The 72089-nt window shown below is 37.3% G+C and overlaps 1 protein-coding gene across 1 annotated transcript; it reads left to right on the top strand.

The window, feature by feature from the left end:
• The first annotated feature begins 1017 nt into the window (after window positions 1–1017).
• LOC140862555 (major allergen Pru ar 1-like) lies at window positions 1018–1988 on the top strand. Its single transcript, XM_073265582.1, has 2 exons — window positions 1018–1292; window positions 1465–1988. The coding sequence occupies exons 1-2, from the start codon at window positions 1109–1111 to the stop codon at window positions 1761–1763; spliced, it is 483 nt and encodes a 160-aa protein (XP_073121683.1). The 5' UTR covers window positions 1018–1108; the 3' UTR covers window positions 1764–1988.
• The last annotated feature ends 70101 nt before the right edge of the window (window positions 1989–72089 follow it).

Here is a 72089-nt window from a genome sequence, read left to right as displayed (position 1 = left end):
ACTTGCACTCCGTCACTTTCTCTCGCAACATTTCTTTCAATATTTTCTCTTCTTTATTTCTTAGAACAAAAAATATTCTTCAAAGTTATTTCATAATCATGATTAAAAATAAAACTTAAATCATCTTATTTATCTCTTTTAAATTTATTTTGATGTTCTATTTTTTATGTTATCTATTTTATCTAATTATGTTTTGTACTATTTGTGGTTATATTATCTTTAAATATGATATTTATTATTTTTTTCTATTATTGTTTTAAATAATTTGAGATTTTTTTTTTCATTAAACTTATCATTAAAAAAACCGCAAACCGATCACAGCCGTTTAAAATCGCTCAAAACCGCAAAACCAATTTTATATGTAAAACCATAATTAAAAAAATAAAGTATAACCGAACCGCAAAGGGTAATTCGATTTAAATTTTTTTTTAAAAAAAATCGCAAAACTGCACCGATATCATTGGTAAACTTGCTTTTTCCAAAAATAAATAATATTGAGAAAAAATTAGTAATTTTAATTAAATGCAATTAAATTATAGAGCTCATCCAGACTCAATACCATGAGCGCTTAGAGAAAAGCTCCACAAATTAAATTTAAAAATTGAATAACGCAAAGCTAGAGGTTTGGTGTTGTTTTGGCTTCTATTAATGTTTGACCTTTCAACAACCATGGAAATTTCCTCAAAGGTAGTGAAAAGCATATCCATTCTCACTGCAACGCATGCAAAATTTTCAGCGCATCCACATTTGATTAATGTGACTCATCCAACGGATAAGTACCATTCAATTCTTGATCATGCAAATTGCATGATTATTGTACGAAAAAAGAAGAGCATGATTACAAAGACTAATAATATGTTTTTTTCATTAAATAATAATATGTAATGAATCAATAGGAGTCTAATGTATTATAATAATATTCCAAAAGAAATATTTTTATTTGTTGTCATCATTATCAATCGTGAGCAAGCTTCTTTAATTTCCACTATAAATAGCCCATTATAGCTTCATTCTTATGCACACTACTCTAGTAATAAAATTCAAGTCTTGTTCATTAATTTAGTCTATCCTTTTGATTAGCAATATTATATTTTTGATTGTGAAAAGAATGGGTTTGATCACTTACGAGCATGAAGTTAGCTGTTCCATCCCACCGGCCAAGTTGTTCAAGGCCTTCATCCTCGATGGTGACAACCTCATCCCTAAGGTTTTGCCTCAGGCTTTTAAAAGCATCGAAAATATTCAAGGAGACGGTGGTGTTGGCACCGTCAAGTTGATCACTTTTGGCGAAGGTATATATCTAAATCTTATAAATATTAATTCTCCTTGGTGGGTTTTTTAATTTTCAACCAAAACTTATTATATATTTATTTTACTCATTTTCTTCATCAAATTAATTAACATTCATTATTTAACTTGAAAAATATTAATCCAATATCGGATATATATCATATTTAATTTTAGGTAGCCAATACAAGAGCGTGAAACACAGGGTCGATGAAATTGATGAGGCAAACCATGCCTACAAGTACTCTATCATTGAAGGTGATGTTTTAGGGGAAGATATTGAATCCATTTCCTACCATGTCAAGATCGAAGCCTCCGCTGATGGCGGCTCTGTCGTCAAGACTATTAGCCATTACCATACTAAACATGACGCCCACGGTATCACCGAAGAGAAGATCAAGGAAGGAAAAGAGAAAGCAAAGGCTATATTCAAAGCTGTTGAGGCTCACCTCCATGCACATCCTGATGCTTACTAAACCACCGCCGGCTCTCTTGTTTGGTTATAAATTAATTTGTGTGTTTTTGCAATCAGTATGTTTCTGGGTTTCTCATGATTTTTATTTGTACTTTTTTATTTTTTGTTTGTATGCGAGAGAAATAAATGGAAGCTGAAGACTTTTCTTCATGATGGGAAAGCATATGTATTTGCTAATATATATATGTCGTACCTAATAAAATACATGATCGAGTACTGATTTATATTTCTTGGGTAATAATGCTTTCTTCAATATTGGATGATCATGTGATTTTGTAAAATTTTTTAATTTAAAATTTCTCTTCAATTCCTCATATCAGTTAATTTATGAAATATTGCACACTAATTTGTGGAAGAACTTCTAGTAAAAATTAAACAAAGTAAGGAAAAATAATATCAATGTATTATCCAATACTATATATATAGAATTTATCCTTTAACTTAAAGTACATATAACCAATATTGGAAGATCTTACATAATGACAATTAATTAAGGAGATATTGGCCTATTATAATTTTTAAAAAAAAATAACAATTAGTTATATTAATTGCACCCTCTTAAAATATTATTTTATGTTTTGTCCATTAGATTAATATAATGTCCTTGCTACACCACTAAATATTATTATACATAGCATAAAATAGAGTGCAAATTATATCATTAAAATCGTTCAAAAATTATACTTGTTTTAATTGTTCGAAAGTGTATATGAAATTCACCTGAAGTCAACTTATCTGTACTGTTGAATGATATGAAATCTACGTACTATTCATATTTTATGGTGCATTAAGTTTATTAAATTAAGACATTATGTTTTATGATTGATGGCATTCAACGAAAGAATGTTGAGTTGTGATTTTATTGGTCGTTAATCTTTTTTTTTTCTATTTTATTTTAGTCCACAAAAACTACAAATTAAAATATGTGGTTCTCGAGATAAACGAGTATATGAATCAAAGAAACTTGAAGAAAGCAAATCTTTCTCGTAGATAGTTGAGATAGTTCAATACTTAGGTTCTATTTAGACATATACTTATAAAAGTATTTTTTATAAAATTTTTAAAAGTTATTTTATTAATAAATATGTGTTTGAAAAATTATTCTATAAAAATATTTGAACCATAGGAAGATCTTACATAATGGCAAAGAAGGCTATTGGCCTATTATAAAATTTTTAAAATAAAAATTAGTTATTTTAACTACACCCTCTTAAAATATTATTTTATGTTTTGTCCATTAGATTAATATAATGTCCTTGCTACACCACTAAATATCATTATACGTGGCATAAAATAGAGTGCAAATTATATCATTAAAATCGTTCAAAATTATACTTGTTTTAATTGTTCGGGAGTGTATATTAAATTCACCTAAATTCAACTTATCTGTATTGTTGAATGATATGAAATCTACGTACTATTCATATTTTATGGTCGATTAAGTTTATTAAAGTAAAACATTTTGGTTTATGATTGATGGCATTCAACTAAAGATTGTTGGGTTTCGATTTTATTGGTTGACAATTTTTTTTTCTATTTTTTTAATCCACAAAAACTACAAAATATGTGGTTCTCAGGATAAACGAGTCCATATGCATCAAAGAAAGTTGAAGAAAGCAAAACTTTCTCGTAGATCCGTTGAGATTGTTCAATACTTAAGTTCCATTTGGACAAGTCTTTATAAAAGTTGTTTTTAAAAACTTTTTATAAATTTTTTTAAAATTTATTTTAATAATAAATATGTGTTTGAAAAATTATTCTATAAAAACATTTTAACCAATATTGAAAGACTTACATAATAGCAAAAGAGGCTATTGGCCTATTATAAAATTTTTAAAATAAAAATTAGTTATTTTAATTACACCCTCTTAAAATATTATTTTATGTTTTGTCCATTTGATTAATTATAAAGTCCTTGTTACACCACTAATCATTATACGTAGCATAAAATCGAGTGCAAATAATGTTAATTAGTTTGGTTACATAAGCATTTTGCTTTAAAAAGTATTGTTTTTTTAAATTGACTTTAAAAGTGTTTTTTAAGTAAAAATCGTAATAATTTTGTGTTTGGATAAATAGATTGAAATCAATTTTTTTTGTTGAGTTATTAAAAAAATCATTTGAAAACTTATAAATATGAGCTTTTAAAAAAACACTTATTTTAGCTTAAATAAGTGCTTTAAAAAGCACTGCAGATCTATCCATACACATTTGGAACAATACAAGAACTTTTTTAAAATATATATATTTTCTTTTCTAAGTTCTTAATCCAAACACACTCTATATTACTTTATTTTAAATCGATCACCATTATATTTATTTTAATTGTTCGGGAGTGTATATGAAATTTACCTAAATTCAACTTTTCTAAATTGTTGAATGATATGAAATCTACTATTCAAATTTTATGGTTGATTAAGTATATTAACATAAGACATTTTGTTTTATGATTGATGACATTCAACTGCATATTTTTGAGTTGTGATTTTATTGGTTGTCAATTTTTTTTCTACTTTATTTTAATCCACAAAACTACAAAATATGTTGCTATGGATTTATTTGATTCGCGCGGTTGCCCACCAAACTCATTCTCCTGTTAAGAAAGTGATTAAATTTTGGCGTTCATCAAGATATATAGGATTTATTTGATTCATTCTTAGAGAAATGTATAAGTTGGAGAAAGCAAATCGTCGTCGTAAATCCGTTGAGATTGTTCAACACTTGAACATCAATGATTGAGAGAGATTCTCTAGCTGAATAAATTTATTTTTTTGTTATACCAAGTTTTTGTGGAACTAGATTGCATGTGTGATATCTTGATGGACACCGTGGAGTAGGACTTGTGCCACATTAAAAATTTATATATGGTCACGCTATGCGTCTCAAGTCGATGACAACTAAAAGAACATGTTAAATTCTGTTGATAAATCAAAGGGGTTTTATTAAATAAAATATCATGGTTTCAAGAATAAATTGATTGAAATCATATCACTAATTTTATTCACTTTCTTTTTTAAAATAATTTTTCTCTTTAAAATTATGCTTCGTTTAGTGTTTTTATGAAAAATAATGGAATAAAGAGAGGATTTTTCTCTTATTTTCCTTGTTGCATAAATCAGTTCTTCAAAAAGTTCACTGCCTGACCAGCCCTTCCAAATTACCATTCATAAAATGGATGGAGCCAATTATCTTGAATGGGCTTAGTTGGTAGTTGGTACGATTAGCGAGCGGTAGCAAGGGGAAACTTGGATGTTTAAATAAGAGTAGATGTCCTACAAGCCAACTATTGGCTGGTAGTTTTAATAGTTAAGTAATTTAATACATTTATTTTAAAGAGTCTAGGTTCCATCGACTATAAGTAGAGTCTGCTGGGAAATTATATGGAATTAACTATTGGATTTTATATGATTATGCTATTTAATTAGAGACGGCGGCATGTAAATGTTCTATTTGAGAGATTTCGTTATCAACATATTGCGCTACATCCAATGAGAAAGCGTCGATTTCTTAAGCCGCAACGAAACACATGATTGAAGGAAAAAGAGTTGAAGCATACTTTTGATGCTAGAAGGATTTTATGTTATATGTGGAGATTGACATTATTGAATCCATTTCCTACCATGTCAAGATCAAAGCCTTCGCTGATGGTGGCTTTGTCATCAAGACTATTAGCCATTATCATACTAAACACGACGCCCACGGTATCACCGAAGAGAAGATCAAGGAACATAAAAAAAGAAAGCAAAGGCTATATTCAAAGCCATTGATGCTCACCTTCATGCACATCCTGATCATGCTTACTAAACCTGAGTCCGCCCCTATAATATCTCTGGCCCGGTCTCTCGTGCAAGAGGTTAATTTGTGTGTTTTTGCAATCTGTATGTTTGTGGATTTTTATTTTTACTTTTTATTTTTCATTTGTATGCGAGAGAAATAAATGAAAGAGGACTTTTGATCTTGATGATGGGAAATCATGTATTTGCTAATATGTTGTGCCTAATAAAAGAGAGTGAATTTCATTTCTCGTGTAAATACAATATTTTAATTTGAAGTTTCTCTTCAATTTTTCGGAGTTAATTTATGCATTGCATACTAATTTGTGAAAGAACTTGAGGCAAAAATTGATCAAACTAAGGAAGAATATTGTCAATGTATTTTCCAATACTATATATACAGAATTTATCCTTTAACATAAAGTACATATAACCAAAGAAAGATCTTACATAATGACAATTAATTAAGGAGGCTATTGGACGGCCTATTATAAAATTTTTTAAAATAACAATTAGTTATTTTAATTACACCCTCTTAAACTATTATTTTATGTTTTTTTTTCATTTGATTATAAAGTCCTTGCTACACCATTAATCATTATTCGTAGCATAAAATGGAGTGCAAATTATATCATTAAAATAGATCAAAATTATTCAGGTTTTAATTGTTCGGGAGTGTATATGAAATTCACCTAAATTCAACTTATATGTATTAATGTAGAATGATATGAAATCTACTATTCATATTTTATGTTAGTTTAAGTTTATTTAAATATGACATTCTGTTTGATGATTTATGGCATTCAACGGAAGATTGTTGAGTTGTGATTTTATTGGTTGTTATTTTTTTTTCTAGTTTATTTTAATCCGCAAAAACTACAAAATATGTGGTTCTCGGGTTAAACGAGTCCATATGCATCAAAGAACGTTGAAGAAAGAAAATATTTGTCTTAGATCCATTGAGATTGTTCAATATTTAGGTTTCGCTTGGACAAATACTTATAAAATATTTTTATAATAGTGGTTTTTAAAAATTTTCTAGAATATTTTAAAATTATTTTAAGAATAAATATGTGTTTGAAAAATTATTGGATGTCGCCGCTTTGACATGCACAAGTTTGTTCAAATGGGGCCTAAGCCATTAGTGGGAGGCGAGACTCCGAAGGATGCAAAGAACTAGCTGGAGTGGAAGGAGAGCTGTTTCAAGTGTTTCATGGCACTGAGTAGCAACACATTGAGGTTTTCAATATCTTTTAGAGGGACGCGCTCACAAGTGGTGAAGTCTGCGACCACACTCATAGTGCGAGAGCGTGGTGCAGCGATTTGGGCAGTGTTCCGTGCATGCCGCATTTATGAAGCTCTACTTTCATCTGCACTTCGTCAATCTAATGTAATGACCCGCACCATGATCACCTACTAATTAGAATCTTAAGCATGAAATTAATCAATAAATAATCTTAATCAGAGTAAAATGCAGAACTTAATAAACCAATACCAGAAAAGCAAAACCTAGTGGTCAACCCTGCCATCCAGGCTTGGTCACCACCTAACCTCCCTGACATCAGGAGAACTACCTGCATCTGCCCCAATGAATAGGGTATCCAGACGACAGAAAAATAACCGGAAGTGAGTCTAACATGCTCAGTACGAGAGTATGAGTATACGATATTATATGTGCATGTATGCAAATGAACTTGGTACCAAGACACTCAGGTCAAGAAACTAGCTCATAGACCGGGCCCAGGGTATATAACACGCTGCGTTGTCGCCTCAGGAGGTGTGGATCCTATACCCAGTGGATAATGGTGACCTAATACAAGTACAAGTGTCCAATCGTAACAGTGACCTGATACAAGACTTATGTATCCAACCATCCACAAACTCGTAGGATGAGCTCTCTACCACAAGATATCTCAAGGATATGGAATTAATATGCTCATGTATGCAACATACAGTCATGACATGTTGTATTATATAAATCATGCAATCACATAATACATGCAAGAACATAATACATGCATACTCAATCTGGATATCTTGAATAATACTTATGTACCTTACTAAGGCAAATCCTAGAAGCTCCTCTCTAGGTCCAAGCCTACCAAGCAGCATGTAGTAACCCAGAACCCATTTTAAGGTAATAATATGTTAAACATGATTAAGGGTTAGTAATTAACCAATTTTGGCGCTTAATAAACTAGAAAGATGATTTGACGAACGGATCTTCCGTTGGCCATCGGACGCAATAATGGAGGGGCAAAACGGACGCAACGTTCCTCAACGGACGCAACGTTCCTGGAGATACAGGCAGGCATGAGGTGGCTTGATGACTAAGCTACGAGTTTTGACAAGTGTCAAACATGCAGGAACGGACGCAACATTCGTGTCCGGAAATTTTGGCTATAAATAAGGGTCTCCGGAGTTCATTTTCAAATACGAATTCCGAGTTTCCTTCTTCGATCAGTTATATAGAGTGAGTTATACACTTGAGGGCCCTATCGGTTATAATAGAGGTTCTGGAATAACCAAGGTTTGGTTATAGTCATCCGGGACTAGCGACTCCAAAGGGCTATCTACAGACGAAGGTATGGTCCGGGAATCTATTTAAGTTTGGAAGTACTTATTAGCTTAGTTAAGGCTTATAGAACTGGTGTAGTGAAACGGTGAACTTTTGAATATAGGCTTGGAACCTAGGATCTACTATACTTGAACTAGCCTAGAGATACGTACACATTGACTGAGATTTTCAGCGAGTATATATGTTTATATGTTGCATTTATTTGCCATTATTATATGACACGATATATGATTTACCGCTTTCTATACTCATATGTCATGTGCATATACACGTTGAGCCTATACCTTGTTATACCTGATTATAGAGCCGCTCAGCTCTATACTCGATAGTCTGTCACTGAGAGTACCGCGACGGCGGGGACATGTATGTCTGACTACTCTGGTGTACTAAACGAGTGTGGTTGCACCCAGAGGTTGATCCGTGCGGTGGCACCACTCATGTGGCGCTGGTATTGAGCATGACTTTTCAGATGACCCTTTACCAGTCATCATGTTGCATGCACTATATACATATGTTTACTCATGTTTATGTACTGGGCGTTAGCGCTCACGTCCTAGTTGTTATCTTGGACACCCTATTCCACGGGGCAGGTCGCAGGATGGACGGAGCTGGTAGTTCAAGGCAGGACTAGGGAGCAGGAGCTTTGAGGAGTTTATTATACAGTAGGATTCGATATAGCTGTATAATGTTTACTTTTAAGTTTTTTCGATATGGTTGTATCACTACAATATTAAGCATGGATATATTTTACTAAGCTGATATATAAGTTATGGATTATGTTTCCGCACGTTTTACTCTGTTAAGTATTTTGCTGTATTAAGTTTAATGTATGCTATTAGTTGTCAGTTAGTAGGTGATTTCATGCAGGGTCACTACATTTTTGGTATCAGAGCATGCTTAGATTTTGGGAATTAGTACTTGGGATTTAGAATTAGTCTTGAGTAATTATTGCGCATTTGGGATTTTAATGTGCAATTCTTTTCAGGATATGGCTGACGAGAGTCACGGTAGTGTTGGCCAGGGAGGTGGTCATCATCGTCATCATCGCCATCGTGATGATTAGTATCGTCCTCATGAGGGTAGACGTCGCTACACTATCAATAAGTTCATGCAGGTAGGACCAAAACCCTTGGTGGGAGGCGAAAATCCGGAACAGGAAAGAGGTTGGATGTCTAAACTCGAGAGTGCGTTTCGAGCTTTCGAGTGTACTGAAGAGCAGAAATTGAAAGTTCTAGAATTCGTTCTAGAGGATCGAGCACGCTTATGGTGGGATGCCAAAGCTACTCAGGCACGTACTGAGAGAGGACAAATGACTTGGGGGGATTTCTGTCAGCAGTTTCAGAAACTGTATTTTCCTTCAGCTGTTCATCAAGCACGATCTATGGAGTTGCTGACTCTGAGGCAAGGATCAATGACTATTGATCAATATCAGCAAGGATTTCTTGATCTGCTACCTTCCAGTCCTCGTATTAATTACAGTGATGCGTCCAAGTATGATATCTTTCTGCAAGGCTTGAATCAAGATATCTACTCACAAGTTGTCGTCTGTGATGATCTGACATCTTATGAGATTTTGGTGAACCGTTGCCGTCAAGTGGAGAACAGCAATAGGCGGGCACTGTTGATGATGCCAGGACAGCCTAGTGGATCTTTTGAGCCTAGGGCTCAATCTGTTGTGCAATCTGGACCTATGTCTTCTTCTACTACTACTACTTCATCTGGTTCTCGTGGTTCACGAGGTACATTCCGTTTCGGGAAAAAGAAGAAGAAGGATGAGTTTTGCAGTCACTGTGGTGGGAAGCATCCTACAGCTTCATGTCGGAAGGCTACTGGTGCTTGTTATATTTGTGGTGAGTAGGAACATCTGCGGAGAGATTGTCCTCAGCGTATGGGTTCTGCTAGTGGATCGGGATCATAGGTTGGATATCAGGCTTCAACTTTTCCACGTCAGCAGCCAGCACCACAGAGTTCTTCTGGTTACCGTCCACAGTCACAAGGGAAGATGTTTGCTCTGTCTCAGGATCAGGCTACTAAGGGAAGCGATCGCATGTTGGCAGGTACCTTTTTGTTATCTGGTATTCCTGCACTTGTTTTAATTGATACTGGAGCATCGCATTCCTTTATTTCTAGCCGTTTTGTTAAGAGACATAGATTACCTTATGTATCATTAGATATGGATTTAGTTGTATCTACTCCACTGGAGCAGGAGGTAGTAACTAAGCGTTTAGTACTGGGTTGTCTTCTAGAGTTTGAGGGTCATGTGTTATCGGCTAATTTGATGATATTAGCGATGACAGATTTTGATTGTATTTTGGGAATAGATATGCTAACTTTGTATCACGCTACTGTGGATTTTTATCAGTGTCTGGTACAGTTTCATCCGGATGAGGGTGATAGCTGGTACTTTTATGGTGAGGGTGCACGACCTCCGATGCCACTTGTTTCGGCTCTGAAGGCATGTCATATCTTGGAGTCAGGTGGGGAGGGCTACCTCATTTATGCAGTTGATATGTCCACGAGTAGTCCGGGTATTTATCAGCTATCGGTTGTCAGCGAGTTTCCTGATGCATTCCCTGATGAGATTCCTGGTTTTCCTCCGGTTCGAGAGGTTGAATTTGGTATTGATCTAGTACCAAGAACTACACCTATATCCCAAGCACCTTATCATCTGGCACCGTCATAGATGAGAGAATTGAAACAGTAGTTGCAGGATCTGCTTGATAAGGGATATATTCGTCCGAGTGTTTCTCCGTGTGAAGCACCTGTTTTGTTCGTCAAGAAGAAGGATGGATCGATGCGATTATGTATTGATTACAGGCAGCTGAATCATGTCACCATCAATAATAAGTATCCTTTGCCGCGGATTGATGATCTGTTCGATCAATTACAGGTTACTTCTGTCTACTCTAAGATAGATCTGAGATTCTGATACCATCAGATGCGGGTATGAGACTCAGATATTTCTACGACTGCTTTTAGGACCAGATACGGACATTATGAATTTCTGGTGATGCCATTCGGTTTGACGAATGCACCGGCAGTTTTTATGAATCTGATGAATCAGGTGTTTCGAGAATATCTTGATAGATTTGTCATTGTCTTCATTGATGATATTCTTGTCTATTCTCATGACAAGAATGAGCATGCACAGCATCTGAGGATTGTTTTACAGATGTTACGAGATAAGCAGTTGTATGCGAAATTGAGCAAGTGTGAATTCTGGCTTGATCGGGTAGTGTTTCTCGGTCATGTGATTTCTAGTGAAGGGATATCTGTTGATCCTAGTAAGATAGAGGCAGTGCTGAACTGGTCTCGTCCGACGACGGTTGCTGAGATTCGTAGTTTCTTGGGTCTAGCTGGTTATTACTGTCGGTTCATCGAGAATTTTTCACAGTTGGCCAGGCCTTTGACATAGCTTACTCGGAATGATGTTTCCTTCATATGGTCCTCGGATTGTGAGGAGTCATTTCACGAGCTGCGTAGATGTCTTACTACTGCACCTGTGCTAGCACTACTTTCTGGATCAGGAGGTTATGTTATCTATACTGATGCCTCTGGTCAAGGGTTAGGATGTGTTCTTACACAGCATGGACATGTTATTGCCTATGTTTCTCGACAGTTGAAGACGCATGAGAATAATTATCCAGTACATGATCTCGAGTTAGCCGCCATTGTATTTGCGCTAAAGATCTAGAGGCATTATCTTTATGGCAAGAAATTTGAGATATTCACGGACCACAAGAGTCTGAAATATTTATTCACTCAGGCGGAGTTGAATATGCGACAGAGACGCTGGATGGATCTCTTGAAGGATTATGATTGTGAAATCAAATATCATCCAGGTTCTGCTAATCTTATTGCTGATGCCTTGAGTTGGCAGGTGAGACTTTCTGCACTTCAGACTAGTGAAGTATCTCATATGATTCAAGAGTGTTGTTCATTGAGTTTTACGCTCAAGCACAGGAAAGGGAGAAATGGGATTCGATTGTATACTATTCTATCTGAGCCAGCATTGTATTCTCGGATCAGAGATGCTCAGATATCTGATGTTAAGACTCAGCGTTTGGCACATCTAGCCAATGGAGTTAATACATCTGGATTCCATTATCAGGCAGATGGTTTATTGTGCTTATTGAATCGGGTGGTTGTACCTGATATTGCAGAGCTCAAAAACGATATTCTTTCTCAAGCTCACAGGAGTCGATTATCTATTCATCCTGGAAGTATGAAAATGTATAAGGACTTGCGAACCAGATTCTGGTGGAAAGGGATGAAGCGGAGTGTTTATCAAATTGTTTCGAGATGTTTGGTTTGTCAACAGGTCAAGGCTAAACACCAACGACCAGGTGGATTACTGCAGAATCTTGAGATTTCCAAATGGAAGTGGGAGCACGTGACTATGGATTTTGTCACTCACTTGCCTATAACTTCACGTCAGTGTGATGCTATCTGGTTCATTGTTGACTGTTTGACGAAATCAGCACATTTCATTCCTTACAACCGGGAGTATTCTTATGATCGCATGACATACTTATACATCCAGGAGATAATGCGATTGCATGGGATTCCAGTGAGCATAGTTATTGATAGAGACCTGCGATTTACCTCACGTTTTTGGGGTAGTTTTCAGCAGGCGTTGGGTACCACTCTGATTTTGAGCACTGCATATCATCCAGAGACTGACGGGCAGTCAGAGCGGACGATTCGTACATTGGAAGATATGCTACGTTCTTTTGTCATGGAATTTGGCTATCTTGGCAGAATTAGTTACCTTTGATCGAATTTGCCTACAATAACAGTTATCATCTTAGTATTGATATGGCACCTTTCAAGGCATTGTACGGTTGACAGTGTCGTACTCCGTTATTCTGGGATGAAGTCGGGGAACGACAAGTCGAGGCTCCTGAGTTGGTGCAGCAGATTGTAGACAAGGTAGATTTGATCAAACAAAGGATCAAAGTTGCTCAAGATCGGCAAGCCAGTTATGCTAATATTCACCGCAGGCCACTTCAGTTTGAGTTTTGTGAATATCTGTTTCTACGAGTATCACCTTTCACGAAGGTGATGAGATTCGGTGTGAAAGGCAAATTATCACCTCGTTTCATTGGGCCTTTCCCGATACTGGAGAAGATTGGAGATGTTGCTTATCGTTTGGCGTTACCGCCATCTCTTTCCAGTATACATAATGTTTTTCATTTTTCGTTACTTCGATAGTACATAGCTGATAAATCACATGTGATTCAGTCTACTGATGTTCAGCTAAAACCAGATCTGTCGTATGTTGAAAGACCACTTCGTATCCTAGACAAGAAGGAGAAAGTTCTTCGAAACAAGACTATACCACTTGTGATGGTACAGTGGCAGCGCCGAGGCGTTGAGGAAGCAACTTGGGAAACCGAGAGCCATATGCGAGCAGAATATCCTAAGTTGTTTGTCTTATACTTTTGATTACCATGTAAAAATGTAATTATAGTTGTTGTAATAAAACATGGTTTGATTTTTTATATTGTTATCTTGATTTGTCTTTAGATTTTATTTCGCGGAAAAAATGTCTAAAGGTGGGGAGAATGTAGTAACCCAAAACCCATTTTAAGGTAATAATATGTTAAACATGATTAAGGGTTAGTAATTAACCAATTTCGGTCTTAATAAACTAGAAAGATGATTTGACAAACGGAGCTTCCGTTGGCCATCGGATGCACCGATGGAGGGGCAGAACGGACGCATCGTTCCTCAACGGGCGCAATGTTCCTTGAGATACAGGCAGACATGAGGTGGCTTGATGACTAAGCTACGAGTTTTGACAAGTGTCAAACATGCAGGAACGGACGCAACGTTCGTGTCTGGAAATTTTGGCTATAAATAGGGGTCTCCGGAGTTCATTTTCAAATACGAATTCCGAGTTTCCTTCTTCGATCAGTTATATAGAGTGAGTTATATACTTGAGGGCCCTATCGGTTATAATAGAGGTTCTGGAATAACCAAGGTGTGGTTATAGTCATCCGGGACTAGCGACTCCAAAGGGCTATCTACGGACGAAGGTATGGTCCGGGAATCTATTTAAGTTTGGGAGTACTTATTAGCTTAGTTAAGGCTTATAGAACTGGTGTAGTGATACGTTTAACTTTTGAATATAGGCTTAGAACCTAGGATCTACTATACTTGAACTAGCCTAGAGGTACGTAAACATTGACTGAGATTGCCAGCGAGTATACATGTTTATATGTTGCATTTATTTGGCATTATTATATGGCACGATATATGATTTACCGCTTTCTATACTCATATGTCATGTGCATATACACGTTGAGCCTATACCTTTTTATACCTGATTATAGAGCCGCTCAGCTCTATACTCGATAGTCTGTCACTGAGAGTACCGCGACGGAGGGGACATGTATGTCTGACTACTCTGGTGTACTAGACGAGTCTGGTTGCACCCAGAGGTTGATCCGTGCGGTGGCAGCACTCATGTGGCGCCGGTACTGAGCATGACTTTTCAGATGATCCTTTACCAGTCATCATGTTGCATGCACTATATACATATGTTTACTCATGTTTATGTACTGGGAATTAGCGCTCATGTCCTAGTTGTTATCTTGGATACCCTATTCCACGGGGCAGGTCGCAGGATGGACGGAGCTGGTAGTTCAAGCCAGGACTATGGAGCAGGAGCCTTGAGGAGTTTATTATACAGCAGGATTCGATATAGCTGTATAATGTTTACTTTTAAGTTTTTTCGATATGGTTGTATCACTACAATATAAAACTTGGATATATTTTACTAAGATGATATATAAGTTATGGATTATGTTTTCGCACGTTTTATTCTGTTAAGTATTTTAATGTATTAAGTTTAATGTATGATATTAGTTGCCAGTTAGTAGGTGATTCCATGCAGGGTCACTACACAGCACTACAATACCTAAATATCATGTATTATCTAGCATGCCAAATATTACCGATCTTGCTCTAAAAGCCTTAATTAAACTATAGCATACTCCCTATTTCCTAAAAGGAGCCAAAACCATATCTTCGTCCGTCTTCAGCTGATAAGTGAAATTTATGCACTTAATTTATATATGATTAGAATTGACTTTTGTAATGTATCGAGTGGATTTTATGCGTATTAGTTGTTGTTTTTGTGAGTTGCAAGGATTTGAGGAAAAGTAGCAAGAAGAAGCGGAAAGACGAATTATGGACAACAACTTTCGAAATTTACTGGAAATTTTTTAGACATCCAAATCTGGTTTCCACCGTTCATAATGAATTTTAAGATTTTTAAAGCTGCTGTAAAAATTTCTGCTCCATCCGACGGTTAGATTGTAAGATATGATTTTTTTGAAAAATAACGCGCAGCTGGAACATGAGCAGAGGCACCTCTACGGAAATTCATGCGCCTCTGCGCAATTTGCTGAGAAAGTATTCAGATTCTGCGTGAAAATAAACACTTTTGCGCATGGACTGGCTGGGAATGAAGAACAGACATGCTTCTATGCATAATATCAAGCATCTGCACAAAACTTGAGAAACTCAATCATGCTTCTATGCTCAACAATGAGCATCTGCGCATCGGAAAGGAATACGTAAGCGCATAATCTCAAGCTTCTGTGCTGCTGCGTGAAAGGAAATATTACAGAGTTTTGGAAATTTGAAACAATCGATTGTTAAGCTTTTATTTGTGGGCTTTGACGAACATTTAAAAGGGAAAAACACACACAAAAATATAAGAGGAAGCCGCCACCACAATACAATTCAGAAATCTGAGGGCAAGAATCGTGAGAAGAGGTTGGAGGAAATTTGTACAAACATCGAAGAACATTGAAGAACAAAGACGGAGATCGATCAACCGGACACGGAAGAGCGACTACGGCTTTGTTATTCTTATTCGAGATTATTATTATTGAATTGATGTCTATTTTTCTAAACATTTTTTGTGTTTATCAGAATTTGATCATGAACTAAATTTTCTTAGTGTAGAGATTGACGTAGCCTTGTGTAGACGATTTTTACAACTTTTTAATTTTATTGGATTGAATTCTCCTAGATTAATTATTTTTTTAGATTTGATTGTCTTTTCAGTTACTTTATCACTAATTGAATTGTTATATTTATTTGAAATCATTGCTCGGGAGAGGGGATTTTGAATTGGACCAATAGAAATGTAGTGACCCGTATCCAGAATTAACGATTAATGAGTAATTAATCGTGTAATCATGTTTATATTAATTAAAACATGATTAAGGAAATTTCAGATGAATTAACGGAGTCCAAAAATGGATCCAGAACACTCGAAAATAGCCGGGAAGGTTCCGAGTCTTAGACAGGATCGGAGGATCCGAACCTGGGATCGGATGGTCCGAAGTGTCCAAGTTCGGAGGTCCTGAAGATGTTCCAAAGGGCGAAGTTCGGACGATCCAAACAAGGTTCGGAGGATCCAAACAAGGAACAGAGCCAAGGATCGGAGGCTCTGAAGAGTTCGGACGGTCCGATCGGAGTTCGGAGGCTCCGATCGTGAGCAGCCATGATATGAATCTAGAAGGCGCTCAAAGATTCATATTGTTCCAAGATTTGCTCCATGATTTACATTCGAGAGTTGAAGGGTTTGGAATTCATGGCAATCAAGTTGGAGTACTTGAAGATCAATTTGGAGGATGTTATAATGCTATTGAAGGCCAAAAAGATCAAGAAAATGAAGGATTTTCACGACAGGACAGCGCTCCAGCGCTTCCAAACAGGCGCTCCAGCGCCAAACCTTCGTATTTTGAAGCGCCCCAGCGCTAGTCCATCGGAGCTCCAGCTCTGTACGGAGCGCTCCAGCGCTGACGTCCTAGCGCTCCAGCGCTACCGCACTTACATACAGTACGGCGTGTAGTGTGTGTTTTCGGATTTATGAGTATTTATGATATTCTTTTCTATTTTTGAGAGTTTTATTCCTACTAGGAAACTTTTAGGAGATATCTTTGATATCTTTAGCTATATTTTGAATTATTTTGCGATATCTTTTATTATTTTGTAGTTGTATTATAAATACAACATATACATTCATTATTAAAAATAACAATTAAGATTTCAAATTATTGATTATTCAATACAAAATTCTCTCTAGAATTTTATTAAGCTTTTGCTTACCCAAAAATCAAACTTATCAAAGTTTTCAACTTTGTGGCATTTGTCGATTGATTATCCTCGTGGGTTGTCAGAAACAGGTTTTCTGAAGGTTCCGTTGTGATCAATTGTTTTCTTCTTGATTACTGTTGCTAGTTTCGTTGTAAGCTAGAGGTGGTTAATCCAAAACTTTTTACTTGTTTTCAAGATCGGGCAATTTCTTGATTTCTTTTGTTATTGGATTGAGGGTACGATTTTAATATAGTCGTGTTTGCCTTCCATACATTAAGAATTCATATAATTTGGTATCAAAGCAAAGGTTTTGAATCAAGTAAGTATCTATCTTCATCTATCTCTATTCTTCGCGTTCTTCTTACCCGTTCTTCATCGTTCTTCGTTGGAATATTTCCTTCGTCGAATTTTTGTGTCGTTTCTTTCAAACTTGTTATCCAAGTCTCGTGTCTTGTGCTACAAGTTATAAAAAAAAAATCGATCAAAAAAAAAAAATAGAAAGGATCGAAAGCTTCAAAAAAAAATAAAAAAATAAATATTGAAGAAGCAAGATAACTTGTTGTCAATTGTTCATCCTTGGGTTCAAGTCAAAATTCGAGTGTTCATAAATTTATTCATCTTGTTTTTGTCAGTCTTCGAGAGTCAATCTTCAAGTGTCTACAAGTTGTGAGCTTGAGAGTTTGATTCACTTTTACCAAGCAAAAGCCTACATAAATTTTGAGTGAAAAAAAAAAAAAGAGTGATTGAGTGAATTCGTTTGGAGGGACTTGTGAGAACTTGTGTGAGGAATTTTATTACTAATTTTTTTCTTGCAGGTACGATAAGTTCAAATAGTCAAAATTTTTCAAAGGAAGATTTGAGTACAATGATAAGGGAAGCAATGAGAGCGGAGTTGGAAACAATGCATGAAAGGATAAGTAAACTTGAAGTTAGTGAGGATGATGAGAGTTTTGGTGAGAATTCGGGTAGGAATAGGCGAGGTCAAGAGGATGGAAGAAATAGAAGAGAAGCAATGCGAGGGAGGTATACTGAAGGGGGTAGAGAAGATGAGAATATTAATGGGATTAAGATGAAAATTCCATCGTTTAATGGGAAATCTGATCCAGAGGCTTATTTGGAGTGGGCGATGAGAGTGGAGTCGGTGTTTGACTGCCACAACTACAACGATTCGAAAAAAATAAAGTTAGCGGTTGTTGAGTTTGTGGATTATGCTTTAATTTGGTGGGATCAACTGACTACATCTAGGAGGAGAAATCGTGAGAGGCCTATTGAAACATGGGAGGAGATGAAGCAAATAATGAAGAAAAGGTTTGTTCCTAATTACTATTATCGTGATATGTTTAAGCGATTGCAGAATTTGAAGCAAGGCTCGAGAAGTGTAGAAGACTACTACAAGGAGTTGGAGATTACTATGATCCGGGCTAACATTGAGGAGGATAGTGAGGCAACAGTGGCTCGATTTCTGTGTGGTTTGAATAGAGATATTCACGACCAAGTGGATCTACGACATTGTGTGGATCTTGAAGAGATGGTACAATTAGCTATGAAAGTGGAGCTACAGCTTAAAAGGAGAGGCATTGGTCGAGTGTCCTCGGGTGGAGGAACTACTACACCTTGGCATCCAAACGTTGGCAAACGAGAGGATGTCAAGCCGATGTCCAAACCAAAAGTTGACACCAAGCAAGAAACACCAAAGCAAGGAGTGCAAGGTAAATTTGAAACTCCCAATAATCGTTCTAGGGATATTAAATGCTTTAGATGTCAAGGTCTTGGTCATATTGCTAGTCAGTGTCCTAACAAAAAAATAATGATTGTGAATGATGTAGTGGAGGTTTAATCAAAAGTTGAAGTTGAGTCGATAATTGAGGATGAAACTTCATTGATTGAGGATGTGAGTGTCGAAATTTGTGCGATGGAAGGTGAATGGATTGATGAAAAATCTTCTATTGTGCATGGTGTGGTTGATAGTGATTTAAGTGTTGGAGAATGTGAAGTGGTAGATGATTTTGTATGTGTTGAAGATTCATCTAATGTTCTTGTAGTAGATGAGAGTCTTTTTTATGTTCATAGTGAGACTAGTAATTTGTTGTTGGACGAGTCTTGTAATTTTACAATTCAATTGAATCCAAAAGAATTTTTTGAGGATCAATTGGGATTTGAAAATTTGAGTGATATGGCTAAAAAAATGAGTGATGAAAAAAGTAAGATAGCCATTGAAAAGGAAAAAGAAAAAGAAGAGGCCGAAAAAATGAATGTTCAAAAAAGTGAGATGGCCTTTGAGAGAAAAAAAGAGAGGAAAGAAAAGAGAGGAAAGAGACCAAGAAAAAAAGAAAATATTATGGTCCAAAATTGTGAGGATGAAAATTTTGTTCAAATGAATAAAATTCTTAAAGTACTTTTGTACAAAGAGGTTTTATCTCATTGTCATGATTTAGCCGGTTCAATTCCGAGCATTGTTTGTTCTTCTTTGAAGGATTTTGGTGATGCATTGATGAAGAAGCAAAGGAGAAGTCATACTAAAAGTTTTCACATGTTGGTTCCATATGAGGTTGGTCACGTCCTTGGAGAGGTTAGGGATTTGATAGTTGTTCCATTCGAGAGGTATGATTTAACTTTAAATGTTGAATACCAATCAAATGTCTACTTTCAAAGGTATGATCTCAATTCTCAATTGTTGAGATTTAATGACTTCATTGAGAGATTAATGAATGTTCTATCTATGAAATATGAATTGAATTCAAATCTTAATCTTAAGTTATTGGAATCTAGGTATTTGAATAATTTTGATCAGATGATAGTGTTGAAATCATTTGTTGATCTTAATGTGTTGGAATCTTGGTGTGATATGAGATTAAGCAAGTTGATGTATGTTATGAGATTGAGTGATTTGGTTTATGTTGTTGTGTGCGAGTGTTGCATGAATAGCATAGGTGGAAAGTCATATTTGCTTGAGTGGTTAGTATTAACTTTTGAGTTAGTTAATGTGCATAATACTTTCATGGGATTGATGAGTTGTGTTTTGCATGCATCTATGAGTAACTTTGTTGTGATATACTTTGATTTTATCTTAGTATATAGCAAAATTTTTAAAGTGCATGTTGAACATTATAGAGTTGTGTTAATCATGTTGGATATGAAGTTTTTTATTCGTGATCATGATAGAAAGTTGAGTGTACTTCGTGCAAGAGAACTTTTTGATTTTGGTTTAAGTTCTCACGGATTTAGAGTTGTTGGTGAAGCGTTGATCACATACCAACGAGGTCAGAAATATGTGGTAGTTACTACACTATCACCAAGGTATGAGTTCTTATCTATTTTGGTTACAAAGTTTTTATGGATTGAGAATGTTAATGAGTTATATGCATTGGATAATGGTTTGAAAGATGTGTTTGAGTTATGTTTGCATGAAACTCTTGAAAAATTCTATGTGAGCAATAAGTGTTTGTTTAAGATGAATAGAACTTTTATTCCATCGTCGTCATTGAATAAGTTACTTGTTGTGGGAGCATGTAGTATAAAGTTGATGAATAAGTTGCATGAATATTTGTTATGGTTACACATGAAGAGATATGTCGAGTGGAGTTGTAAGTGTCATATTGCATGTGAAGTGTTTCTTATTCATAGAACTCAATGGTTGTACTTAACTATGAACTTTGTATTGGGGTTAACTAGGACTAAGAAAGGGAGGAATTTTATATTTGTCCTACTTAATGGAATTTTAGTTATGTTTATGTGTGTAAGTGGTTATAGGGTGTTTATTTTAAGCATGAAGAATTTTGTGTTATTTGATATGGTTATGAGTATGCAAGGTACATTAATGCATGTGAAAAATAATTTTAAAGTTTCTAATTCTTGCGTGGTTTTTGTAGATAAAGGGCAAGATTTGAGGACAAATCTTTTTGAAGAAGGGGAGTCTGATATGAATCTAGAAGGCGCTCAAAGATTCATATTGTTCCAAGATTTGCTCCATGATTTACATTCGAGAGTTGAAGGGTTTGGAATTCATGGCAATCAAGTTGGAGTACTTGAAGATCAATTTGGAGGATGTTATAATGCTATTGAAGGCCAAAAAGATCAAGAAAATGAAGGATTTTCACGACAGGACAGCGCTCCAGCGTCAAAACAGGCGCTCCAGCGCCAAACCTTCGTATTTTGAAGCGCCCCAGCGCTAGTCCATCGGAGCTCCAGCTCTGTACGGAGCGCTCCAGCGCTGACGTCCTAGCGCTCCAGCGCTACCGCACTTACACACAGTATGGCGTGTAGTGTGTGTTTTCGGATTTATGAGTATTTATGATATTCTTTTCTATTTTTGAGAGTTTTATTCCTACTAGGAAACTTTTAGGAGATATCTTTGATATCTTTAGCTATATTTTGAATTATTTTGCGATATCTTTTATTATTTTGTAGTTGTATTATAAATACAACATATACATTCATTATTAAAAATAACAATTAAGATTTCAAATTATTGATTATTCAATACAAAATTCTCTCTAGAATTTTATTAAGCTTTTGCTTACCCAAAAATCAAACTTATCAAAGTTTTCAACTTTGTGGCGTTTGTCGATTGATTATCCTCGTGGGTTGTCAGAAACAGGTTTTCTGAAGGTCCCGTTGTGATCAATTGTTTTCTTCGTGATTACTGTTGCTAGTTTCGTTGTAAGCTAGAGGTGGTTAATCCAAAACTTTTTACTTGTTTTCAAGATCGGGCAATTTCTTGATTTCTTTTGTTATTGGATTGAGGGTACGATTTTAATATAGTCGTGTTTGCCTTCCATACATTAAGAATTCATATCAAGCCAGTTGTCCCGATATAATACGTCATTGGTGATGTCACAGGGGAAGGGTTTAATTCATGGGTGTTGACGCGTGGCAGACATCGGACGCTCCGATGTAGGGATCGGAGGCTCCAATCGAGTTCGGACACTCCGAACGTGGGATCAGACAATCCAATCTGCGTCTATATAAGGAGGTGCAGAGGCCTCATTTTGAACCGCACCATTTTCCTCTCCTTCACCCGCGTGGCTCTATTTTAGGGCTTTGAGTACTCTTATTTTAGAGTTGGAGTAGGGAATATATATTTTAGCATAGTCAGACAGTGTCTGACATAGTGGTAGAGCACTGCTCGTGTAGCGGAGTCATGCTCGAGGCTGTGGAGCTGCAGCAGGGGTGTGCCCCTAGTTGCGGGATAGTTTCCATCAGTGGGCTGATGACGGATGCAGATATAGCTATGGTCTCATTAATTATTTAGGAGTATGCAATACCTTAGTTAAGGCTTTTAGAGCATATTGAATGATGCATAGGCATTTGCATTGTAGAGCTGATAATAGGCTTTAGAACCTAGAGTGCGACTGCTAGGACTGCCTTTAGTAAGGTACGTAAGTACTGACTGAGATGACCATCATGATATATATTCTATGTGTTGCATGAGTATGTGCTACATGTTTATACTTTTTACGTCTTTAGCACATGCATGTTTTTACGGTAGACTGCATCTGGTATGATGTGAGTCATGACAGTTTTCATCGGTGATGAGTTACTCCTTATGGATTCGTGTTTGGGGACACTCAGCCCTTGGCTTTTCTATCACTAAGAGCGGCCACGACGGTGGGTTTTGACGCTATAGTGGATAGGGGAATATAGGAGCGGCATCGCGGACTAGCTATTCGGCATTGCCCTGTATATTCCTGGCGCCCTTGAGTATACTGCTTTACTCTAGTTTTAAATACACTTATGTGTTGCATATATTATATATATCATTGCTTATGTACTGAGCATAGTAGCTCACGTCCAGTATTTTCTGTATGTTTGGACACCCCATTCGACGGGGCAGGTGTAGGTGCATGATTGAGCACCAGGAGCTTGGAGAGGCCAGTGACCATTGTCCGAGATAGCAGGATTAGCTGTAGGTTTTATTTAAGCTTATTCGATTGGATTTTAAAATTGAATTTGTTTAACCGGTTGTATTCTTTCGGTCTGCTTTTATTTAAGTCTTCCGCATCAATTTATTTAATGCATGCTTAATTATGCTCTAAACTATGATTGGGTAGTGGATCCGGGTTGGGTCGCTACAAAAAATTACACCGTTAATTTTTTATATAGTTCTGGAGAGTATATAACGTTAATGGAATCTTAGAAAGAACATTGTTTTACACATATCACTAAGATTAGATTTTTAATAGGGATATTTGAATTGAATCTTAGTTGATACATATTATTTGTTGCTCGGGAGAGGGAAATAATACACTTAAGTGTTCTTGGCTATTAATTGAATGGAATCGTGAAATTAAGTTAATAAGAAGTAGTTGTTGTCGAAACCAGATGAAATCAAAACCTCTAGACCATTTTCTCTAATTGATATTTCTGAAGTTGTGTGCGCGTTTTGCTAAAATTTTCATAATTTATTTAAGTTTAAAACCAAAAATATTTATTTAATTTTTTAGATAAAGTTTAGACTATTTTAATTACAAGTACTAAATAATTTTCAATACTACTCCTATTGGGATCGACACTCTATTCATCACTTTATTAAAACTTTACAATCGTGCGCTTGCGAGCGTAAATTTCGCAACAAGTTTTTTGGCGCCGTTGCCGATGAGTAATTTGTTGATTTTATTTTAGTCTTGTTACCAATTAGTCTAGATTTTAATTTAGAGTTTTTCTTTATTTTATTTTAGTTACTGATTGAATTTTAATTCATCTTGAGTGCAGTGTATGTGAAGATCTCAAAGTGCAAATTCTCTACTGTTTGATCCGGAGATCGAACGAACTGCACGAGCGTTGCGAAGGTTGAGAAGAGAATAAGAGTTAAGAAATATGGCTGAACAAAATCCACCACAGGCTCCTTTGGTGCCAATTCGTGATCACTTCCGGCCTACTGTCCTGGATCACTACTCTGGAATAGCTCGAGGAACAATCAATGCAAACAATTTCGATTTGAAGCCGGAATTGATCAACATGGTTTAGCAGAACCAATTTAAATGGAGCACAAATTCTGACCCTCACCTACGTCTTAGAACTTTCTTGGAAATTACTGATACGGAAAAATGAATGGAACCTGAGGATATTATTCGCTTACGTTTGTTTCCATTTTCTCTCAGGGACCAGGCGAGGAGTTGGTTACAATCACTACCGTTGGGCAGTATAACTATGTGGGAGGAAATGACAGTCAAATTCCTTGCTAAATATTTTCCACCTGCCAAATCTAATCAGTTGAAGATCGAGTTCTGTACCTTCCAGAAGATGGATTCTGAACAATTATATGAAGCTTGGGAAATGTACAAATATTTATTAAGACGTTATCCTAACCATAATTTTGCAGATTGGGAAGAAATCGAGATTTTTCTACAATGGTTTGAACACGCCTACAAGGATGTCAGTTGATTCTACAGCTGGAGGAACCATGTTTTCTTAGGACCCTATTCAGGCCCATGAGATGCTGGAACAGTTGACTATTAATAGCTTTCAATGGCCATTTGAACAAATGGGAGTCAAGAAATCTGTCGGAGTATATGCAGTTGATCCTCTCACATCTATCTTTGTCCAACTATATTCATTGACTACACAAGTGGCTGCATTAAACAAAGAGAGCATAGAGTATTTAGCAGGTGCATCAGTTGCCATGGAGGAGTCTCATCCTCTGAAAGAAGTTGACTACATCAATCCTAATGGCTAGAGAGGATATCGAGGTAATCCTGTTCCTAATACTTATCATCCTGGCTTGCGTAAATATGAAATTTTTTTTATGTCAATTATAAGAATGTGTTGAATCCTTCTCCGGGGTTTAATACAAATGATGGTGAGGAAAAGCCTTCGTTGGAAGATGTGGTTAGTACGTTTTTTACTGAATCTGGTAAAATTATGGCGAGAACAGAAAATCATCTCGATAGCTTGGAGACACATATGGTTATTATGGGTGTTATGATGAAATCTATGAAGACATAAATTGGGCAGCTGGCGAATGCATTAAAAGATCAAAACAGAGGTCAGTTCCCAAGTAATACTGAGGTGAATCCATTAGAATATTGTAAAGCCATCGAGTTGAGAAGAGGAAAAGAGGTTGGAGTCAAAAAGTCAAAATTTGAAGTGGAGAAGAAAGTTGAAGAGGTTGAAGTTAGTGAGAAAGAGCTTATGGAGTTGAAGGATGCATCTGAAGAAAAACCCATGTTTAAACCGAAACTTCCATATCCGCAGCGGTTCAAGAAGAAGGCTTTGGATGAGCAATTCACCAAATTTCTTGATATCTTCAAGAAACTTCTTATCAATATTCCGTTTGCTGATGCTCTGCTGCAAATTCCGAATTATGCTAAATTCTTGAAGGAGGTGATGTCTAAAAAGTGGAAGTTGGAGGAATTTGAGACAGTGAATCTAACGGAAGAGTTTAGCGCGATATTTCAAAAGAAGCTACCACAAAAATTAAAGGATCCAGGGAGTTTTACGATTCCTTGCGCTCATGGTTTTTCTAATTTTAATAAAGAATTATGTGATCTAGGAGCTAGTATTAACTTAATTCATTTATCTATTTTCACAAGCTTAGTACTTGACGAGGTGAAGCCCACATCAATCATGTTGCAGCTAGCTGACAGATCTATCACATATCCGCTTGGAATTATTGAGTATGTTCTGGTAAAAATAGATAAATTTATTTTTCCTATGGATTTTGTTGTACTAGATATGGAGGAGGATGGAAATATGCCATTGATTTTGGGAAGACCATTCTTGGCTACTATAAGTGCAATTTATGCACTTAATTGATATATGATTTGAATTGACTTTTGTGATATATCAAGTGGATTTTATACATATTAGTTTGTTATTTTTGTGAGATGCAAGGATTGACACAAAGTTACGAGAAGAAGCGGAAAGATGAATTTTGGATAGCAAACTTCAGAAAATTACTGGGCTTTTAGGAACAATAAAATCCAATCTTCAACGTTCATAATAAATTTTATGATGTTTTTAAGTTGCTGTCAAAATTTTAGGTCAATCCGACGGTTATATTGTGAGATATAAATTTTTGAAAATTGTCGCGCAACTAGAACAAGAGCAGTAGAGCATATGCGCTTGAGAGTAAAGAGGAGCAGCTGCTCTTCATGACTAGAGCAGCTGCTCCTCATGACTAGAGCAGCCGCTCTTCATGAGAAAGGTGATGAAATTGAAGAAGCTCTAAGCGCTTGGTAGGAGGAGCTTCTGCGCAAAAATCCAGAGAAACTGAGAGGGAGAAGCGCACCTGCACCTGCTATATGGAAATTATGCGAATGGTGAAGAAATTGAAGAGCAGCTGCGCCAATATCAAAGCAAGTATGCACCAATGAATAAACAAAGAAATCCCAGATGCGCATCTGCGCATTTCATCAAGCGCATCTGCGCTACTTCGCAAATTAGGAAAAAAAATCAGATTTTTGGAAATTTTAAACTCTAGATTCTTGGGCTTGATCTTGGGCTTTTCAAGCAGCATATAAAAGAGATTTAGAAGATCAAAGTTAGGAGGCGGCCGCACAACACAGAAAAGAATAAAAAGAGCTGGAACGTGATATATTTGGAGAAGAAATCTGGGCAGCAGACGTGAAGAACAAAATAAGAAGATCGATCGATCGGACACGGCGTCGAATATTCGTATTTGTTTTCATCCTTTTGAACTTATTATTATTGATTTGATGTCTAGTTTCATCAACATATTTGGTTTTATTTATATTTGATCATGAAATAAATTTTATTAGTCTATAGGGACGATTGAACCTGGTGTAGACTCTTCTACGAGTTTTTGATTTTATTGGATTGAATTCTACTAGATTAATTATTTTTCTAGTATTGATTGTCGTTTAAATTACATGATCAATAATTAATTTGTTATATTTATTTGAAATCATTTCCCGGGAGAGGGGATTTTGAATAGGACAAATAGAAATTACACTTTTAATTATTTATATAGTTTGGGAGAGTATATAACGTTAATGGAGTCTTAGAAAGAACATCGTTTTACACATTTCACTAAGACTAGTTTTTTAGTAGGGATATTGAAATTGAATCTTAGTTGATACACATTTTTTGTTGCTCGGGAGAGGGAAATAATATAATTAAGTATTTTTGGCTATTAATTGAATAAAATTCATGAAAATAAATTAATTAGGAGTTGTTTTTTGTCGAAACCAGGTGAAATCTGAACCTCTAGACCATTTTTTCTCATTGATATTTTTATGAAGTTGTGTGCGCGCTTAGCTAAATTTTTCTGAATTTATTTAATTTTAAAAATCAAAATATTTATTTAATTTTCTAGATAAAGTTTAGACTATTTAATTACAAGTACTTAATAATTTTCAACTTTACTCCTCGTGGGATCTACACTCTATTCATTACTTTATTAAAACTTGACATCGTTCACTTGGGGGCACAAAATTACGCAACAAATTTTTGGCGCCGTTGTCGGGGAGTAATTTGTTGATTTTATTTTAGTATTATTACCAATTAGTCTAGATTTTAATTTAGAGTTTTTATTTTATTTTCTTTAGTTACTGATTGATTTTATTCTTATTGATTGAAGTTAATGCGACGATCTCAAAGAGCTGATTCTCTACTGTTTGATCTGGAGATCGAACATACTGCAAGAGATTTGAGAAGAGCAAAGAGTGAATAATTAAGGAACATGGCTGAGAATGATGATGAACTGAAGGCTCCCTTGGTGCCAATCAAAGAGCACTTTCGACCAGTAATCCATACACACTACTCTAGAATAGCTCATGGAACTATCAATGCCAACAATTTCGAGCTCAAGACTGCACTGATTAATATGGTTCAGCATAACCAATTCAATGGAAGTGCAACTGCCGATCCTCACCTACACTTGAGGACGTTCCTCGATATGACTGACACGATAAAATTTAATGGAGTTTTTGAAGATATAATTTGATTGCGTTTATTTCCTTTTTATCTCAGGGACCAGGCAAGGAGTTGGTTACAATCACTACCGTTGGGAAGCATCACTACTTGGGAAGACATGGCTGTGAAATTTCTGGCAAAATATTTTCCACCTGCCAAGTCCACCCAACTGAAGATAGAAATCAACACTTTTTTGCAGCATAATTCTGAGCAATTATATGAGGCATGGGAGCGTTATAAGGATTTGTTGAGACGGTTTCCGAACCACAACTTTGCTGATTGGGAGAAGATTGAATATTTTTATAATGGACTGAATGCTCCAGCTGGAGGTACAATATTTGCGAAGGATCCGGCTCAGGCGTATGAGATGCTGTAATAGATGAGTATTATCAGCTTTCAGTGGCCAACTGGACGAGCTGGCATACAGAAATCAGCCGGAGTCTATGCAGTGGATCCTCTCAAGTCTATATCTGCTCAACTATTATCATTGACTTCACCGATAGCTGCTATAAGCATTGGAAATTTTGAAGGTAAGGTGGCCTCTATTGCACAGACACACACTCCTGACGAGGCGTAATACATTAACACTAGAGGCTATGGAGGATATCGAGGTACCCCTTTTCCAAATTCTTATCATCCTGAATTGCGTATGCATGAAAATTGTTCTTATGTGGATAAGGGAGAAGGGAAGCCTTCGTTGGAAGATGTAGTGAGCATATTTGTTATTGAATCTGGTAAGAGAATGACAAGAACTGAGTTTCATCTTGATATCCTGGATTCGCATGTGAGTAATATCGGTGCCTTGATGAAATTTATGGAGACACAAATTGGGCAGCTGACGAATGAAATGAAAGATGACAACAAAGGTCAATTACCAAGTAATACAGAGGTGAATCCATTAGAATACTGTAAGACCATCGAGTTGAGAAGTGGAAAAGAAGTTGGATTCAATGAGTCAAAAGCTGAATTTGAAGAGGAGAAGAATGTCGAAGAAGCTGAAGTTGGTGATAGCAAGAGTGGTGAGAGTAAGAATATGGAATCAAAGGGTGAATCTGAAGAAAAACCAATGTTTAAGCCGAAACTTCCATACCCACAGAGATTCAAGAAGAAATCGTTGGATGAACAGTTTGCCACGTTTCTTAAGATTTTTAAGAGACTTCACATCAATATTTCATTCACCGATGCTTTGCTGCAAATGCCAAATTATGCTAAATTATTGAAGGAAGTAATGGCAAAGAAGCGGAAGTTGGAAGAGTTTGAGACGGTGAATTTGACTGAGGAGTGCAGTGCTATCCTGCAGAAGAAGCTACCACAAAAATTAAATGATTCAGGGAGTTTTACTATTCCTTGCATTATTGGTTCTTTTAATTTTAATAAAGAACTTTGTGATTTAGGAGCTACCATTAACTTAATGTCTTTGTCTGTTTTCAGAAGTTTAGGACTTGGAGAGGTGAAGCCCACGACAATCGCATTGCAGCTAACTGATAGATATATCAAATATCCGCGTGGAATCATCAAGGATGTGATAAATTTATCTTTACTACGGATTTTGTTGTGCTAGATATGCAGGAGGATGAAAATATGCCATTTATTTTGGGGGACCATTCTTGGCTACAGCTGAAGCCAAGCTGATGTAAAGAAATGTGAGTTGTCGATGGGATTTGATGGTGAGCAAGTTATTTTTAATGTGTTCTAAGAGGCTAGAAATCCATCCACGGAGAAGGTGTTCATGTTGAAGAATCAAAGAAGATGAAAAGCTGTCGTGCAGATCTTAGTGCTATAGAACTGCCAAGAGAGAAGGATCTGCCGGTGCTAAAGAAGAAAAAGAAATCAAAGATCAAGAGGGTTGTTGAATATGTTTGGAGGGTGAAAGAGAAGGGCAAAACCTCCAACAAAGTGGAACCGGGCTAGAATGAGAGTATAGTCGGGCCATGGATTATAAACTAAACGCTTCTTGGGAGGCAACCCAAGCCAGTTTTTTTATTTTATTTGCTTTATTTGCTTTATTTTTATTCTCTTTTATTTTAGTTTATTATATTTAATTCTTTTCATGTTGATACTAGACATCAATAATAATTTTGAGTTGTGTAGGTAAAAAGGTGAAGCAATGAGAGTTTAAAAGATACCATGAAGAAAAGCGTAGAGTGATTAAGAAGGTTTCGAGTACTGACGCTCGGTGCCCAAGGTATGTTTCAATTACTTTAATTTAATCTTGTACATTGAGGACAATGCACAATTTAAGTTTGAGGGGGTTCTTAAAAATTTTGAAAATTTTTCATGAGTTAGTTTGAGTTGAATACATGATGTGTAATTGTATTGGCCTATGATGAAAATAATTTTTGTTGTTAAAAATGTCAATGTTAGCTACATTTAATCCTGAGTTCTCAACCATATGCACTATGCCTTGATTGTTTAGACCCTAGTGATTAGAAAAGCTTTGTAATTTTGTGCGTGAATTGGATGATTTGATTCTTAACTTTGGTGATTTATACTTGAAACCGAGCTAGAATTCTACAAGCTTAGAAATGATTTAGGCAATAAAAAAATTTTCATTGAATGATAAAAAGTTACCAAAGAAACATAGGAAAAAAAAATATTTTACAACTCCATCCGGGCCTGGAAAGAGGAAATGAAATCCTAATCACCAATCCATGGCTAAGTTTGCGGAAAAATGGGGTTGATGCTCCATCTGGGCTATAGACAAGGGGATTGAAATCCAAATCCTATCTTTAGTTATAGCTAAGTGTGCGGATAATTATTGGGGCTAAATAAAATAAAACCGGGTAAAAATCCGGTGATTTTATGAACAAACGGGGATATACATGCAAAGTTATTTTGATTTTAGTGAGTAGAAGTTGAACTTAGTAGAGAGTGTAACTAGAGAGTGGAATTAATGATTCTATGAAATAAACTTGTTGCATTAGTGTATCGAAAGCGAGGAGGATAGACAAGATTGACAAATCACATGCACACGAGAACTCTTGATAAAATTAGCGGACATGTGTATTGAATCTTGAAATGTAAAAATTCGGAGGTCGATTATATTACATATTATTGTTTTGCTCGGGACTAGCAAAAGTCTAATTTTGGGGAAATTTTATAGGTTCAATTTATGCACTTAATTGATATATTTTTTGACTTGAATTTTGTGATATATCGAGTGGATTTTATGCGTATTAGTTTTTGTTTTTGTGAGATGCAAGGATTGACGCAAAAGTTATTAGAAGAAGCGGAAAGAAGAATTTTGGACAGCAAACTTCAGAAAATTACTGGGCTTTTATAGACATTCAAATCCAATCTTCACCGTTCATAATAAATTTTAGGATGTTTTTAAATTGCTGTCAAATTTCAGGTCTATCCGACGGTTAGATTGTGAGATATGAATTTTTGAAAATTTTTGCGCAGTTGGAACAAGAGCAGAAGAGCATATACCCTTGAGACTAGAGCAGCTACAATTCATGAGAAAGGTGAAGGAATTGAAGAAGCGCTTATGCGCTTGGGAGAAGGAGATTCTGCGCAAAAATCCAGAAAAACTGAGAGGGAGAAGCGCACATGTGCCTGGTATATGGCAAGTCTGCGAATGATGAAGAGATTGAAGAGCAGCTGCGCCAAGATCGAAGCAATTTTGCGTCAATGAATAAACGAAGAAATCCCATATGCGCATCTGTGCTAATTTGCAGATTAGGAAAAAAAAATCAGATTTTTTGAAATTTTATACTCTAGATTCTTGGGCTTGATCTTGGGCTTTTCAAGAAAAATATAAAAGAGATTTAGAAGATCAAAATTAGGAGGCGGTTGCACAACATAGAAAAGAATCAGAAGAGCTGAAACGTGATATATTTTGAGAAGAAATCTGGGCAGCAGACGTCGAATATTCGGATTTGTTTTCCTCCTTTTGAACTTATTATTATTGATTTGATGTCTAGTTTCATGAACATGATTTGGTTTTATTTATATTTGACCATGAACTAAATTTTATAAGTCTAGATGGAAGACGAAACCTGGTATAGACTCTTCTACGAGTTTTGATTTTATTGGATTGAATTCTAATAGATTAATTATTTTTCTATTATTGATTGTCTTTTCAATTACTTGATCAATAATTGATTTGTTATATTTATTTGAAATTATTGCTCGGAATAGGGGATTTTGAATAGGACCAATAGAAATTACATCGTTAATTATTTATATAGCTCGAGAGAGTATATAACGTTAATGGAATCTTAGAAAGAACATCGTTTTACACATATCACTAAGAATATATTTTTAATAGGGATATTGAAATTGAATCTTAGTCGATACACATTATTTGTTGCTCTAGAGAGGTAAATAATATAATTAAGTGTTTTTGGCTATTAATTGAATAAAATTCATGAAAATAAATTAATTAGGAGTAGTTGTCGAAACCAGGTGAAATCTGAACCTCTATATCATTTTCTCTCATTGATATTTTTCTGAAGTTGTGTGAGCGCTTGGCTAAAGTTTTCTGAATTTATTTAATTTTAAAAATCAAAATATTTATTTAATCTTCTAGATAAATTTTAGACTATTTTAATTACAAGTACTTAATAATTTTCAATTTTACTCTTCGTGGAATCGACACTCTATTCATCACTTTATTAAAACTTGACACCGTGCACTTGCGGGCACGAAATTACGCAACAGCTACTGCTGAAGCCAAGATCGATGTCAAGAAAGAAGAGCTGTTGATGGGAGTTGATGGTGAGAAGTTGATTTTTAATGTGTTCAAGGAGTCTGAAAATCCGTCCATGGGGAAGGTTGTCATGATCGAACCAGCAGAAATGATAAGAAGCTGTCCTGCAGAAAATTTTTTTAGTGACCCGTATCCAAAATTAACGATTCATAAGTAATTAATCGTATGATCATATTTATATTAAGTAAAACATGATTAAGGATGTTTCAGATGAGTTAACGGAGTCCTGAAATGGATCCAGAACACTCGGAAATGGACCGGAGGGTCAGTAAGGATCGGACGATCCGATTTAAAAGAACGGGCAATCCGAGGAGAACGAAAGCTCCGTTGTGACAATCGGAAGCTCCGATGGCGATCGGAAGCTCCGATCTGTAACGGTAGTTCCGGTAGTAATACGTCAGCCATGACTTAATTGAAATCGGAAGCTCCCATCGGGAACGGAAGTTATGATCTCCCCTATCTGCATCCAGCCAATAAGAGCTTCACACGTGGAGGATAAGAGAGATCGGAAGCTCCGAGCACGCATCGAAGGTTCCGATCATGCTCTATATAAAGGGGTGCGAGGGGATCATTTAAAACCGCACCAATTCCTCTCCTTCACCCGCGTGGCGCTATTTTAGGGCTTTGGGTACTCTTATTTTAGAGTTGGAGTAGGAAATATATTTTAGCATAATCAGGAAGTGTCTGACAAAGTAGCGGAGCAGCATCCGAGTAGCGGAGCTGTGCTCGTAGCTGCGGAGCTACAGCAGGAGTGTGCCCAAGTGGTTGGGTAGTCGCCATCAAAGGGCTGACGATGGACGCAGGTATAACTATGGTATTCTTAAATTATTTAGGAGTATGTAATAGCTTAGTTAAGTATTTTAGAGCTTAAATAATGATGCATGGGTATTTGCATTTTAGAGCTAATGATAGGCTTGGAACCTAGAGTGGGACTTCTAGGACTACCTTTAGTAAGGTACGTAAGTACTGACCGAGATAGCCGGCATGATATATGTACATACATGTTGCATTTGCATGTTTTAATTCTTTGGCACATGCATACTTTTCACTGGACTCCATCTCGTGAGAGGTGAGTCATTGATAGTATCCATAGGGAGAATGTATCTCATCATGAACTCGAGTCAGGTTGTGACAGTTTTCCATATGATACATGTATCCTATTTTGGATTCGGGTTAGGATTGGGGACGCTCAGCCCCTGGTTTTGCTATCACTAGGAGCGACCACGACGGTGGAGGAGACGCTATAGTTGATAGGGGAATATACGAGTACCCCGCGAAGTCGCTCTCTCTTAGCACGGTACTGTATAATCATGGCGCCCTTAGCTATTGTTTTACTCATGATTTTAAAGTCATCTGTGTGTTGCATGCTATTTATATATCATGGCTTCCGTATTGAGCATATCGCTCACGTCCAGTATTTTTTGTATGTCTGGACACCCCATGCGACGAGGCAGGTGCAGGTGCAAGTAGTGCGTCAAGTAGCTTGGAGAGGCCAGAGACCTTGGAGACAGCAATATTAGCTGTAGGTTTTATTTAATTATTCTATTGGGTTGTATAATCGAATTTGTTTAACCAGAATTTTATTCTGCCGGTCTGCTTTTATTTTAAGTCTTTAGTAGCGATTTATTTAATGCATTCTTAATTATTCTCTAAACTTTGATTAGGTAGTGGATCCGGGTTGGGTCGCTACATTTGTTGGTATTAGAGATGCATGCGAGAGACTTGAGATATAGTATTGAGACTTTGGGTTATCCTTGTAGGATTGGTGAGACCTTATAAGAGACGATGATGAGGCGATTGGGTTGCCCGAAGACTACCATCATCGGCAAGAATTTTAAAGATTTAGTTTATGGGATGCCAGAAAGTGCGAAAAAGAGCGAAGGATCGTTTTCGAGTTTCCAAGATTCCTACTCATGTGGATCCTAGCTTTGGATCGAGTACCGGATGCTAGAGGCAGTGGCAGAAGATTGTTTGGGACGCGTTCGGTGCTTGCATCCACATTGTCCAAACATGTTGGCACACCTCTAAAGATTCTCCACTCGTAGTTGGAGAGATTGTCACAAAGACCTTCACCAAGTAATTCCTCGAGTGGCTAAGGCATAACTGGTTTCGAGCGTAAGGTCACTCAATTCAGGAAAATCATGATTTTGCCTATATTTTTGTATCTATGCATTCGGTAGGCATACGGGAAATTTCACGTTCAAAATTATGAATTAAATAAAAGAAGAATACTGATGGTAGATCGTGAGCAGAATAAATCGACTGACAGGCATTGATGTAGAGCATAGCTGGTCAGTGAGCTCGAGTTATTTCTCCGTAAGTCTTGGCAGGACGAGATACCAAGAGATTTGGGCGGAAGTATGCGTATGTCGATGAGAAGCTTCATGCTCAAAGGATTCAAGACGAGTACGATGATTTAAATACTGTATTGTTGTAATTGTGAACAGTATTTCAGTTGCAATAAATCATCAGATTCTTGTTGTATCATTTCAAGTTCGATTGTACATTTGATTGTATTTTGAATACTGTATGCATTACATGGGATTGTAATAAAGAAATTGTACATAACTTGAAGTAATGATACGTGTATTATTTATCCTGTAATTCGTGAATGATTGCATGATTTTTCTAAGATTGACATGGTTCTAGTTGATTAGTGTTCAACTATTGTAGCTCATGTGTTTGAGTAGAACGACTATGATTGTTTGATTTGTGGATAGTCTAGGCGTTCTTCCTAAGATGACCTAGTTAGTCAGTAGACTAAATAGTGCCAAGGATGAGGTGATTCATCTGGAGGCATGGGAATATTGTTCTGTTTAGAACATTGGGTCTTGTTCTAGGATGTTTCCTTAGAACAGTAGGTTGTCTGACCTTGTAGGTTGAGATTTTGTGATGATGGACTTTCATCAAGATGCCAGGTCGGATAATACCAAGAGTTGTGGAATATGACCATGATTAGACGTGAGGAGGCGCGACCCTATGCCGGTGTACCTGGAAGCCCTTGTTCTTTAGGAGGTGGCGGTGAGAAGGCTACTCAGTCTAGGGTTTTGCCGACAGTCCATCAAGGTATGACCTTGGTGTAGATAGATACCCAGTTTGGTATCGGTGGATTTATGTGTCGTCTGGTTTTTGTCAGAGATATTGTCTTAAGATGAATTTTTTGTTGTCAGAACCAGTCTTGGAGGGATTTCCTTGATGAGTGTGTACTCTGAGCAGATAGGGTTTAACCTATGGGGTATTGCTAGACTTGTCGATCTAGTATGTAGACGGATTTCTACCCGTGATAATTGGGAACATCATTTGGCCAGTATCATATTAGATTATATGATTGGATTTCCTTATCTAGGATACTGGATGGTAAACTGTTTCAAGACTTTGACTCGAATAAAGGAATTGCTCATTGATGATAGACTTCATCAGTAATGGATTATATCAGATGCTAAGGATTGTACAGGACTATTTTAGGCCTGAGGGAAGCGTGACTTATGCCAGTGTACACTTGATGGTGATTCTAGGTGGGACATTGTGGTAGGCTACCTCAGTCTCAAATTGTTGCACATCCTTAGTGAGAGATATAATCTAGAGCGTATCCAGAGATAGTAGGAATCTTTGGGATTAGATTTAAATTTCGGACCTGACGAGCCTTGGCGTTCATCTTGAATGAACGAGGTAAGGTAGGATAAGTCCAAGGATAGCGCTAAGTACCGTCTGATATTTTCAGAGGTTAAGCGTAGGTTTTTACATGGGATGAGAATTATCTAGGTTTATAGATCACAAGCATTTCTTGGGTTTAGTCCAACTTAATATTCGATTCAGTGTACGAGGCAGCTATCAGCAGTAAGGCGCGAGATCGTGCCAATAGACTACTAATAGCTATTGTCTGGATATCGAGTATATGTGTGTTGAAACTAGAGCGATTTGGGTATTCCAATTGTTTGGGAATAATACGTTTGTGACAACTGGATCAAAGTTATTGATCAAGCCAAGTAGGTTATGATAATTAGTGGTTTTCTGAATTCATCATCACTGACAAGCCAATTAGATCGACGAGGTCGATAAGTTGAGTCTAATCACTGATGATTAGGACATAGCGAATCGAGAAGTACTTGGAGTAATATTTTGTTTCTTGGTGCCTTAGAGACAAGTACTTGGTGCAGTATCGGAATAGTCGGTGAATTTGGTACATTTAGAAGCTCTAGGATTTCCAGAGATGGGTTTTCTTTTGGGTTTGTTGCTAATCGAGGACGATTGCAAATCGACTTGTATGGTCGAGTTAGGCGATAACTTGACAGCAATAGCAAACAAGAGAATCAGTAATTCTCTAGGATAGTACCTTCTTGTCAAGAAGAAGCCAAGTTGATCCAAACATTTGCTTCGAGTTAAGCAATAGTGTACTCAAGGTTGAGTAAGGAAGAGATCAAGTGTTTGCTCCATGTTGGTGGTAGTCTTCCACTGAACAACTATATCAAGGATGGTCAGCTGGACATTTGATGAAGTGTTCCTATGATGACGTCTTGAGGAACCGCTAGGTTTGAAATCCAACGAGTATTGAGTACTCTAGTAGGCATTAACGAATAAACATCGTTTGTCTAATCGTGAAGTGTGACATTAGCTAGGACCTAGTTCCCGGGATTTAGCGGGTTGTGTCACTAATCTTCCAGCAGGTAATACGCGATGTTGTTGAGGTAACCAATAATTGTATGTGAGGATTGAAGATTTTGCAAGATCGCGATGGAACGACTTTGTTCTTTCCATTCAGCAAGCCGCATCCCTAAGGATTCTTTGTCGGGGGTATTGCATTCCAGCAATGGACAATATTTGGATGTGTGATGCGTAGAGAGTTACTTCAAGTATGGAGTATTCCAAAGAGTAACTAGGAAGCTAGTGAATTGCGATATTCCCAAGGATGACGTGTTCGCCAGGAATCTTTGTCTCTCCAGTGCTAAGGCTGATGCGTTAAGCAAAGGCATGAATTGACTCTATCGAATCCGTTAGGATTAATTCAAATTAAGATCATTGGGTCAGATCTCGTAAGGATGGATTTAGTAGTGCTGATGGTGTCATCAAGGACTTCGGGATGAGTTATATCAGGTGCAAGTTACTGTCGAAGTTCAAGACGAGATAGGAAGCGTTTCCATATGCCGGAGCACTGTGGAATTTCCCAGTCGAGCATTTTGGTAGAATCTTGCCTTAGTCTTGATGTGTGAACAATAATTTCAAGTATGTATAACCATAAAGGGGATGTCCAAGTATAGCTGAATCTTGTGGAGAGATTTGACTAGCATAGTGATTTAGACTCCTGAGTGGTAGCCGGTAGTCTAGACTATTAAGTTAATCAGAGGTGCGATGATTAACATTGCAGCGTATGTGTGGTTTCGCAGTACAATGTTTAAGATAACCTAACGTCATGTGTGGCAAGTGATGATAGTTTCATCAGGACACAATGTTGAATTATATTGAGAAACGTGGACTGTGAGTAGTACTAGACTTGGTGGTCTGAGTTCCTAGTAATGCTTTGGAAGTTTGTCTTTACTTCTTGGGAGCATGGGAAGGATGAACCAGTCTGGTAATCGTGTGGAACAGTTGCGTTGAAGTATAGCTTTGTGTTAGCTGAATTCTCTTGAAGAGAAATTCATGTTACGTTGTGGCAAGAAAAGTGTCAGGATTGGTGTTTCCTGATTATGGGTGTTCTTCACAGAGATCGTTTGGGAACCTGTAAATAGCTGGATATAGTTAGTAATTTGACGAATGTCGCGAAATAGTTAGGTTTCGACTTGGGGTTTCAACTGTATAAGAATTTATTTGGGATGGTGATCCTAAGCTAATAAGTTTATGTTCTATTTGCTCGTGACCAGTTTGTACAAGATCAGTACCAAAGGTTGTGAGTATCAGCTAGGCAAAAGGATCCCGAAGAGATGTGCTTTAAGGACGGAAGATGTATCGGTGTTATGATACATTAGTGTCAAGGAAGGTTTAGACATGAGATTAGGCTGATTAAGGATTATTCCTTGGGAGGATGATCTTGCACGAGTAGATGTTGCATTCTTTTAACCGTGGTCAATTAGTATAAGATCAGTACCAGAAGTTGCGAATAACTTGTCTTTCTCAAGTATTGGGTCTGAGTGTGTCGAAAGGTATTCGACTAATCGTACAAGTAAGTATCTATAATACGTTCTCGATATTTTACCCTAGATTTCGAGGACGAAATCTTTTAAGGGGGAGAGAATGTAGTGACTCGTATCCAAAATTAACGATTAATGAGTAATTCATCGTATGATCATTTTTAGATTAAGTAAAACATGATTAAGGATGTTTCAGATGAGTTAACGAAGTCTTGAAATGGATCCAGAACACTCGGAAATGACCCAGAGGGTTAGTAAGGATCGTAAGATCCGATTTAAAAAACCGGACCATCCGAGGAGAACGGAAGCTCCGTTGTGACAATCAAAAGCTCTGATGGCAATCGGAAGCTCCGATCTGTAACGGTAGTTCCAGTAGTAATACTTCAGCCATGACGTAATTGAAATCGGAAGCTCCGATCGGGAACGGAAGTTCCGATCTCCCTTATCCGCATCCAGCCAATAGGAGCTTGACATGTGGCGGATAAAAGCGATCGGAAGCTCCGATCGCGCATCGGAGGTTCCGATCTTGCTCTATATAAAGGGTGCGAGGGGATCATTTTAAAACCGCACCAATTCCTCTCCTTCGCCCTCATGGCTTTATTTTTGGGCTTTGGGTACTCTTATTTTAGAGTTGGAGTAGGAAATATATTTTAGCATAGTCAGACAGTTTTTGACATAGTAGCGGAGCGGTATTCGAGTAGCGGAGCTGTGCTCGTAGCTGCGGAGCTAGAGCAAGAGTGTGCCCAAGTGGTTGGATAGTCGTCAAGGGCTAACGACGTATGCAGGTATAACTATGGTCTACCTAAATTATTTGGGATTATGTAATAGCTTAGTTAAGTGTTTTAGAGCATAAATAATGATGCATGGGTATTTGCATTGTTGAGCTGATGATAGGCTTGGAACTTAGAGTGGGACTGCTAGGACTGCCTTTAGTAAGTTACGTAAGTATTGTTTGAGATATCCGGCATGATATATGTACATACATGTTGCATTCGCATGTTTTAATGCTTTGGCACATGCATACTTTTCACTGGACTCCATCTCGTGAGAGGTGAGTCATTGACAGTCTCCATAGGGAGCATGTATCTCATCATGGACTCGAGTCAAGTTGTGACTATTTTCCATATGAGACATGTATCCTATTTGGATTTGGGTCAGGATTGGGGACGCTCAGCCTCTGGTTTTGCTATCACTAGGAGCGACCAAGACGGCTGAGGAGACGCTATAGTTGATAGGGGAATATACGAGTACCCCGCGGAGTCGAGCCTTAGCACGGTACTGTATATTCGTGGCTCCATGAGCTATTGTTTTACTCTGGATTTTAAAGTCATCTGTGTGATGCATGCTGTTTATATATCATTCCTTCCGTATTGAGCGTAGTCGCTCACGTCCAGTATTTTCTGTATTTCTGGACAACCCATTCGACGGGGCAGGTGCTGGTGCAGGTGCAGGTAGTGCATCCATTATCTTGGAGAGGCGAAAGACCTTGGAGACAACAGGATTAGCTGTAGGTTTTATTAAATTATTCTATTGAGTTGTATAATCGAATTTGTTTAACCGGTTTTATTCTGTTGGTCTGCTTTTATTTTAAGTCTTCCGTAGTGATTTATTTAATGCATTATTAATTATGCTCTAAACTCTGATTAGGTAGTGGATCCGAGTTGGGTCGCTACAATTTTAGTGTTGTAAAATTGCAAAGGGGGACTGATCTACCAGTGGCCAAGAAGAAGAAGAAAAATAAAAAGAAATCAAAGATCAAGAAGGTTGTTGAATATATTTAGAGGGTGAAAGAGAAGGAAAAGACCTCCAACAAAGTAGAACCGGACTAGAACCAGCATATAGTCGGGTTATGGACTATAAACTAAGCGCTTCTTGGGAGGCAACTCAAGCTAGTATTTTTATTTGTTTTTAATTGTTTTACTTTTTATTTTATTTTGTGCATTTAAAGACTAGACATTAATAATAATTTTGAGTTGGGTAGGCGAAAAAGGTGAAGCAGATGAAAGTTTAGGCGCCACCCCTGCATGAAGAGCTTTGAGTGATTAAGATGGTGTTGAGTACTGATGCTCGGTGCCCAAGGTACATGTCCTTGTTTTAATTTAATCTTGTACATTGAGGACAATGCACATTTTAAGTTTGGGGGGTGTTTGAAATTTTGAAAATTTCTGATGAGTTAGTTTGAGTTAAAGGCATGATGTGTAATTGTGTTGGCCTATGATGAACAAAAACTTTTGTGCTGAAAGGTCAATGTTAGCTATATTTTATCTTGAGTTCTCACCCATATGCATTATGTCTTGATTGTTTAGACCCTAGTTGTAAGACCCGAAAATATTAAATTATTAATTATGGGATTTGAGAATTAAATTCCATATTATGGGCTAATATTGATTTGAGCAGTTATGGAAATGATATATTTAATTTCCGAGCCGAAAATATTTAATTTGAGAATTTACGGATTTTGAGAATTAAATTCCGAGAATTCTTAAATTAAAAAAATAAATATTCTATTTGAATATTTATGGAATTTAAGATTAACTTCCATGTTTCGGAAATTAAAGAAGATTGATTTTGACAATGAAACCCGATCAGAGACTGATTTGCACATATCGAAGTTTGAAGGGCTAAAATGCAAAAGGCTGGGATTATTTAATTAATCCGAATTTATTTAATTTTAATCCGAGTATATTTAATTTGAGAATATTTAGAGTTTTGCTTTAAATTCTAATATTCTTAAATTATTTAGGATTGAAATTGAATTAAAAAGAGGGCCGAGGACTGAATTGTAATTAATGAAGACTTGAGGGGTTAAATTGCAAATATGCAATACATATCCGATTTAATCAGATTTGTACGCATGTCACGTGTATGTTTGATATAGAATTCTGAAAGTTGAACAGAGGAGCCGAAGCTTTTCCATTTCTTTTGATTTTCGATTTTCAAACGTCGATAACTTTTGATCCGATCGTCCGATTTTGATTCCGAAAAGTGTTCTGGAATCCTTGCAATGAGGCCTTCGATTTGATGTAAGTATTTAATCATCTCGGAATGTTTTGAAGAACGAAATTTGGCAGAGATCAGTACTTTGATATAGTTTCATGTTCTGGATCTTATATGTGTTTCTTTGTCGAGACCGGAACGATGATTTATTGTTATATGAACTTCTGAGTATTTCAGCATGTATTTGCATTGTTAGCATATGATTATAGCTGCTGATATGAGGAGTATGAATGATATGAATTGATTAGAAGTTGGTAAGAAGTTAATAATGAATTCGATACCGAGTCGATTACCGATTTTCAATCGCTACGCCGCTGGATCGGAATTTGTTAAACTTTTGGCATGTTGTTTGTATCAAGAATGACTTGAGCTTTTAGCTGATATGTTTAGTCTATGTATACCTCATTTTTAGATTGATAGTGACGAGTTAAGACTTCGAAATCACAAGTTTTGAACCGAGGAAGGATTCGATCAAAGTTAAAATTTTCTAGACTTGAAGTGTAGTTGGAATTTGTATGACAATTGATTGGTTGATTGAGTTGAATATGAGATGAGTTTTTGTTGATGTTTAGAACTTGTTATCACTTCATTTTCAGATTTATATTTATGTTTGAATACTTGAGAATGCAAACCTGGAATCGATTAAGATCAGCTCAAGGTTTGAAGTTGTTCTACCTTGAAGATTGAATGTTGTTTGAATGAGCAGATTTTATATGAGTTGTTGTACTTCCTATTCAGATGTGGAACATCGCAAACTCGAGAATGACAGGTATAAGATGACATCGAGAGTCAGGGATTTGATACTCAAGAATGATACTTCTTGAGTTATCCCGAACAAATCACATACTTGTTTAAGTACTTGTTCTTGAGGTAGAACTTATGTTATTGTTGATCCATCACAGGTAGTGGATCTTTATTGCTTTCGATATGATGTGATAATATATTGAATTGATTCTATGCCAAGGTTGCAGTTAACCTTATTTTCTAGCCCGAAATGGCTATGATAGATGGATATCCATGTCAAGATCGGTTATGAATCTTGATGTCAATAAAGTGATAAGAATCAATTCTTGAGATAAGCGCGCTATATAAATTGAAGTCTTGATTTGAAATTTGAGTCGATATATGCGTTATTTTTACTCTATTCTTGAGTTGACATGTTTAGAGTAGATATGAATTTATTTAACGCATTTATATGTCGATTATACTGAGAATGATTTTTCACCGGAGTTTATCCGGCTGTTGTTTTGTTTTGTATGTGTGCATCACAACAGATGGGGCAGGAGCTGGTCTGAGATGACATTGACAGCTTGGGAGCGAGATTTAGCACGTGAGGACTCGGGTTTATAGCTGAACGAATATGTATTAGAGTACATCAAACCTAGTAGAAGACTTGAGACTTGAAGCTCACTTATGTCATTGGTGTAGCTTGTGATTTAATGTCTTTTACGTTATCTGTTTGATGTAAGAATTGTATGATTATATGCTCAAGTCGTTATATATGATTATATGCATGTTCCTAGATATTGTAGCATGCTTTTGGTGAATTAGATTGTTGGTGCACGAATTTGACAACACCAGAATTCTTCTGAAACATTATTTTTTTCAGAACAGAGCTCCAAGATCGATCCTGGAATTTCACAGATCGATCCTGGCACAAAATGATGCTGGGCAGAAACTTTTCTAGAGTCCCAGGATCGATCCTGACCAAAATTTTTTTAAAAAAAAAAAATTCTGCTCTTGATTTATTATTTTTTTATTGTTTGATTAATTGTTTAATTAATCATTAGGTGCCCTAAGACGAGATTAGCAACCCGAGTTCCCCACAACAGGTGGTATCAGAGTGTAGGTTCTGGACTGAGATAGAAGCTGAGCGGGGTAGAGTGAGTCACATGCATTTATAGTATTTCATGATTATGCAGTATTTGATTCGATGATTTAATAAATTGCATGCGCTCTTAATCTACATTTGAAATTGAATTGATTAATTTACTGATTTGTAAATTTTTGAATTCTTATCGATGTTATTATAAGAATTTCCCCGGGTGATGTAAGCACCCAGAATTGAAGAGAATAGTGTTCTTTGGGTGATGTAAGCACCCCAGAATGACAGCATAGTATGGCCAGACTGAACAGAATTGTATGGTGAGATTGAACAGAACTATATTATTGCTCAGCTGAATGAAGTATCTCTAATTGAACAGAACAGAATAGTACATCAGCGAATGAATAGATGTTGCTGCAGATAGAAGTTGACTTGAAGAATTTGATCAGTTGTTCGAATATCGGATTAGATTGATTGAATACCAACTTCGAAAACCTAGCAACCAACTGGTGAATTCTGATGAAGAAATGATGAGAAGGCAGAGGTATATTGATTGTTGGTAAGTGCTTAGAACAGAATTTTGTTTATTATTCTTTGCCACAACGGATAGAAATGATGAGAAAGGAAAACAGCTGGTGAATTCTGATGAAGAAATGATGAGAAGGCAGAGGTATATTGATTGTTGGTAAGTGCTTAGAACAGAATTTTTTTTATTATTCTTTGCCACAACGGATAGAAATGATGAGAAAGGAAAATATACCCTCTTGAAGATGAATATTTTGAATTTTGAGGAATGCCTTATTAGAATTTGCAAGCCTACTATGATTCTTTGAATTGTGGATGATAATAATGAAGCTCAATATTGAGTTGTTTAATTATGGCTTGAATTCAAAGAATATGTCTGAATAAATGTTGACGACTGGAACATGTTATGAAAGACATAGTCTTGTTTAATAAAACTGAAGCTGAATGATGAAGCAAAAGGACTAAAATTGTAAAGATGCTATGGTATGTGAGAGAAACACATATTTAGCTACAATTTCTATTCCAGAAGTATACAGAGGATCAGAATGAAATTGCACCTGAGAATGAAATTTCAGGTAACAGATTTATTTTGTTTTGACCTGTTTATTATTGGTGCAATAGATTCATGATAGCTGAAAGCTTATTATATGATCACCTCTGTATCAGAAAAGAGACTGTGTGAATTGAACTGAAGAATGGAACTATTGCTTCGATGAACTGAAACTGAATATGATTTTGTTCATATTGAAATATCTGTTTATGTTGCATGATAGATGATGATGCAATAATCGAATACAGATTAGTAGAAGAATTGATGATAAGAAGCGATAAAATTAGATCAGCAAGAACATAATGTGCATATGAATATGACGATATGATATAGAATCTCGAATTAAGATTCTGTGATTTCGGTTTGATATATGATGTTTGATTACAGAAATATTCCGAAATCAGTATATTCGATGCACTAGATATGTTCAAGATCTAATTAGCATTGATAAGTATGCTAATGAATAGAGATTACAGATATATTTCAGTAAGCTTTTCGACGTTAGTTTAAGTTGTGATCTGGAATTTAATTGCGAATTGATGAGTTTATGAATTGAATACTGCTTTTGAGGTTTACAAAATCGATGATGATATGAAAATCAGTTACAGATGAGTCTTTATTTGATTTTACTGAAGTTATTACATCATAAAATCATAATTTTTGAAATTCATGATATCGATTATGAGGTTTTGATATTCGACCTCAATCGATTTGATTGACTCTTATTTTTTTATAGAGTCTGATTTGATCTACTTGTCTTGAGTTGAGATGCTAGTGAGTTGTTTTCACTTAGCATATTGTCATTCATATTATTGTTCTGTGAATGATCTTGACTTAAGTGAGTTTCCCTGATTATGAATTTCAAGAGTTACTGATTGTTTGATGTATACATTCAGTATATTATAATATTTTTGGCTCGTAACTGATAGAAATTTCAATTCAATTCTTGGTAAAAGTTTGGGTTGATGATATGATTTGTTACGAATTGGGAAATAGAACAAAGAAACGAGATGAATATTTGATTGATTGATCTTTGAATTTAAGTGCTTGAGTATCGAGATATATACTAAAACAGTCAGAATTGCTGTAATCCAAATTAAGTGAGAATTGATTTGGAAGGATTAAAGCACATTGAGATGAGATCAAGTTATTAGAATTCAATTGAGAAATAGAAATGAAGAATGAAACAGGAATTCGATCAATTGATTTCAGATTTTTGTGTATTCTAGTTTGAAAATTCAGATGAATATATGACCAATTAGAATGATTTTTGATTGAAAGCAATCCAGAACTGTTTAGAAGATGAAAGAAACACAGAAAGTAAACTAAAGTGATGAGAATTCAATACAGAATGCCATATAGAGATATGAATTGAAGCCTCAGATCAGAATGAATGAATTCTATGATGATTGATTATCTGGTTGTGCTTGATATATCCGAAAAGAAATATCGGATTTTGAAGATAATGCACAAAGATGAATTTAAAAGTCATCCAATACTTGTTTTATCAGAAGATAAAGCAAATAGAGGTAACAGAATTAGTACGTTTTTGAAGTTAAACGTACAGAAAGTTTCTGATGAAGTTGAAAATCATTGATTAGATTAGTTCAATGACAGTTTAGGAACTCCATAATTGAAATGAGATTATGATTTGAAAGAATATTTTGCAAAACTACCATGATGAAACAGTATAGATGATGTAAACAGGTGGTAGTTATGAACAGATTGATTAAAATTACTGCATACGATGATCTGTCTGTGTAATCAAATCACTGAATCGTGATTAGATTTGTTGCAAGACGAACAGTAAGCCAAGAAATAATGTGTCAGATTGAAACATTGGGTTTACTATTACATTGTAATACAGATGATCAGAAGACATTGAGTACTTTTTGAGGTAAAGGTGCAACATATTATTGTTGAATTGAAAGAATAGTCAGAGAAGATGAATCAAAGTTCGAGAATGAATTTTATCTGTCATGATACCGATTATCAATAGCTTTGAATACTTTGAAATCTGTGAATACATCATATACTCTGATTAATAGATAGTCCGAATAGAGTAATCAGATTTGTAGAATACACTGTATGAGATGTGAATAACAGCTATCTATTCAGATTTGTGAAGAAGAAAGGGATATGATGAAATTACAGGAATGATTAAAATATATTGTTAGGATTAAGACTTTAGATTTATTCGACGGAATGTGGCATCGATTGATTGACTGATGTTTTGAGAGTTGGTTATATGTGATTGCATTATACCATTCTTCGATTGATGGATTATCTGAGTTGATTTTCCAGATGTTGAGAATATTCTCAGAACTTTAATACCTGATTCGGTATTACTTGACTTGATGTATTGCCACTTGATGATTATAATTCTTGTAACAGCTATGAGTCGATTTTGAGATAATGCTAGGATGATATGATGAAAAGAAATCCGATTTATTTGTGTTGAAATAATATTACCGAAATATATGACATCAGATCAGACATGAATTGTTGATATCAGAACAGATTTGATTTGAGACACACAAAGATTTTGAATATGAATCTGTACGAAATGAAAACAGAGAAGAAAAACCAGAATTAGTAATTGAATGATAGATATAACTTTTGAAGCTGAAACTGATTCGTTAAGTGGAAAAGTTATTCTTGAAATATCATTCAATTCAGAATAGAGGAAGAGCAGAGTTTAAATTACAGAGCAGAGTTTAATGTACAGATTCAGAATATGAATTTGAATACTGATCTAGAAGCTATGAATAGAATGACAATGTAGACTTGATATATCTTTTATGAAGAGCATAGAATGATAAAGAGAAAGAAACAATCACTGAAGTTGAATTTCACTGACTGATATGTCAGACAGAATTGATGATTTGATGAAAAGATTTATTCTTTTCAGATTGATATGATGGATCTGATTTGTTCCACGTATATAAGTGAAGGAAGTATCAGAATATTATTCCTATGTACTTTCATTAGATGAGATAGATATCGAAAAGATTCTGAGTTAAGTCGATTAGTCGAGAAATCCTTGATTGAAGAGAGAAACAACTCAGAACGAATTCTTTTCAATGACTTAAAGTACAAGAGAATAAAAGCAGATTCGAAGAAAGAATCTGATAAGAGATGAAGAGATGAGATACGAAGTTCAGAGTTATATGATTGAAGTGAGAATAACTTCAGATAATCATTCAGTTTATCAGATTGAATAGTTCGATTGAATGTGATTTCGAGGACGAAATCATTTTTTAGAGGGGAGGAATTGTAAGGCCCGAAAATATTAAATTATTAATTATGGGATTTGAGAATTAAATTCCATATTATGGGCTAATATTGATTTGAGAAGTTATGGAAATGATAGATTTAATTTTCGAGCCGAAAATATTTAATTTGAGAATTTACGGATTTTGAGAATTAAATTCCGAGAATTCTTAAATTAAAAAAATAAATATTCGATTTGAATATTTATGGAATTTAAGATTAACTTCCATGTTTTGGAAATTAAAGAAGATTGATTTTGACAATGAAACCCGATCAGAGACTGATTTGCACATATCGAAGTTTGAAGGGCTAAAATGCAAAAGGCTGGGATTATTTAATTAATCCAAATTTATTTAATTTTAATCCGAGTATATTTAATTTGGGAATATTTAGAGTTTTGATTTAAATTCTAATATTCTTAAATTATTTATGATTGAAATTGAATTAAAAAAAGGGCCGAGGACTGAATTGCAATTAATGAAGACTTGAGGGGTTAAATTGCAAATATGCAATACATATCCGATTTAATCAGATTTGTACGCATGTCACGTGTATGTTTGATATGGAATTCTGAAAGTTGAACAGAGGAGCCGAAGCTTTTCCATTTCTTTTGATTTTCGATTTTCAAACGTCGATAACTTTTGATCCGATCGTCCGATTTTGATTCCGGAAAGTGTTCTGGAATCCTTGCAACGAGGCCTTCGATTTGATGTAAGTATTTAATCATCTCGGAATGTTTTTAAGAACGAAATTTGGCAGAGATCAGTACTTTGATATAGTTTCATGTTCTTGATCTTATATATGTTTCGTTGTCAAGACCGGAACGATGATTTATTGTTATATGAACTTCTGAGTATTTCAGCATGTATTTGTATTGTTAGCATACGATTATAGTATTGATATGAGGAGTATGAATGATATGAATTGATTAGAAGTTGGTAAGAAGTTAATAATGAATTCGATACCGAGTCGATTATCGATTTTCAATCGCTACGCCGCCAGATCGGAATTTGTTAAACTTTTGGCATGTTGTTTGTACCAAGAATGACTTGAGCTTTTAGCTGATATGTTTAGTCTATGTATACCTCATTTTCAGATTGATAGTGATGAGTTAAGACTTCAATATCACAAGTTTTGAACCGAGGAAGGATTCGATCAAAGTTAAAATTTTCTAGACTTGAAGTGTAGTTGGAATTTGTATGACAATTGATTGGTTGATTGAGTTGAATATGAGATGAGTTGTTGTTGATGTTTAGAACTTGTTATCACTTCATTTTCAGATTTATATTGATGTTTGACGACTTGAGAATGCAAACCTGGAATCGATTAAGATCAGCTCAAGGTTTGAAGTTGTTCTACCTTGAAGATTGAATGTTGTTTGAATGAGCAGATTTTCTATGAGTTGTTGTACTTCCTGTTCAGATATGGAACATCGCAAACTCGAGAATGACAGGTATAAGATGACATCGAGAGTCAGGGATTTGATACTCAAGAATGATACTTCTTGAGTTATCCCGAACAAATCACATACTTGTTTAAGTACTTGTTCTTGCGGTAGAACTTATGTTATTGTCGATCCATCACAGGTAGTGGATCTTTATTGCTTTCGATATGATGTGATAATATATTGAATTGATTCTATGCCAAGGTTGCGGTTAACCTTATTTTCTTGCCCGGAATGGCTACGATAGATGGATATCCATGTCAAGATCGGTTACGAATCTTGATGGCAATGAAGTGATAAGAATCAATTCTTGAGATAAGAGCGCTATATAAATTGAAATCTTGATTTGAAATTTGAGTCGATATATGCATTATTTTTACTCTATTCTTGAGTTGACATGTTTAGAGTAGATATGAATTTATTTTACGCATTTATATGTCGATTATACTGAGAATGATTTCTTACCGGAGTTTATCCGGCTGTTGTTTTGTTTTGTATGTGTGCATCACAACAGATGGGGCAGAAGCTGGTCTGAGATGACATTGACAGCTTGGGAGCGAGATTTAGCACGTGAGGACTCGGGTTTATAGCTGAACGAATATGTATTAGAGTACATCAAACCTAGTATAAGACTTGAGACTTGAAGCTCACTTATGTCGTTGGTGTAGCTTGTTATTTAATGTCTTTTACGTTATCTGTTTGATGTAAGAATTGTATGATTATATGCTTAAGTCGTTATATATGATTATATGCATGTTCCTAGATATTGTAGCATGCTTTTGGTGAATTAGATTGTTGGTGCACGAATTTGACAGCACCAGAATTCTTCTGAAACATTATTTTTTTCAGAACAGAGCTCCAGGATCGATCCTGGAATTTCACAGGATCGATCCTGGCAAAAAATGATGTTGGGCATAAACTTTTCTAAAGTCCCAGGATCGATCCTGGAAGTTCCCAGGATCGATCCTGACCAAAATTTTTTAAAAAAAAAAAATTTTGCTCTTGATTTATTATTTTTTTATTGTTTGATTAATTATTTAATTAATCATTAGGTGCCCTAAGACGATATTAGCAACCCGAGGTCCCCACACTAGTGATTAGAAAAGCTTTGTAATTTTGTGCGTGAATTGGATGATTTGATTCTTAACTTTGGTGATTTATACTTGGAACTAAGCTAGACTTCTACAATCTTAGAAATGATTTAGGCAATAAAAAAATTTATTGAAAGCTAAAAAGTTGTCAAATAAACATAGAAAATTTTTGTTAAAACAACTTTATCAGGGCATGGAAAGAGATTGAAATCCTAATCACCAATTCATGGCTAAGTATGCCGAAAAAATGGGTTTGATGCTCCATTCGGGCTATAGACGAGGTGATTGAAATTAGAATCCTATCTTTAGTTATAACTAAGTTTGCGTGTAATTTATGGGGCTAAAATAAAACCCGGGTGCAAAATATGGCTTTATGAAAAATATGTGACGTAACATGAAAAGTCCTTTTGATTAGCGAGTAGAATTTGAACTTGGTGGAGATTGTTTTGAAACTATAGAGCGGAGTTGATGAACCTATAAAATAAACTTGGTGCATTAGAGTATCGAAAGCGAGGAGGACAGACAAGATTGGCATATCACACACACAAAAACTCTTGAAAAAATTTTCCTACATGTAGATTGAATCTTAAAATATCAAATTCGAAGGTCGACTATATTACTCATTATTATTTTGCTCGGGAACAGAAAAAGACTAAGTTTGAGAGATTTGATAAGTGCAATTTATGCACTTAATACATATATGATTTGAATTGACTTTTGTGATGTATCGAGTGAATTTTATGCGTATTAGTTGTTGTTTTTGTGACCTCCATAGCTCCGCCGCATTACCGCTACTACGGACATTGTTCATTATCTAAAAACTAGTACCTACTCCAACTCTTAAAATAAGAGTACCCAAAAGATCTTAAAATCGAGCTAACATGGGCCAAGGAGAGGTGAGAATGAGCAAGAAATGAGAGCTCTCGGACCCCTATTTATAGGGTATGATTAGACATTCCGATTGCCCAGATCGGACGGTTTGATCTGCATGTCCTGCCACGTATCGTGATCTTATTGACACCTGTCCCACCAACACATCGGACGGTCCGATATCTAGAATGTACGGTCCGATCTTGCCCGAGTTAAATTTGAAATTTATTCCTATAATAAATTCTTTAATTATGTTTAAGTCCCTTAATCTTGTAAAATGAAACCGGGGTACTACAGCCAAGACCATAGAGCTCCTAAACTTGAAGCAGGACAGTATGACTATTGAGTCATTGACGAGTATCAATATAGGTTCTTTGAGTTCCTGTATTTTTGCCAGCACATCATTGCTTGTTCAAATGAAAAGTATGATAACTTGCTCTAGAGCCTCAATCCAGAGTATTTCGATCGAGTTTTTTTATGCGATGATCTGATATCGCGAGGAGTTAGTAAACCGATGTCGCCAAGCAGATAATGGTCTTTGGCGTAACAGAGCCCTTCAGTCTTCTCGTCCAACTAGAACCTTGGGGCGCAAGACCCAATCTTTCAAGACATCTGGTGGATCATATTCATTTTTTGGTTCTGGTGGTATTTTCCGTTTTGTGAAGAAGAAGGAGCAGTGCGAGCATTGTGGAAGCCGTCATCCGTCTGACAAGTGCCATAAGGCAGTATGAGCTTGTTTATGTTGTGGTGATGTTTGCCACATTAAGAGAGATTATCTACAGCTAGTTGGAGGATCATCGTCTAGTTCTGGTTCCCAAGCTTAGTACCACAGAGGTCTCAAGGATAGTCTTTGTGAAGCAATAATCTGAGACCTCGTATTCTTGGGCAAGTGTTTGCACTGAGTCACGATCAGGCTCAGGAGGATAACATAAGATTCATCGCAGGTAAATTTCTTTTATGTGGTATTCTTGCATTCGTTCTCATTGATACAGATTCATCGCATTCTTTTATTTCTGTTCGATTTGTTAAGCGCCATATATTTCCGTATGTATCTCTAGAGATAGTAATTTGTATATCTACCCATACCGGCCATTTGTCTTTGGCCAATTGTCTAGTGGTGAGTTGTTCTCTATCATTCGAGGGTTTTGATTTTGCAGTGATTCTGATGATTTTACCAATTGAGGATTTTTACTGTATCTTGGGCATTAATTTTTTGACTTCGTATCGAGCAACGGTGTATTGTTACTAAAATATTGTTCAGTTTCGTCCGATTGAGGGCGATATTTGGATTTTCTTTGGTGAAGTAGTGCGACCCCCAATGCCTTTGGTATCAGCTCTAAGAGCTTTTTGAGCTTTGGATGCGAGCGGGGAAGGCTACTTTATCTGGCGATTGACATGTCCACAAGAAGTAGGGCTCTTGAGGACTTACCAATTGTCCGTGAGTACTCAGATGTTTTCCCTAATGAGATCTCAGGTTTCCCCCCAGTCAGAGAGGTTGAGTTTGGGATTGAGATTGTGCCAGGGAGAACTCCGATTTCTCGTGCACCTTATCGTCTGGAACAGTCAGAGATGAGAGAGTTGCAAAAGCATTTGCATGATTTGTTAGACAAGGGATACATTCGCACGAGAAATTTTCCTTGGGGAGCACCAATGTTATTTGTCAAGAAGAAATATGCTTCTATACGTCTCTATATTGATTACATACAGTTGAACCAAGTGACAGTTAAGAATAAGTATCTATTACCGCGCATTGTTGATCTGTTTGATCAGCTCCAAGTTACATCCATGTATTCCAAGATTGAGTTAAGGTCAAGGTATCATCAGTTGCGAGTCTGGGAGGAGGACATTTCAAAGACTGTGTTTTGTACAAGGTATGATCTCTATGAGTTTTTAGTGATGCCTTTTGGTCTGACGAACGCACCTGCAATCTTCATGGATTTGATGAAAAGAGTTTTTCAAGATTAGTTGGATAAGTTCGTCGTGGTGTTTATAGACAATATCCTAGTCCATTCCCGTAGTGTCGATAAGCATGCCCATCACTTGAGGGTTGTACTGCAAATTCTGCGTGAGAGGCAGTTGTATGCCAAGTACAACAAGCGCGAGTTTTGGATTAACCGAGTGGTGTTTCTTGGTCTTATAATTTCTCGGGATAGTGTATTAGTAAACCCGAGTAATACAGAGGCTATTATGAACTGATCGAGTCTGACAACAGCCTCTGAGATACGTAGTTTCTTGGGCTTAGCAGGCTACTATCGGCGGTTCATCGAGAATTTCTCACATATTTCTATACCATTGACAAATGACAAGGAAAGGTGTTCCTTTTTTTTTGTTGGTTGAGTATGAACAGAGCTTCGATGAGTTGAGGCGACGCCTGACTACCACACCTGTGCTTGATTTTATGTCTGGATTCGGGGGTTATGTAGTTTACACCAATGCATCGCTTCAAGGCTTGTGTTGTGTTTTGACACATAATAGGCATGTGATTGTGATAGTTGTATTTTATTTGCATATTCTAATGTCATTTTAGTGTTGTTTTGCATGCATTCATTTGTTTTAATTAAGTTCATATTCATATTTTATGCATCCTGTCTACATAACATGCTTCCGGGTTTATTGTGTTGGAAATGACATTTTTTGGAAAAAGTTGCCCAGAACCAGGCTCGATCGATTTGCTGTTCTTAACCGATCGAGCGAGAGATAAAGTGAATGCAATGCAGAAGATGTTGCGCTCGATATGCAACTTTTAACTGATCGAGCGAAAGGAAGAAAAGATGCGGGACAAATTTATGCTCGCTCGAGCGGGGATTTCTAACCGATCGAGTGCGATGCAATTTTCGGGAAAGTTTATCTGAAAAAGGAAACTTGTTTTTGGGGTATTCTTGTTCATATTTAATATTTCTATTCCGAATTTTAGGGAGCTGGTAATCAGATTTGGAGGGTTGAACACCAAGAACTCTTGGCGGCTAGGTTTTCTTCTAAATTTTCTTAGATTTCTTCTTTTCTTTTGAATTTTCTTAGGATTTTTCATGACTATTTGTGGCTAAGTTCTATTACTTGGATGAGGAAGACAAAACCCTTGAAGCTTTTTATTTTGTGAGATTCGAATTTTCATCGTTTGATTTATATTTGAATATCAAAAGTTGTTTTATGCTTGTATATTTGAATTATTGGTTTGATCACCCTATATTTCCTCATACAATCTATAGCTAAATTAGTTATAAAATCCGTAATTTTTTGATCCCTCTAATTTTGAAACAACTATGATTAATATTTTCCGCTTGAGAATTTGTTAATTAGTAGGAACAACAATTGACTAGATTAAAAATACAACCATTTGTGTTTGTATTGTTTAGCTTCATCAATTTCACTAGTTTGAATGCTACCTTAGATTAAAATCTTGATCGCTTGTATCTTGATTGATTTATTGGTAAGGGTTAATTTAAAACGCTTGTGTCTAATTAACTAAAATTAAGGTGAGTTAGGAATTAAAATTCCAATGATTAATATTCAATGAGAATTAATTATTTTTAAAGAATCGATAATCGAGTGAATAATTTCAAGGGTGTAGTCGATCGAATCCAAGACTTGTTTTTAATTGATTTCTTGCTATAATTTTAATCTGCATGCTAGTTGGTAAAATTTATTTTAATTTTATTTTAATTTTTGGTAGTTAATTTCAAAATCTAAAAAAGCCCTTTTATTTATTTTCAGTAATTTTAAGAACACAATTAAATTCACTTTCCTGGTGCGAACGATCTCTACTCTCGCTACTACATACTTATTTGTTTGAGTTGAGTTGGGTTAATTTGGGCACGATACGACTAAATGCTACGAAATTTTGGCACCGTAGACGGGGACAGTGTTTAATTTAATTGTGTTCTGGTTATTTTATTTTGTACTAAATTTTTTTTCTTTCTTTTTTTCTAGTACTTCTCTGGTCGTTCATGTTTTTAGGTGAATCTTCAGAAGAAGAATCTTCCTACGATCCTGAGATAGGCAGAACTTTTCACCGACAACGAATAGAAGCTCAAAGGAGATTAGAAGAAGACGAACGTCAAGCTGAAAATTTTAGAGAAGAGATGGCTGCAAACGCGAATCTGAGCCTGAGACAACTTGGTACTCCTGATCTAAATCAGCAGCCCTTATGCATTACCTTTCCTACTTTAGAAGTTAATGCTACTTTTGAGTTAAAATCTGGGCTAATACACTTGTTGTCTTTTTTTCATGGTCTTGCAGGTAAGGATCCCCATAAGCATTTAATGGATTTCCACGTAGTATGTACAAGCATGAAACCACATGGAGTGACGTAGGAACAAATTCAAATGAGGGCCTTTCCTTTTTCTTTTAAGAATGCTGCAAAGGATTGGCTATACTAACTACCGCCTGGATCCATCACAACCTAGACAAAAATGAAGAGAATCTTTTTGGAGAAATATTTCCCAGCTTCGAGAGCAGCGATTATTAGAAAAGATATCTACGGCTTCAAGCAACATATGGGGGAGTCACTTCATGAATACTGGGAGTTGTTCAAAAAGCTTTGTGCTAGCTATCCGCAACATCAGATAAGTGAAAACCTTTTGATTAAATATTGCTATGAAGGTTTATTACCTCATGACATGAGCATGGTAGACGCGGCTAGTGGAGGAGTTTTTGTGGACAAAACTCCACGACATGCAAGGAACTTAATCGAGAACATGGCTGCCAATTCTCAACAATTTGGTACCAACAGAAGTGATCCTGCACCCAGAAGAAGTAATGAGGTAAATGTTTCTTCCCTTAAACAACAACTTATTGAAGTGACGTCTCTTGTATGTCAAATGGTTGTAGGGAATGGATAGACTGCAAAACATGTGGAATTTGTGCTGCAGTGGGACATGCAACTGACATGTGTCCCACAGTACTTCAAGAGGAATCGGTCGAACAAGTGAATGCCACTGGAGGATTTCCTAGGCCACCATAACGGAAGTATGATCCTTATTCCAACACATACAATCCAGGAAAGGATCATCCAAATCTTAGATACGGAAACCCTCCGGTGAATCAAGCTGGACCTCATGCATAAGCGAATAATCAAACTTACAGGCCACCGTATCCTCCACAACCGTAACGTCCTCAAATTCCAATGTCTGATGAGTTTCTAGAAAATATAGTTAAGGATCTTGCAACTAATACTATGAATTTTCTAAAGGAAACTCGAGCAAGTATCCAAAACTTGAACACCCAAGTGGGCCAGCTCGCAACTGCAATCAACAATTTGGAAGAACAACATTCCAGCACTTTACCATCTCAAACGGTCCCAAATCCAAGGGAGAATGCAAGCGCAATCACTCTAAGGAATGGAAATGAGTTGGAATTCAAAGAAAATATAGTTAATTCGTCAAAGAAGGAACATAATGAAGAGCTAAAGATGGGTGACAAAGTACCAACTCAAGGAGAGACACAAAGAGGTAAGTTTCCACCTCTCTCTAATTATAAACATGTACCCTATTTTCCCTTAGCACTTAAAGAATATAGGAAAGATGAAGGTATCAAGGAACTCTATGACACCTTTCGTAGATGTAAGGTAAACATTCCATTTCTAGATGCGATTAAGCTGGTACCTCGCTATGCTAAGTTCTTGAAGGAATTGTGCACTGCGAAAAAAGACAAACGTTGAAAGGATGTCAAAAGGTAGAGTTGGGAGAAAATGTGTCTGTTGTGATACAAAGAAATTACCTGCAAAATGCAAAGATCTAGGTATGTTATCTTTCCCATGTACAATAGGGAATGACGTTAGACTTGAAAAAGCCATGTTAGACTTAGGAGCATCAATCAATGTCATGTCATATTCTATTTATTCATCCTTGAAACTTGGTCCTTTGAATAAAATTGGAATTGTAATACAATTGGCTGATAGGTCTAATGCATACCCTAGGGGAGTAGTAGAGGACGTGTTGGTGCAAGTAAATAATTTGGTATTCCCTGCTGATTTTTATGTGCTTGACATGGAAAATGGCGATCATAATAGTCATATTCTGTTAGGAAGGCAAGTTTTGAAAACATGAATGACTAAAATTGATGTTCACAGCAGCACACTTACTATGGAATTTGATGGTGAGGTCGTTAAATTTAATATCTATGATTCCATGAATTTCCTAACGATGACAACTGTGTATACTCTGTTGATATTGTGGATTACTTGGCACAAGAGTGTTTTGATCTTGCAGGAAAATATGAGCTATAGATGACTATTATAGCACCCATTCAGGAAGAAAAGGAGGAAGTGTGCTTCAAGGAGGGATTGAAAGAAATCATGCTCACTCTAAACCATGCCCCTGAGCTATCTCAGTCAGGTAACCTTTCCTATATTTCTTTTCAATCTCTAATAATCGGTGTCTTCCATCTGTTTTGCAGGCACCAGTAATTGAGTTTATGACTTTACCCAAGAATCTCAAATATGTTTTCTTGGGAGAAGGAAACACATTACTAGTCATCATCTCTAGCAGCTTGGAGGTCGAACAAGAAAAGCAACTCATACAGGTTTTGAAAGAGCACAAGACTGCTATAGGATAGACCATTGCCGACATCAAAGGAATCATCCCTTCTACATGTATGCAGGGGATTTTGATGGAAGAAGGAGATAACCCTTCACGTCAGCCGCAAAGGAAATTGAATCCACCTATGATGGAAGTGGTAAAGGAAGAAATCCTCAAACTTCTTGAAGTTGGAGTGATTATCCAATTTCTGACAGCAAGTGGGTTAACCTTGTCCAAGTGGTTTCCAAAAAGACAGGAATTAAAGTGGTGAAGAACAAGAATGACGAATTGGTTCCCACCCAAATTCAAAATGGGTGGAGGGTTTGAATAGATTATAGAAAATTGAATGCTGACACCCAAAAGGACCATTTTCCTTTACCTTTTATTGATAAGATGATTGAAATATTAGCTTGTCATTCTCACTATTTTTTCTTGATGGATATTCTGGATATTTTCATATTGCAATTGCACCGGAGGGTCAAGAAAAGACGACATTCACTTGCCCATTTGACACCTTTGCTTATCGGCGTATGCCCTTTGGACTCTATAACGCACCAGCCACATTTCAACGGTGTATGTTTAGCATATTCTCTGATTTTAGTGAGCACATATTAGAGGTTTTCATGGATGATTTTACCGTCTATGGTTATTTGTTTGAGAAATGCTTGTCTAACCTTGCTCTTGTACTAAAAAGGTGTGTCGAGACCAATCTTATCTTGAATTCTGAAAAATGTCATTTTATGATTGGACAAGGTATCATTTTGGGTCATATGGTTTCATCTAAGGGTATTGAGGTGGACAAAGCTAAAATTGATATTACTCAATCTCTACCTTATCCCACTTGTGTGCGGGAAGTGCATTATTTTCTTGGACATGCAGGATTTTGCAAAAATCGCATCACCCATGTGCAAGCTGTTGCAAAAAGATGTCGCTTTTTAGTTTGATGAGTAATGCAAAACTTCTTTTGACAAACTAAAAGACTCATTGACTTCTGCACCTATCATCCAACCACTTGACTTGAGTAAACCATTCGAAATCATGTGTGATGCCAGCGACTATGCGGTAGGAGCGATATTGGGACAACGAGTTGGGAAAGAATAGCATGCCATCTACTATGCCTTGCGTATTCTGAACGATGCCCAACGAAATTATTCAACCACTGAGAAGGAGATTTTATCTGTAGTTTTTGCTTTAGAAAAATTTTGATCTTATTTACTTGGTGCTAAAGTTATTGTTTATTCTGATCATGCAACTCTTCGTTTTTTAATGACAAAGAAAGAGGCCAAGCCAAGGTTAATAAGATGGATACTGCTCCTGAGTGAATTTGATTTGGAGATCAAGGATAAGAGAGGAACAGAGAATAGAGTGGCTGATCACTTGAGTCGTTTGGTCCATATTGATGAGGAACTGTGTATGCAAGAAGAATTTCCTGACGAGCAAATATTTTCCACAAGAACAACATTATCCTAGTACGCACATATTGTCAATTATTTAGTTACTAATGGTTTTCCCTCTGAATTTTCTAAAGCACAAAGAGATAAAGTCAAAAGTTATGCTAAGTACTATGACTTGGATGACCCGTAATTCTGGAAAGATTGCTCTGATCAAGTCATAAGAAGATGTGTACCTGAAAGCGAGGTAATCCCTATCCTGACATTTTGTCATTCTTACGCTTGTGGCGGGCAATTTGGTGCTAAACGGATAGCTAGGAAGGTATTGGACTGTGGTTTCTTCTGGCCATATCTTTTTCGAGATGCATACTTTTTCTGTAAGTCGTGCGCTCAATGTCAAAAGATAGGTAATATATCCCAAGGTAAGAAGATGCCTCAGCACCCCATTCTAGTTTGCAAAATTTTTTGATGTGTGGGGTATCGAATTCATAGGACCTTTCCCTAGTTCTTTTGGATTTATTTACATATTATTCGCTGTGGACTATGTCTTGAAGAGGGTGGAAGCGAAAGCCACGCGAACTGACGATTCAAAAGTGGTTACAGATTTTATCAAGCATAACATTTTCTCTAGGTTCGGGATCCCAAGAGCCATCATAAGTGATAGAAGAACTCATTTTTGCAACCGGACTGTGGCTAGTTTGTTGAAAAATACCACGTGACTCACAAGGTTTCTACTGCATATCACCCACAATCCAATGGGCAAGCTGAAGTTTCAAATAGAGAAATCAAATCTATTTTGGAGAAAACAGTGAATCCGACAAGAAAAGACTAGAGTTTGAGATTGGACAATGCTCCGTGGGCCTATAGAACTGCATACAAGATGCCAATTGGCATGTCACCATATCGTTTGATTTTTGGGAAACCTTGTCATCTTGTAGTGGAATTGGAGCACAGAGCCTATTGGGCGATCAAAACCTTTAACATGAAGATGGATGAGAGTGGAGAGCATAGGAAATTACAGTTGCAAGAGTTGGAGGAAATACGCAATAATGCATATGCCAGTTCAAAGATCTACAAAGAAAAGACAAAGGCATTCCATGATAAGATGATTTCTAGGAGAGAATTCGAAGTTGGTCAGAAAGTTCTTCTTTATCACTCACGACTTCGGTTATTCCCAGGTAAGTTGCGTTCACGATGGATTGGTCCGTTTGTTGTTACTAATGTCTTTCCCCTTGGACACCTCAAAGATATTCAAGTTTAATGGACACAAACTGAAACACTACTATGACGGAGTCCAAGCAAACGATGTGGAGGATGTACATGAACTGGAACTCAATGATCCACAAGGCATTGAGTAGAACGAAGTATACAGTCGAGCTATAGATTGTCAATTTAGCGCTGACTGGGAGGCAACCCAGTGCTCTTCCCTTTTCTTTAGTTTATTCAGTATTATATTAGTTGTTTTCGTGCATTTTAAGTTGGATTATTTTCTTTTTCTTTTTCTTTTTATTTTTATTTTTATTTTGAAAGAATTTCAAAATACAGTGCTCGATCAAGCGGTAGTTTATTACCGATCGAGCGAGACGCGTTCTGGGATTGCGGGCACTTTTGGTTCGCTCGAGCGGTATTTTTCTACCAATCGAGCGAACATCATTCTGTAATAATTTCGCTTTTAAGCTTGCTCGAGCGGTGAGTTATTACCGATCGAGCGAGACCACTCCTGAGCCCGATATATTAGAAATTTCTTCTTTCTTCTCTCACTTTCTCTAACCCCTTTCTCGCGTAAACCCTAGCCCCAATTCTCCCATTTCCCAATCTTCACAATTTTCTTCGTCATTCACAGGAAATCACAGGTTCTAATTGATTCTAACTCTTCACCATCTTCTCCACCGATTTCCTTCAGATTCTTTTCTCCCCCATCGCCGATCTTCTCCGCCCCTGGTCCTGTCTCCGATAGGCCGCCACCAACATCATTTTTCCTGCCACTGCATGGGATCACGACCTTTCTAAATTTTGAACGTTGGCACCTCTATTTTGCTCGGTTTGTCCCGAGTCCAACCTCTCTTGCCTCTCCAAGAACCAGACTCTACCCCTGTTCTTGCACTTCACTTGTTCTATCTACTTCCGCTATTATGGCACCGAAGCGAGCTCATTTTATTGGGGAGTCTTTGTCCCAGAAAGCCGCAGCACCCACATCATCAATGGGTTTAGCCGAGAATTTTGTTAATCACGCGACACGTGAAAGGTATGATTTGGCTAAACTCTATCGTTCACCAATTCCTGAAAGAGGCATTGGCCACACTTTTAGATATAGTGGAGTTGCAATTAAGATAGGTCATCGTGGTTGGCGTATGTTTTGTCAACAGCCTAAGGCGGCTATTATTCCTTTAGTGCGAGAGTTTTACTCCAATGAGGCGGAAAGAGAGGATGGTAAGGCCTATGTCCGAGGAAAGCTGGTTTCTTTTGATGAAAATGTGCTCAATGCACTCCTTGAGACACCAAACGTGGATGACAGTCTCTATCAAAGTCTCAAGGCGGATCTAAAATATTATGAGATAATAGCACAACTGTTCTATGATGGTGCTTCTTGGCATGATCTGGTTGAATTCCAATTTTTCCTGGAGCGTTATTTGCAAGTGGATCCGGCCACCTGGTTTGTCTTTCTCACCAAGAGTTTGATGCCAATATTACATACCAATTATGCTGCTACAGATCGTGCCTTGCTTCTCTATGCTCTTGACTTGGATTGGCCAATTATTTTGGGCCTAGTGATACACAACAAGATAAGGCGATCAATCTACTCTACATCGTTGGGTCTTTTCTTTCCCACGATTATATCCGAACTGTGTAAACAAGCCGGGGTCCAAACTCGGGGCGATGATAAATGGTTGCAACCAATGCGAGCTGTGGATAAATATGCAGTTGACGCCAAGAAAGCCAAAAGGGCTAAGGATTTTCCGCCAGGTGGTCGAGCTTCTTCCAGCAGTGCTCCTCATGGGCCCTCTCAGCCTTTTCGTCGTTCCACCATTGATTTTGTTCAAGAACTCACGACATTTGCTTACTATCAGAACGACAACATAGCCACCACCAGAGACCATCTCCAAGCCATTGACAGTATGATCAGAGGGTTGACCACACAGCTTGGTCTCGATGCGTCCTCGTTCTCCGCCACACCATAGTATCCGCCATATTTCCAGTGCCAATTCGCCAATCCTGTGATTTCGCCAGAGGTCGAAGAACACGACCAAGCCGACACTTGAACCAGGGGAGTTTTGTTTTGCACTTGCATATCATTGTAATTTTGTTTGTGTTGTTGTGTTTTTTTTTCTGTTTCTGTTTCTGAAGCATTGAGGGTAATGCTTTAGATAAGTGTGGGGGGTTTAAATTATTTTGTTCAACATCAATTAATGTTTCCTTTGCATTCACATTTTTTAGTTTCATTGCATTTAACTCGTGTTCATTTCATGTCATTATGTTAGTGCTTGTTTTGTGATCATGAGTAGGATGGAAATTGATAGCTGATGATGTTATGAAGTTGGATAAATGAAATTTTTGCGAAAACCTTTTGCTCTTGATTGGATATGAGAAACCGTAGGTTGAGTAGTGAATATTTTAAGCACACATGTTAGAGCAGTGAAACGTATTGATGTATTAGATGACGTTGATGTTTGTTGAACCATTGCATGGCAGGCAATAGGTATTTGTGGAGCCTGATAGTTTTTTTGAATCCTGAAGATCTTTTCGACATAGCATATACGATCTTGGGTGTACCTGTTAAAATAATTTTTATGAAAATTTTGTGAAAATGAAATTAACTCTATCCGGGTTATGAGCAAGAGGTTGAAATCCTAATCATCTTGTTCTTCACTAAGTATGCGGATTAAATGGGGTTAAAATTTTGAAAAATTTTAAAATAACAATTCCATCCGGGCTTGGAAAGTGATTGAAATTCTAGTCACTATTCCATCTCTAAGTTTGCGGACCCAATGGGATTGTAGCTCCATCCGGGCTATAGACGAGGAGATTAAAATTCGAATCCTATCTTAGTTATATCTATGTTTGTGGGTAATTATTGGGGCTTAAGAAAAAAAACTGGGTGCAAAATCCGGAGGTGCGTAATTATATATCAAGAGAATTGTGTTTTGTTTTAGGATTGTTGGGAGAAAGTGGCTCTTGATGGTGATACTTACACTGAGGTGTCTTAGGTCGACAAACAGTCTTAAAACTCTGTCTTTTGAAGTTGCATGTAGCTGTAATAACATGGCACACACACACATGTTTGCACTTAACCGAAGGTGTATTATGGAAAATCAAGTGTATTTGTGAGTTTTTTTTGTATGTTGGAACTTCCCTGAGGCTATGATGTTCATGATTCGTCCTTGCTTATGTTTTTGTTATGTTTGCATTTTTTTTTTGCATATCTTTCTCGAGGGCGAGAAAGGTTTAAGTATGGGAGAATTTGATAGTTGTATTTTATTTGCATATTCTAAAGTCATTTTAGTGTTGTTTTGTATGTATTCATATGTTTTAATTAAGTTCTTATTCATATTTTATGAATCATGTCTACATAACATGATTCTGGGTTTATTTTGTAGGAAATGACATTTTGTGGAAAAATTTTCTCAGAACCATGCTCTCTCGATCTGCTGTTCTTAACCGATCGAGCGAGAGAGAAAGTGAATGCAAGGCAAAATATGTTGCGCTCAATCTGCAACTTTCAACCGATCGAGCGAAAGGAAGGAAATATGAGGGACATATTTATGCTCGCTCGAGCGGGGATTTCTAACCGATCGAACGCAATGCAATTTTCAAGAAATTTTATTTGAAAAATAAAACTTGTTTTTGGGAGATTCTAGTCCATATTTAATATTTTGATTCCAAATTTTTAGGGAGCTGGTAATCAGATTTGGAGGGTTGAACACCAAGAACTCTTGGCGGCTAGGTTTTCTTCTAAATTTGCTTAGATTTCTTCTTTTCTTTTGAATTTTCTTAGGATTTTTCATGAATATTTGTGGCTAGGTTCTAGTACTTGTTTGAGGAAGACAAAAACCTTGAAGCTATTTATTTTGTGAGATTAGAATTTTCATCGTTTGATTTATATTTGAATATCAAAAGTTGTTTGAGATTTATTTTATGCTTGTATGTTTGAATTATTGGCTTGATCACCCTATATTTCCTCATACAATCTATAGCTAATTAGATATCAAATCCGTAATTGTTTGATCCCTATAATTTGTGAATCAATTATGATTAATATTTTTTGCTTGTGAATTTGTTAATTCGTAGGAACAATAATTGACTAGATTAAATACAAACGCTTGTGTTTGTATTGTTCAGCTTCATCAATTTCACTAGTTTGAATGCTACCTTAGATTTAAATCTTGGTCGCTTGTATCTTGATTGATTTATTGGTAAGGGTTAATTTAGAACGCTTGTGTCTAATTAACTAAAATAAAGGTGAGATAGGAATAAAAATTCCAATGATTAATATTCAATGAGAATTAATTATTTTTAGAGAATCGATGATCGAGTGAATAATTTCAAGGGTGCAGTCGACCGATACCAAGGTTTGTTTTTAATTGATTGCTTGCTATAATTTTAATCTGTACTAGTTGGTAAAATTTATTTTTGTAGCGACCCTTACCGAGATCACCTACTAAACAAAACTTAGGCATGCAATTAATTTAATCAAAACATTAATCAAAATTAACATGCGGAAACTAAAAACATTATACAATCCCAAGAAAAGGAATCTGTAAATATCCAAAATATTATACAAACAGATCGAAAGCTGTATCAACCCAATAACAACAGTATAAAAACCTAGACAAAGCTCCAGCTAGCTGACTACTGCCTAGCCCCTCTTGGATCCACCCGCCTCGTCCAATCGCAAACCTGCCCCAAGGAATAGGGTATCCAGAAACACAGAGTACGAGACGTGAGCATAAAACGCTCAGCACGAGAGTATGAGTATACATGCATGCAAGTGTACCGTCTACTGACTGGAGGTCAAGAATCAGATAACAAAGAGAGACCGGGCCCTGGTATGTAGCACACTGTGCCGTCGCTTCAGGAGGTGGCTGACATACCGAAAATACCAGTGGATACGCGGAACCCAAATCGATGGAAGTCCATCCACTAACAGGATAGGATAAAACCCTACTAACAGACATCTCAATAGAGATAGCTCAAGATGTAAATGTATGCAGCATAAAATCATGACATACAAATCATGCAGTCACATAATACATGCATACTCAGTCAGGATATCTCGAACAGTACTTTCGTACCTCAAATACTAGGCGCGCTCTACCAGCTCTAGGTCTACGCCTATAATCCGCACTACACTGCCAAATGATACTAATATCATTAAAGTGCTCTAAAAGCCTTAACTAGGCTATTGCATACTCCTAAATATTTTTAGGAAGCAAAAGCTATACCTTCATCTGTCGTTAGCCCTTTGCTGTCGATTGCCTCAAAACTAGGCCACAGCTCCGCTACGACTCCTGGATCGCTATGCCACTTCCGGATTCCCAACGGGACGCCTAGAACTCCCTAGATCTGAGTTAGAAGGCTAAGGAATCGAGAGAGAAGAGATGGAAGGTGTGCTCAAATGTGAGCCTCGGCACCCCTATTTATAGACCACGAACGGAACGTCCGTTCCTCAACATTGCGTCCGTTCTGCCTGACGAACGTTGCGTCCGTTCACCATCGTTGCTTCCGATGGTGCCAATGTCACATCAAGTACGTAAGCAGTGACGCATTTTTGATGGCACGAACATTGCATCCGTTCCTAGAACGTTGCATCTGTTTTGCCTGACCCTCCGGACCATTTCTGATCATTCTGCGTCTAATCCCGGGCTCCGTTAATCCATTAGAGGTCTTCTTAATCCAGTTTATCGGTTTAATTAGCAATTACTTACTAAAACTGGGTACGGTCTACTACATTCTCCCCCACTTAAGATATTTCGTCCTCGAAATCAGATCTTAAGTAACGAATGTAAAACAAGGTGTAGAAACATTCTCTTATTCAATTTGCAAAATTTACAGAGTTTACAACTGAATACAATTCGAAAATGAAATCAAAATAACTCAGGATGTTCTGTGCGCATCCTGCTTTCGAGCTCCCAAGTGGCTTCATCAGTGCCTCGGCGCTGCCACTAAACTAATAGCACGGGAATGACTTTATTTCGCAAGACCTTATCCTTATGATCCAGGATACGAATAGGTTTATCAACATAGGTCAAATCCTTATCCACCTGAACCTTAGACCGCTGTAGAATATGAGACGGATCTGCCACATACCGTCGCAACAGAGATACGTGGAACACGTTGTGAATACTGGACAGATACGGTGGCAAAGCCAGACGATAAGCCAAATTGCCAATGCTCTCCAAGATCTCAAACGGACCGATAAATCTGGGAGACAACTTTCCCTTAAGGCCAAATCTGAGAATCCTGCGGAAAGGTGACACCCTCAGAAACACTTTCTCCCCAACATCAAACTGCAGAGGCCTACGCTTAGTGTTAGCATAGCTGGCCTGACGATCCTGTGCAGTCTTAATCCGTTTCTTGATCTGATCAACAACATCTACTGCCTGCTGGATAAACTCCGGTCCCTCTGCCTGCCTCTCCCCCACTTCTTCCCAGAAGAGTGGAGTACGACAACGTCTCCCGTACAACGCCTCAAAAGGTACCAATGCTAGTATGATAGCTATTGTTGTACGCGAACTCAATCAATGGAAAATGATCTTTCCAGGATGTACCGAAGTCCATAGTGCAAGCTCGAAGCATATCCTCCATAGTACGTATAGTGCGTTCTGACTGGCCATCTGTCTCCGGATGATAGGCAGTACTCAAGCTGAGAGTAGTGCCCATCGCACGCTGAACACTCCCCCAGAACTTAGAAGTGATCCTGGGGTCTTGATCGCTGACAATGCTCACAGGCACTCCATGAAGTCGAATGATCTCCTGAACATACAAACGGGCCATGCGATCCACGGTGTACTCTCGGCTATAGGCAATGAAATGCGCTGACTTGGTGAGTCGGTCTACCACAATCCAGATAGCATCACAATTCCTCGAAGACATTGGCAAATGGGTCACAAAATCCATCGTGATAAACTCCCATTTCCATTCCGGAATAGGCAGACTGTGAAGCAAACCTCCAGGTTATCGGTGCTCTGCCTTGACCTGCTGACACACCAAACATCTCGAAACATACTGATACACGCTGCGTTTCATCCCCTTCCACCAAAACCGAGTACGTAGATCCTTGTACATCTTGTTGCTCCCCGAATGAATACTAAACTTGGTGCGATGTGCCTCAGACAAGATCTCCTCTCGCAACTCTTCATCCTGCGGAATCACAAGTCTACCAGACAAACACAAAAAACCATCTGACTGATAGTGAAATCCAGACGTACTACCCTCGTTGGCTAGACGAGCCAAACGTTGGGTCTTTGAATCCGACATCTGAGCATCTCGAATTCGCAAATACAAAGCTGGCTCAGATAATATCGCAAACATCTGGATACTCTGCATACCTTTCTTATGCTTGAAGGTATACCCTGAAGTACAACAATCACTGATCGCACTAGACATCGAACAAGTCTGAAGTGCGAATAGTCGCACCTTGCGACTCTGGGCATCAGCAGTGAGATTAGCAGCTCTCGGATGGTACTTAATCTCGCAATCATAGTCCTTAAGCAAGTCCATCCAACGTCTCTGCCTCATGTTCAACTCCGCCTGAGTGAAAAAATACTTGAGACTCTTGTGGTCGGTAAAGATCTCAAATTTCTCGCCATACAGATAATGACGCCAGATCTTCAAAGCGAACACAATAGCTGCCAACTCCAAATCGTGAACTGGATAGTTGTCCTTGTGCAACTTCAACTGTCTAGAAGCGTATGCTATCACATGCCCATTTTGAGTCAGGACACAACCTAACCCCTGAAGAGAGCCATCTGTGTACACCACATACCCTCCAGATCCTAACGGTAATGCCAACACCGGCGCAGAAGTCAACCGCCATCGAAGCTCACAGAAATTCTCCTCACACTCGGAGGACCACTCAAAATCCACACCCTTGCGGGTAAGCTACGTCAACGGTCGAGCTAGCTGAGAGAAGTTAAGAATGAAACGACGATAATATCCTTCTAGACCCAGAAAACTACGGATCTCATCAACCGTCGTTGGATGCGACCAATTAAGCACAACTTCAATCTTGCTCGGATCAACAGAAATCCCATCCCTGGATACGATATGGCCAAGAAAAACCACTCGATCCATCCAGAACTCACACTTGCTCAGTTTGGTGTACAATTGCTCATCCCGAAGAGTCTGCAGTACCACTCGCAAGTGAGAAACATGTTCTTCCGCATTATGCGAATACACCAAGAAGTCATCAATGAAAACCATGACAAACTTGTCTAAATACTCCCTGAAGACACGATTCATCAGATCCATAAATATAGCCGGCGCATTAGTCAATCCAAATGGCATCACTAGAAACTCGTAATGCCCATAGCGAGTACGAAATGCAGCTTGGCTATATCCTGATCTCGGAATCTCAACTGATGATACCAAGATCTCAAGTCAATCTTGGATTAAACTGAAGTGCCTTGCAGCTGATCAAACAAGTCATCAATACGAGGCAAAGGATACTTGTTCTTCACAGTGACTCGGTTCAGCTGCCGATAGTCAATGCACAACCGCATAGACCCGTCCTTCTTCTTCACAAAGAGAACAGGAGCTCCCCAAGGAGATACACTAGGACGAATGTACCCCTTGTCCAATAGATGTTGTAACTGATTCTTCAAATCTCGCATATCTGATGGAGCCAGACGATACGGTGCTCGAGAAATAGGCGAAGTACCCGGCATCAACTCTATGCCAAACTCGACTTCCCTAGCAGGAGGAAAACCTGGAATCTCATCTGGAAAAACATCTGGGAATTCATCCACAACGGGAATAATCTCTACCCCAATGCTCTCAGCAGACAAATCAACTGCATAGATAAGGTAGCCTTCCCCGCCAGACTCTAGAGCTCGACAGACTCTCAAATCTGATACTAAAGGCATCGGGGGTCGCGCTCCCTTACCATAAAAAAACCAGTTATCACTACCATCCGGATGAAATCATACTAATCTCTGATAGCAGTCCACTGAAGCTCGATAGGTAGTCAGCATGTCTATCCCCAGAATACAATCGAAGTCATCCATCGCAAGTACCATGAGATTCACTATCAAAATATTCCCTTCGAACTCTAAAGGGCAACCCATCACTAGACGCTTAGCCAAAGCAGATTGACCCGTCGGAGTAGAAACAGAAACTACTACATCTAGTGCAATGCATGGTAACTTATGCCTCTTAACAAAACGTGCAGAAATGAAGGAATGAGATGCACCAGTGTCAATAAGTACGATAGCAGATATACCATAAAGTGGAAATGTACTTGCGATGACCTTCTCATTCTCCTCCACAGCCTGATCATGCCTCAAGGCGAACACCTGGCCAAAAGCCCACGGTCTCAAATGAGAACTCCCAGCAGGCTATCCCTGAGTTCTCTGCTAAATGGTAGCCTGAGAACAAGACCCTGAACCAGAACCACCTCCCCCAGACTGTGGACAATCCCTCCGAAGATGACCAACCTCTCCACATCAAAAACAAGCTCCAGAAGCTTTGCGGCATCGGTCGATCGGATGGTTCTTCCCACAATGATCACACTTGTCCTTCTTCCCAAAACGGACAACACCAGCAGAACCAGAGGAAGAAGAAGTAGATCCGGACTTCTTGAAAGTCTGAGCACGGGGACCCAAAGAACTCGCAGGCCCAGAATGAGAGAAAGACCTGTTCCGCCGAATTCTATCCTCCGCCTGGTGACAACGGCTCACCAAACCCTCGTAGGTCATGTCATCACCAACCGCCACACGGTCATGGATCTCAGGGTTAAGGCCCTGAAGGAACAGATTATACTACATCTCAGAGCTGTCGGCAATATCAGGGCAATAAGACAACAGATCAAAGAACTTTTGCTAATACTCGTCAATAGACATGGCTCCCTGTCGCAGACTCAGTAGCTCTCCCGCCTTTGACTGTCGGAGTGCAGAAGGAAAATACAGCTTCTGAAAAGCTGTGCGGAACTCGGCCCAGGTGGCCACTCCTCTCGCCGTAACAAAGGGTGCAGAAGTAAACCTCCACCACCTACGGGCTCGCCCATCCAAAGGTAACCCAGTGTCTCCATCTTCTGCTCCTCAGTGCAGTGGAAAGTCTGGAAAGTCATCTCCATGCGGTCTAACCAGTTCTCCGCATCCTCTGGAGACTCGCCTCCAACCAAGGGCTTAGGACCCATCTGCAGGAAGCGGCGCACACTGAAACGATCCTCATCACGACGACGATGATGACGCTCCTGACGACGCTCACGGTCATCGTCTCCCTAGCATCCACCTCCACTACCATAGCTACTCTGATCATCGTAGTTCGCCATCTACAAATGTATCTCACGGTTATCTTATGCAGAATCTAAATTCCCAAGAATACTAGGCATGCTCTGATACCATAAATGTAGTGACCCTTACCGAGATCACCTACTAAACAGAACTTAGGCATGCAATTAACTTAATCAAAACAGTAATCAGAATTAAACTGCGGAAACTAAAAACATTTTACAATCCCAAGGAAAGGAATCTGTAAATATCCGAAATATTAAACAACCAGATCGAAAGCTGTATCAACCCAATAACAACAGTATAAAAACCTAGACGAAGCTCCAGCTGGCTGACTACTGCCTAGCCCCTCTTGGATCCACCCGCCTCGTCCAATCGCAAACCTGCCCCAAGGAATAGGGTATCCAGAAACACATAGTACAAGACGTGAGCATAAAACGCTCAGCACGAGAGTATGAGTATACATGCATGCAAGTGTACCGTCTACTGACTGTAGGTCAAGAATCAGATAACAAAGACAGACCAGGCCCTGGTATGTAGCACACTGTGCCGTCGCTTCAGGAGGTGGCTCACATACCGAAAATACCAGTGGATATGCGGGACCCAAATCGATGGAAGTCCATCCACTAACAGGATAGGGTAAAACCCTACTAACAGACATCTCAATAGAGATAGCTCAAGATGTAAATGTATGGAGCATAAAATCATGGAATATAAATCATGCAGTCACATAATACATGCATACTCAGTCAGGATATCTCAAATAATACTTTTGAAACATCTACTACTAATAAATGCGAAAAAACATTAATTTTTTTTAATATACTATACATATATGCCCATACATATATGTATAAACATTAAAAATAATACTAACAAATAAATTCTTTTAATGATAACTTAAATAAATAAAAATCTTGAAACACGCAATAATAATAAAAATCCGTAACCCAAAAATTCAAACTCATGCATGCGAAAATAAACATAAATAAAACTTTGAGATATGTTTTAAAAACCCTAATAAAGTATCTCAATATAATAATAACTCTTCCATGTGACGGTCACGAGGCCACTGCCATGCTTGCTCATACATCCTCGCCACCGGTAGGAGCTACAAATAAATTATCGTACTCACCTGCACCATATAAGCATAGTGAGCCTAGAGGCTCAACATGTCTAAACCTTTGTAACAATGGTTAAAATAATGCATCACATAA

Source organism: Henckelia pumila, chromosome 4 (assembly GCF_033568475.1).
Source record: "Henckelia pumila isolate YLH828 chromosome 4, ASM3356847v2, whole genome shotgun sequence".
NCBI lineage: Eukaryota > Viridiplantae > Streptophyta > Magnoliopsida > Lamiales > Gesneriaceae > Henckelia > Henckelia pumila.
This window is presented reverse-complemented; position numbering and strand designations above follow the sequence as displayed.

Coding starts and splice junctions, on each gene's coding strand:
- LOC140862555 (XM_073265582.1), top strand. CDS start 1,109: ATGGGTTTGATCACTTACGAGCATGAAGTTAGCTGTTCCATCCCACCG. Junction 1,293..1,464: donor GTTGATCACTTTTGGCGAAG/GTATATATCTAA, acceptor ATTTAATTTTAG/GTAGCCAATACAAGAGCGTG.